Below are 70,749 nucleotides of genomic sequence, written 5' to 3' on the forward strand. Positions count from 1 at the left end.
GGTTGGTGGGTTGGACTGGGCTCCTGGGTTGGACTGGGCTCCTGGGTTGGGCTGGGGTCCTAGAAAGGAGAGAGAACTGGTCACTGTGGAGGCCATAGAGGGATGGCCATGGCCAGGAGCCAAGCACATACTATCTGATGAGTTGTAGCCTAACAGGGAGCACCCCAGGGAGACCCAGGAAGATGGCACCTAACTGGAGATCCAGTTAGAGAGCTGTTAAGAACAGCATATTCTCAAAACTAGAACTGGGACTGGGGTTAGGGTTTAGCTGTTCAATGCACTTGCCAATTGATTATAACTTGCCCGTGGCCCAAAAGAACAGATTCCCAATGACATGGTGATGATACTATACCAAGACTCAGTGTCCTCTGGAGGGTGAATCTGGTCCTACCACTTGGCTTAGGCCACTTACTCCTCTTTCAAGTTAGCCTGGCAGGTCCCTTCCAAATTGGAGCACAAATGAAAACTCCAAGAGCTCATACTATTGCTGTTTCCTCACTTTGTCCCATCTTCCAAGGTCATTAAAGCATGTTTTCTAAAGTGTTCTTTTCCCCCCTTCTGAAGCCTTGTTCCTCTCCCTAGCAAAGTGAGCATGAAAGGCCCAACCCTTTCAATTTACATTTGAGGAAACTGAGCCCCAACGAGGGGAGGTTACTTTTCCAAAGTCATCTGACATCTCAGGGTGTGAGGAGGGGGTGGCCTAATTACCCCTATTTAACAGATAAAGAATGAGTATCACCTTATCTGCATAATAATCTTTGGGAGATGGGTAGAGCAAAACACTTCCCCCAAAGAAGGAAAGTGAATTGGCCAAGTTCACACAGCACCTTTTGTGCCTTCCGTTCCAGATGATGTGAGGACTCTGAAGGATGGAAGATATGAAGAAGCCCTTACCTCCTGTTTCCACTGACTCATTTCCCTATTTCTGCACAGTCCTGTGGTCTTTTAGTCATTTTTCCACTTGCCCTCATAGACATTCCCCATAATAGACGTCACAATGCACAAAGATGGCGCCATATGTTGCTGGAGTGAAACCTTAATTCATTTGCCTCCTCCAGTGCAGAAATTCATAGTGCTTTAGAACAGGTTAGGCTGAGGTCTGCTTTGGCACCTTATGATTAAAAAGCACATGTTCAGATCAGAGATATGAAGACTAGACACTGCAACAGATCTGAGATAAACTGAAAAATATTATATAAATATGAGCCATTACTATTGTTAGTATAAGGCATTAAGTCAGGTCTCATAATTTTACAGATGGGGAAATCAAGGTCCACAGCATAAATGAAATGGGAGTAGGAATGCCTTAGTAGTAATCTACATTTATAAAGCTTGATAATTTTTTCAAAGTAAATATTCCCCATATATTTTTTCATAAAGAAAATTGGAAAGGTGTCACAGAATAAGAAATATTGACTCAGAATGAACCATAGAATACAAAATGTTGTAGCTGGGAGGGATGTTAGAACACAACAACAGTGTCCATTTCTATAGGACTTTATAGTTTCCTTGCAATGACCCTGTGGTATAAATAATGAAAGTAGTGTTATTATTAATCCATTTTACAACTGAAGAATTTGGGACTTTGGGATAGTAAGTGATCTGCTCAGGATCACCCTGTAAAAATAGCAGAACTAGAGTTTAAACCTACCTATTCTGACCCCAGTATCACATCAGGGGTTTTTGTATTATAAAGAAACTATCTTTTAACAGACCCCAATTCATCCATCCACCCATCCATCTATACATTCATTCATTCCCTGAACAATTGCTATGTGTGGCAATTAAGGGAAGATAAACAGACGAATGAGATGCAGCCTTTAACCACAAAGAACTCACAGTTTCATAGGAGATATAAGATATACACATGAACAATGACAAAACAGGCAAAATGAGATGATGGTTATAAGAAAAGGAATAGAGAACAAACTGGTAGAATAGAGCATAAACTGTTAGAATATTATATAGAAGACATAGAATATTAAAGTTATAATGTAATTTAGAAAGATGATCCAGTCCAATAACCCCATTTTATAGAGTGAGAAATGGAGTTACAGAGATAGGAGAATGTTAGAATCAATGTTAGAGCTTGGATTAGAACCCAGGACTTCTGACTTCCTGATAGAATTAATTCTCACTTTTTGATCAATGAACACTAATTATTAGATGTTTCTTCTCTTTAGACTGTTATCCAACCAGGAATAAGTAAAAGTACTTTTTACTTGATAGTATTATACAAAAAGACCATTGATTGAGAACTGAAACCTCAAACCAAAATGGTGTCAGGTGAAGAGGCTATGATGAGATGTACTGAGTCAGGTATTCAATTTCCCAATTAGCTATTCCTCATTTCTTTTCAGATTGTAATTCATTGAGGATGATCCAAGAGGGTTTTTTTCTCTATTTTTGGCAAAAATTATACATGTGGGATAAAGTTGGTGAAAGAATTTTGGATGGGTATTTTACAGAAGATTTTTCTAGAAAGTCTTGGATGAGATTGAATGACAAGGTAAGGAGGACTTGTTATCTGAAACACTAGAGAGGATTTTTTCCATTAAGAGATACTACATCCATTTAAGAAGTCTAAATAAGTGCCAAGGTATATACTATAAATAAAATATTTTCTATTTGAATTTTGATGTTTTCGATTTGGAAAATCATGAGGCAATTTGGACATTGAACTCATTAGAATTAGAAGAATTGGAAAATTTTTCATTTCCTAAAATATGTCTGTGCCACTATAAGCCTTATATACTTCTTTGTATTTAATTGTTGTGCCTTAGAATAGGCTTCTTTATGAGGCAGTTTGCTTCCTGACCAGAGGTGCTACTTAGGAAGGTTGGACAATCAGCCTCATAATTGTTTTGGTTGTTTCAGTTGTGTCTGACTTTTTGTGCCCTATTTGGGGTTTTCTGGAGTAGTTTACCATTTGCTGGAGTGGTTTGCCAATTTCCTTCTCCAGCTGATTTTACAGTTGAGGAAACTGAGGCAACAAGAGTTAAGTGACCTGACCAGGATCACAGATAAGAGGTCAGATTTGAATTCAGGTGCCACTGACTTCAGGTGTGGCACTCTATCTACTGTGTCACATAAATTCTAAAAAGGACAGCCATAAAATCACACAATCTGGAAGGGAACTCAAAGGTCATAAAATATAATCCTTACTTGAGTAGGAATCCTCTCAAAGTTTCTATGATAATTGGTCATCCAGTTAACCTCTGCTTGAAGACTTCCATTCATGTGGAGGCAATTCATTCTATTTCTGTACAGTTCTAAATGTTAGTAAACTTTTATTTATATTGACACCATAGCTACCTCTTTGTTGAGCAGTTGAGACATAGAATAATACAGATCTACTTGCCCAGCCTCAACTTGAATTCCTGTCTCCTATTTCCAAATACCTTTTAGACATCTCAAACTGGATTCTTGAAGGCATCTTAAACTCAATATGTCCAAAAATGGAACTCAATTCCCCCCCCCCCCCCAAGTCCTCTCCCATCTTCCTAACTCTCCTAGAACTATCAAGGTCATGATCATCCTCCCTGTCATGCAGACTCACAACCTAGGTGTCATCCCTAATCTTTCTCACCCCTATATATTCAACCAGTTGTTAAGTTCCATTATTTCTACCTTTATAAAACCTCTCCTATAGTCTCCTTCTTTCTTCTGACACTGTGACCCCAACCCCCCACTCCTACTTCCCCCACCCATGCAGGCCCTCATCACTTTACGTCTGGACTATTGCAACAACCTACTGATTGGTCTCTCTGCCACAAGTCTTTCCCTATTCCAGTTCATCCTCCAATCAGCTCTCAGTCATTTCCTCAAAATGCAAGTCTGATTACATCACATGCTTATACAATAAACTCAAGTGGCTCCCTATTAAACTACAATCAAATATAAGAACCCACTTTTGGGCTTTTAAACCATTCATAACCTCCTCCAGGTGACCCATCTTTCTAGGCTTCTTACACCTTAGTCTCCTCCATGTAGTCTATGATTCAGTGACATTGGCTCCCTTATTTCTCAAAAAAGTCAAAAGGGTATTTTATTCTCAGATCTCTATAGGCCACAGGAGATAAGTGACTTGCCCAGAGTCACTAATAAGTGCTAGAGACCAGATTTGAATGCAAATCCTCCTGCCTCCAGGGCTGCTTGCTCCACCCCTCCTATGCCTTTTATTTCATGGGGCTGTTCCCCCATCAAGAATATTCTTCCTCTTTATCTCTACTTTTTCGCTTCTCTGATTTTTCAGTGAAAATTCCACTTTAGATCACTTAGTCCTTAACCCCTTTAATCCTTAATTTTGATACTTTCCTCCTGAGATTAACCCCAGTTTATCCTGTATATATCTTGTTTGTCCATAGTTTGGATATTTCCCTCCCATTAGATTCTTTAAGAACAGAGAGTATTTTTGGTCTATCTTTGTACTCCCCCCCCCCCCCCCCCCACCGCCCTGATTTAGCATGGTGCCTGAGACATAATAGATACCTAATGTATATTAGCTTGAGCTTTTAATTATTTGAAGAAACTTAAGAACTGAGTAAAGGAACATGCTGGAGAGCATTTAGGTGAAGCCCAATGGAGGGAGAACCAGAAGTGCTGTCATAACTGGGGACCATCTAAATAAACTAAAGAAATAGATGAAGAGTGTGGGAAACAGATGATAAACCTGGGACAGAGGCATGGAATGAGAGTAATGATTGGAAATCACAATCATCCAGCTATCTGCTTCAACTCTCTTTGGAAAAAGCAGAGTTTCAAATAACTTATTCATTTTAGGGATATTTTTAATCCTTCAGGAGGTGGAAGAATTGGACATTTGAGAATTAAACTCTGAAGAGTCAAAGGGAAATAATATCAATGAGAAGAAAATAATTGGATGAAGACACTTCTGCGGAAGCAAAAATTCAAAAGGTGTGGATTTTTGCTTGTTTGCTTTGCTGGTAAGGATGGTCTTTGCATTGGAAATGATAGAACAAAAATGACTAACTGGGAGTTGATAACCCGCAAAAGTGAGGAGATTGGTAAAGAGAGCATTTAATTCTGCTTTTTATCTGCTTTTCATCTCTCATTCCTCAGTCAGGAGACTGGGATAAAACTGCCTTTCCTTATTGCTCATTCCTCACTCCTTTGCAATCTGACTTCTGACTCCAGCAAAACTGCTCTCTTCTAAATTTCCATCTATTTTGAAATCTTTTCTCAGTTTAATTCTCACTTGATGTGCTGCATTTGACCCTGTTATCCATTCTTTCCTCTTGGGTATTCTCTCCTTTCTGAGTTGTTGTGACTGAGTTCTCTCTTGTTTTTATTTCTACCTGAAAACTCCTTCTTTCTTTTGTTGATTCATCCATATTATGGCCCCAACTATGGATGTTCCCCAAGGGTTCTATTCTGGGACCTCTTCTCTATCTACACTTTCTTGGTAACTATATCAACTCCTTTGGGTTTAATTTTCATTTCTATCCAGAGGACTCACATTATTATCAATTCAATTTAGTGTTCCTCTGTTGCACCTAGGGTAAATATTACCTGTCTCTTCTCCCTCCGTCCACTCCCCCCCCCCCCCCCAGTTGTTAACAATCTGGCCCTAACCCATCTTTCCAGACTCATTTGGATAACATTTTTTCACCTCTTATAACAAGCTGTTAGTTCTTTTTTCAAATATTTCATCTGTTACTTTCATTTCCTTTTCCATTTTTTACTCTACCACTTTCATTTAAAAAATCATTTTTGGATTTAGAAGTTCAAGATTACCTAAGTACAACTTTCTCACTAGAAGCCTAGAAAGGGAAGAATGGAACTAGCTAAAGTAACAAGCAAACCATTGAATGAGTTGGGACTAGAACCCAGTCCATGCTTCATTTCTAACCTAGTCTTTGATTGAACCTAAGGTCAGAGTGTTTATTATTTGTTGTTCTGTTGCTATAATATCTGTTACAATCATTGACTTGCCAGTCAATATGGTATGAAAAATCATTTTCTAAAGTATTCCTGGAGGGCTCAGATAACATCTTATAGCACCTAATAAAACCAAACCTCTTTCCATCCTCTGAGTTCAGTGACAGAAAGTTCTGTCAAGAATGCAGCTCCCAGAACAGCAAGTATCTTTTAATATTAATATGCCTCTGCTGTGTTATACCTGCCAACCATACTGTTGAAACTGAAAAATGGTTCCATCAGGTAGGGACTTCAAAAGATTTCCAAAAAGATTAAATTGTTATTGCTATGTCAATAAAAAATAATCCAAGTAACACCCAGGAAAGCAAAAGTGGCTACTTCTGAGACTGAGCTAAATGGATCAAAGAAGCTTGGCTTCTCCAATTTTTATTTTCATCTTTAGCTAATTTAGGTAGTATAAGAGATTAAGGAAGGGACCTTTAAATATAGAATGTTAGAGATGGAAGGGAGTTTAGAACACAGAACAAAGAATGTTAGCATGGGTAGAAATCTTAAAACACAGAATGTTAAAGTTGGGAGTTCAGAAGAAAGAAGAAAGAATAAAGAATGTCAAAGCTAGAAGGAACTTCCAAATATAGAATGTTAGAGATGAAAGAGCATTTAGAAGACAGAACAACAAATGTAAGAGTGGGTAGAAATCTTATTAGAACATAGAATCTTAGATGGGAGTTTAGAACACAGAATCAACATCTTTAGAACATAGAATATTAGAGATGGGAGGGAGTTTAGAATATAGAATACAGAATGATAAAACTGATAGACACAGGATATTAAAGATGGGAGTTTAGAACAGAGTAAAGTGTTAGAACTGGAAGGAAATTTAGAACATAGAATGTTAGAAATGGAAGGGAGTTTAGAACACAGAATAAAGGTTAATGTTGGAATGCAGAATTTAGAACACAGAACAAAGAATGTTAGAGTTAGTAGAAATGTTAGAACACAGAATATCAAAGAAGGGAGTTTAGAAGACAGAACAAAGAATATTAGAACTGGAAGATGCCCTAGAGATGACTGAATTCAACCTCCCCATTTTACACAGAGTAACAGGCTGTGGGAGAAATGCATGCATAAGAGGGGAAAGAGGGAAGTACAGGCAAGTGCCACTGATTCTCCTAAAGCCACTCATTGAGTAAGTAGCGGAGCAAGGGATCCAACTCACCTGACTGACTGGATATCCTCTCCACTATCTGATTGCCATCCCTCCTCAGAAACATTTAAAATATTATTCTGTGTCACTGCTTACAATTATAGACCATTGACTGAGGTAAAAGATGGTTGAGCCTTGACTCCTTCAACAAACTCTTTCAATGTCTCCTAGCACTTTGTTCCTCCCCCTTGTGTTTGTTCTTCTATGTGTGACCTTATAGCTTTTTTTGTCCTCGTCTCATTTTCCTCCTGTTTCTAAGTTCTGTTAGGGCATGGTCAGGTGAAGAGAACACTGTACTTGGAATCACAGTCTAGATTGGAAGCCCAGTCATATAGCTGACTACATGTATGATGTGGGGTGAGTCACTTGAATTCTTGAAGCCTTATCTTGAAAATGAGTTAGCCTAGATCATCTCCAGCATGTCTTTCTTATCTAAAACCTGTGCTCCTGCAGCATGGTAGAATGAAGAATACCAGCTTTGGAGCAGTCATTGGAACCTGCCTGCATTTTAGCTCAAGCCCTTCCTCCCACTGTCATCCTGACCAAGTCATCTCATTTTTCTTTGCCTAATTCCTTCAGTGAAAATGAGACTGATATTTAATCCTTCTATTACAACCCAAATGGATCATAGTTGAACCATGCCTGGAGAATCTTGAAGTGTGCTGAAATTGAACGTAGTAGATTCAATTCACATATAAAGTGATTAGAAAACTTTAGTGTGCTATGTAAAGGTTAGTGATGATGCCTTTGGTGATGATGATAATGATGATGACTATGATGGTAGCAATCTTTGTACTTCCATTAGTGCCCAGCAGAGACTTGATCATAGCAGGTGCTTGAATTATGTTTGCTGAATTTAATAGTTACTATTCCTCATTTTCATTTTTGCATTGGGGAGGCATTCAACTTGATAAATCCTTTGTTACAAAACTCTTGGGGGTTGAAATTTGAAAAGGTGAAGGAAGGGAAAAGAAAGCAATAAGTGTTTTTATATCACCTATTATGTGGGAAGTACTGTTCGAAGAACTTTTTTACAAATATTAGCTAATCTGATCCTCACAATACTAATCCTCATACAGCATTGTGAAGTAGGTGCTATTATCCCAATTTTACAATTACAGGTTAAGTGACTTGCCCAGGTGGGGTCACACAGTTAAGCAAGTGTCTGAGGTTAGATTTGAACTCAGGTCTTCCTGACTCCAGGATCTATTCATTGCCCACTTCCTAAGAAGTTTTCATAATTTGGATTAATGATTGTGGTACCCTTAGAAGACAGGGTGTTTAGAAGAGTAAGTCATTTCTGGTACATTGCTTGAGCTGCAGGAATGAAAATCAACTGCACAACAATGCCTAGGTGCAGTGACCTGAACAGTAAAATACATTTGGCTAGCTGCTCGTGAATCAAATCAAGAAAAGTTTGAAGGAAGAAGAAAAAACCCTATTTAATTAGATTTGGACACAATTGGAACCTAAAAGAATAGTGAATATAACAGAAAAAGCAATTAAAGAGAAATCAGTAAAAGAGAATTAAGAAGAGTATCAGCAATAAAACTTGTGGCTATCAACATCTATAAACAAATGTCTCAAGGATGGATAATAATAACAACAACAAAGTGAATTAGACATTATAATCCAAGGAGGTAATTTTCATACTATAGGTATCTTTGAGAATTGATAGGATAGAACTAACAAATATAGGTCATATTAAAAAAAAATAGAAGAAATGAGAGTTTGATAAACAAAACCACTTTTGTCATGTAAGAAAAATGATGAAGGCCAGGGGAGGGGGTTAAATGGAGAACAGTTGGATAAATAGCAATGACTATGTTGGTGGTGATGATGATGTTGGTATTTATCCTTCATTTTTTTTAGGTTTTTGCAAGGCAAACGGGGTTAAGTGGCTTGCCCAGGGCCACACAGCTAGGTAATTATTAAGTGTCTGAGATCGGATTTGAACCCAGGTATGCTTGACTCCAGGGCCAGTGTTTTATCCACTACACCACCTAGCCGCCCCCTTTCCTTCATTTTTTTCAAGAAGATTATGACAACAGGGAAGTGATGTCATCACATGTATATGAATTGGATTTGAGTGAGGGGGTGTTATACTGAGTCACCAGTCTCACTTTCACCTTCACAGCCATTTGGGTCTAGTGGAGATGGCTCTGGATGTGAGACAATCAAGGTTAAGTGACTTGCCCAAGGTCATATAGCTAGTAAGTGTTAAATGTCTGAGGTCAAATTTGAACTCAGATCTTACTGACTTCAGGGCTGGTGCTCTATCCACTGCACCACCTGCCTGCTCCAGCAGTTAACAATACATAGCAATAGAGGTAGAAAGAGAGTATTATCATCAGAGTATATTTCAAGCTGTCTGTTTTTTTTAAAAGAGGAATTTGAGGAGCATGGGGAAAATATTGCAAATTAGAAATGTTAGCTTGAGATAGTCATGATGGGATATCAACTATTTGGGGAACTAGGTGGTACAGTGAATAGAATTCCAGGCCTGGAGTCACCTTTTTGAGATCTGACATTTATTAGCTATTGTCCCTGAACAAGTCATTTAACCTTATATACCTCAATTTCCTCATCTGTAAAATGAGTCAAAGGAGGAAATGATAAACCACTCCTGTTTTGCAAAGAAAATCCCAAATGGAGTCACAAAGAATCAAATATAATTGGAAAACGACTGCACACCACCTAAATTCTCTCTCTCTCTCTCTGTAGTATACAAAGCAGCAGATAATTTGTGACTACTTTTTAATGCTAATTTAATTTACTATTCTAGAATTAATATTTATGAGATCTAGAAACTAACTGCTTCAGGAGAAAAAATAGGAACTCTAGGAGCAAGGGACTCATATAAGAAGTCCTGAACTAGGATAATGGAGGATGTTGAGAAAGCTGAACTACCTGAATTATTATTCTTCCCACCCCCACCCATTCTCTTTCATGGACAATTACCTTTGGACTGGAAGGATTAGAACAGAAATAATGTTCAGAGACTGGAAATTCAAAATAGCTGAGGAGATAATTAGATTACAGTCATAAATTCTATATGAGCTAAACCCCAAGGAACAGAAAGAATTGGTAATGTGATTGCTAAATGACTGTCAGTGAACTTTGATAGTCTTGAAGAAAGGGAGAGATATACTTTAGCCCTGAAGAAAAGCAAGAGTTGTTCCAAGTTTCAAAAAGAGGAGAGAAACAGGAAGATGAGCTTGACTTTAATTCCTGATTGGTTTCTAGAACATATTATTAAAGAGATGATTTCTGAATACTTAGAAAGGGAATGAGTGATCAGTAAGAACCAATGGGACTTCATTAGTTCATCATGTCATAAGAGATGTATTCCCAATCTTAAGGAAGTAGAGTAATTAGGCTATTAGGTCACCAGAAAGCTGTAGATGTAATATTCCTATTAATCACTTAAAGACAAAGACACTGCTTGCTAAATTTTTAGATGACATGAAGAATAACATTTTGTATGACAAGGTTCAGATCCAAAAAGATCTCAATGGACTACAATGGTGGGCTGGATCCAATAGGATGAAATTGATATTAAAAAAACCAAATATGGGGCGGTTAGGTTGGCGCAGTGGATAAAGCAATGGCCATGGAGTCAGGATTACCTGGGTTCAAATCCAGGCTCAGACACTTAATAATTACCTAGCTGTGTGACCTTGTAAGGCAAACCACTTAAATGCATTTGCTTTGCAAAATCCTAAAAAAACCCCACCAAATATAAATATTTATACCAGAGTTCAAAAAAAATGGCTGCACAAATATAGGATTGAGAAGGAACAGCTGGACAATCTATCTGAGAATGGGATTTGGATTTCTAAACCATTGCTTGAACTGTAGGATTGGGAGTGACATGTGCTAAGGAGTACCGGGCATGAAATCAAGAAGAACTGGGTTCAAATCCAACCTCAGACACTAATTGGTTGCATGACCCTGGGAGAATTATTTAAATTCTGTTTCAGTTACCTCATCTGCAAAATGGTTATAATAGCACCCGCTTTCCCAGGTTGTTGAGGATAAATAGGTAATTATGGCAAACACTGAATATAGAAAATCTATCATCTTGTAGGGGAAATTCTTATGTAAATTTTGATTAAACTTCTGAGGGATTCTTCCAGTTCTGAGATTCTGTACTTAGGAGACCTGTGTTCAAATCCCAACTCCAGTACTATCTATATCTGTGACTTTGGGCAAATCTTTAAGAGTTGAGACTCTTAAAACTTCAATTCTTTCATTTGTAAAATTGATATTAACAATCTCTCTCATGTATGTGTGTCTGTTGTAAAGAGCTTTGCAACATTTAAAGCATTATAGAAATGTGATACTTTTCTCATTGAATGGGAAAGATCTTAATGAGCTACCATTTAAAAACAACTTTTAACTCATAACTCAATTCAATAAGATGAACATGCGTAAAGAAAGTCCTTTGTTAGGTGTTGGGGATACAATCATGAACTAAAGCCATTTTATACTGGCTGTTTTCCTGTCTGTCATCATAAAAAGTCTTGGAGCAGGGATGGGAAATTTTGACTCTTGATCATTTCATATGGTCTATTTTTAAGGCTCCATTTTTTTTGTTATACTTTGAAGCCCCAAAATGTCCTTAAAGTATCTTAGTAGCTAAGTCCTCAAGATGAACAGCCTTTAAGACTGGGATAATCTTTTTCATTAGCAAATGGCAAGTAATCCTCCCAGATTTCATGAGCAGAGAGTTAGTTTACTTCCGAATGAAAACAAAGAAAACATTTCAAGATCATCTCTTTTCCTGAGTTTGGGGAAGATTTCAAGTGCCTCATGGCAAGTTTTGGCCACAACTGTTTTCTTTTACATCTAAAATAGTCTGTTTTTTAAACAGAGAATTAATGAATTATACTAGATTCCCAATAATTTGACAAAAATCACAAGATTTTTTCATAACTCAGAGGTATGATAAATTATGTATAACTGTTCTGAATACCATGAGGTATATTTGTTAACATGAACTTCCCACCTTTTTTTCATCTGCTCATTTTGTGTCTTTATTTCAAACTCTCTGTCTCTATATTTCTTTTTATCTTTCTCTGTTCTTTTTGTCTGTGTCTCTTTCACCTTTCTCTCCCTCCCCTAACAGACAGATTTGTAGATTGTTAAAGCTGAGAGGAATTTCAAATATAGTACCCAAATATCTTATTTTTTACAGTGGAGAAATCAAGATTTGGAGATGGGAAGGGATATGGCCCAATGTACAGTAATTCAGTGGTGAGAACCAAGACACAAGTGTTCTAATGTCTATTCTAATTTTCTACTATTTTATATTCTGCTTTGGTTTCTCCCTTACTGGTTATTGACAAGTGGAATAGATATATGTATGTATACAAATTATGTATTACATAGACACATATCTATATGTGTAAACACACATATCTATATCTATATATATATAATTATATACATATATACATTTTAGAAGTATATGTGTGCATATATACAGATGCATATGGAGTAGAAGTGAGAATTACAGTCTAAATGAATTGATTTGATGTTTTTCTAGTAATTTTTGCTATATAATAAAAGTTGGTCATAAAAATTCCTCTAGAAATATATGTAAATATGTAAGTATATACAAATATGTATACACATACATACATATATGTTTGAAAAACAACTTTTCTCATAAGAAGTCTATCAGGTAGATTGTTTGAATATTACCTTCCCTGTTTTGTAGATGAGGAAACTGATGCTTGGAGAGTAAAGTGGTATGCTCTTTTCCCAATCCTCTTTAATACCAGTGCCTTCCCTTTAAGAGTATTAGTCCTTTAGCCCTAAGCTGTATATAGTTAGTTTTTATACAGTTGTTTGCAAGTTGTCTCTCCCACTAGATAGTAAGTTTCTTGAGACTGTTGTATTTTGTTCTGACTTCTGTGTATCTCTTGTTGACTTGCTAACTTGTGCATGGTCACTTAGCTAGTAAGTGCTTGACTTAGGTACTAAGTCCAAGTCTTCTCTTGTCCAAGTCCAGCATCCATTTCACTTCATCAAGTTGACTTTCAATTAAGACTTGATATTTCAAATACCCTAAAGGAAGTATGTAAGGAATCAGTCATACAGGAGGCAATGTGGTATAATGGAAAGAAAACCAATGGATGGAGAAATTCTAGGCTTAATTTATGATCCTGGGCAAGTATTTACTCTTTCTGAGTTTCAAACCATAATCTTCCATGTGCTACCTACCTCATAGACCTGTTGAAGAGATGGCTTTTGAGAAATCTTAAGTTTTCACACATCTCAGCATGCAGCATGGTAATGATGAAAGCAGTCATTCCTGCATCAGTATTTGAAATTAAAAAAAAATCACACTACCTGGTCTGGTCAGTGGGCCTCAGGGTCCATCTTCATCTTTCCCAACATAGAGTTAATTCGTACAGCATATGTTTAGGATTTGGGTGTCAATCTACAAGAGGCAAACTGCATTATAGTGAACCCTGGCAACATGGCACTGCACAGCTCATGCTGTGGGACAAGGCTCAAACCGAGAAGGTTGGAAGCTCCTTCACTTACCCACAGCATCTCATCAACGAAACGAGATCAAGAAAATGGTCATTGTCTTTAGCATTTATTTATCATTGAAAAAAAAAACGGTGTATGTGTGTATGTTTTTTTTTTTTTGTGAGCAAGCAAAGACCACAAGCACGTCACAATCAATTGGCTATACATGGGTACTTTGTGTCATTCTCCTACTAACAGCAAGGACAGAAGGCTCAGCACAGTACATAGATAATCCATGAGAAGTGACAAAACCCAGGCCACAAAATAGTAATTAGATGCTTCCGATCTGGCGCAACAAGGTAAAAGTCCATGGGTCTGATGAGAAGAATGGAGCAGGTAAGCAAGAGCATGGATTTTTATTCAGCAAATTCACAAGACAAACAAAAGAACAGCTTGAGCATGATGTAGCAAAAGGAGGTAGCCAAGTACAAGAACAAAATCCAAAATGATAGGAAGCAGGTGGCCAAGGCACCTCCATTTTCATGAGGAGGAAACAGTCCATTTTACACAAAACCCACATTTATTACAAATTGGCATGAGAACTAAGCTGGAGTGGAAATGTGGTCTGTGGGAGGCATACTTGAAGGATATATGATTTCATTGGTATGAGTGTTCTCCTGGGTGAGACAGACTGCAACCCCTCCACACTTTAGCAGACTCTTTCATGAGTTGCTGTGGCCAATAAAATTCATCATCTGGTGGCTGAAATGGTTACTTATATTTGGAAATGTGACAAAGAGGAAACTGTTTCCAAAGAAGCCCAAGATTCAAAGGAAATTCTAAATGTCATGCAGTAGGTGCTTAATAAATGCTTGCTGAATGTTAAAAAATGCTTGTGTAATATCCTTTGCTAAATGAATTGATGATACTTCTTAGTTATGTGGCTTTTTAAGGATGGACACCTATCCCATGTAACTGGTCTGCTGGTTCCCTCCTTGGCCAATCTTAGTACACACCAAATGCTTCTGAGATAACATCACCTAGACTCCTATTGAATCACTTGGGGTTCTGTCCTGGAAGGCCCAGAACCTGAATGTAGTCTAGACTATGTGCAATATTCTTCACTAAATTAAGTGACAAGAGGTCAAAGTCTTTCCTTTGGGCAGAACTGCAGAAGCCATCTGTAGCTTTTGGCCAGTCTGAAGAATGCAACTTTATATATGATAGCATACCTACAAGACATTTTAAACCATGCCACTGTGTTTAGTGAGTTCCACATATATAATCATTTTGTGCTACTGTGTATAATATTATTATTCATTCACATTGATATTATACCATGTGACCCCAGATAAATCATGGAACCTCTCTGAGCCTCAATTTCTTCATCGGTAAGATGATATGATGGTTGATAAGCTATTTGTATTACGGTTTTTAAACCATAAGGTGTTACAGAAATGTGGGTTATTACTTAAGGTTTGCAAAGCACTTTTGTAATGATGTTGCTGTAAAGTAGATTTTCATACCGGTTTTTTTTTTTTTTTTTTTTTTTTTGCAGATGATGAAACAGATCCCAAGAGGGAAGGTGATTTGCCCAGGGCCACATAGTTAGTAAATATTAGTTGGTATATGAACTCAGGCCTCCTTACTTCAAGACTAGAGGCCCTGTTTCTATATGATGGACACAACAAATGTTAATTACCTGGCCCCAAAATCATTTGGTTGGAAAAGTTCTCAAAATGGTTTTGCTTTCAGGTTCAAAGAATACTGTGGCAAGAATGGGGCCCATTATTTAAAAAAATCTTCTATGTTATCCATACTTTGAAATATGATCTTGAAATCCTTTAAATTTTTAAAGGAATTCAAGATGATCTAAAAGGAATTTATATGATTGTGTTGTACCTAAAATCCAAACCATAGCTAGAGTCAGTCTGTCTGCTGATTGCTGAGTTTTGGAAAGAGCAATAAAAATTTGATCAGTGTCAAAATTATCTGGTTCTCTTTGAATAATAACTTCTGGTTAATGTTAAGTTTAGACAGTTAAAAACTTGAGATTTGGACTTCTTTTCTATAATACATTTTGAAACAAACTTTCTTAAGTAGGATTGACCGAGTTTATGATCTGATTTTGACTAACATTGTTTATTTTCTATAGCTCTTTTCTACCTCACAGTCCTATATCCTGAGATAAAAGGTGGGTCAATGGGTCTGATTGGGCACTTGGTAAGTGTGACTAGGTATGTTAAGTGCTTAGTTAATTTGTGAGGAATTGGAAAATCAGACTCATCATGACCCGTAAACAGACAAGTGTAAATGGAAGCTCTGGCCTAAGATTAAGAATCCTATAGAGCTTAGTGAAGGTTTACTTCCCTGAAACAGGAAGGATCCAAGGGTATACTTGAAATGAAGAACTGTGAGGCCTTTATTCTACCTCCTTTAAGACCTAAGTTTCCCTCAGTTGCATGAAAGGGAACAAAAACACAAAACAACCAACAGCTGATACTTGCTATCAAACAATGTTAGGGTACTTTTCTTGATTTGGGAACTTTGAAGATTACTATGAGGGAGGTCAGTGAGGTGGGGTCCATGAAAACATGCAGGTCAGAGTGCCCTCTAGTGGTCTCAAGGCCTTGTTTCCCTGGGTCATTTCCATGGCCCCCTCCTACGTACTGAAGCTGTTTTCTCATTGACATTCTAACTAGTTCGTATTCTACAACTAAACTTGGGAATAACTCCCATTGTGACAGTTAAAGTGTGACCCTTAGGCCTGGGGCACAAGTCATACAGATACATTACACAATACATCAAGCTCTTCACTGAGGCATTATTTAGGTCCCAAATCCTTGCTAACCACTTTTATATTACAACTCAATCTCTAACTAAATCCTAGAAATTTTCCTACAAAGTGAAGCTTCAGCAACCTCTGTCCCTCTCTGAGGAAGAGAGGAGAGTTTGAAAAGGAGGAAAAACTTTTTTTTAAACTACAAATCTTAAAACTATTCTTTCTTTTATCTCCTACCTTTTTATAAGAGGATGATAATTTCCTCTCTATAGCAATGACTTTTGGATTCTTCTTTTCATTTCATTACTTTGAATTTGTCTGCAATGTCTGAGTGAAAATAATTTTCAGTCACTAGGGCAAACATTTGCTTCCACCTCTGCTCCCTGGTGAACTGATCCTGACTCGAGGACATTTTTAAGACATTTCTATATTGACTCCTGTGAACATTTAGCACATTTTGAATTTGACACAGAATTTCAAGGATAATTACTGGAAAGAAGACATAGCTCTATCTTTCTAGTGGAGCTTCTATAAAAACACAATGAATCCTAACTGATGTGACTAATTTAGTTTTATCTACATTAAGGCCAAGATCTTGCATTATATTTCCACAACAATCACTGACATTATTTTTTAGAACACATGATAATAATCTGAATTTGAGAAATGAACGTGTCTTCCATGAAAGACCCTGAAAATGAGCATGAGAGGGAGTTTCTGTGGAAACTTTGAAGCAGCACCAGGAGATATCCATGAAGTCAAGAAGACTTCCATGAAATTGGTAAATCTTAAGGAATCATAGGAAGTCATACCCTTAAGTGTTCATAGAAATCATCTTGCTCTCTTATTTAACAGATGAGTCTCTGAAATAATAAATGAAATTTATTCCAACTCACGGTAGAACCAGGACTCAAATTCAGGCCAGTAATCTATCAATGGTACCATGTCTCTGTGTCCTATCTCAAATATCTTTCTCAGCCTTCCCTTCTAATCCCATTCCCAATAGGGATGTTGAGAAATTGATAAGTACCAACATGGCTAGGCAAGCATAGGTAATCAGATTCCCATGCTTCCTCTCTTTCTGGTCCTGTATGTTTAGAGTGGGTTGGAATGTTGGAAGCAGGATGGAATTTGTGATCTTAGCAATGAGGCTTTCTAGCCAGCCATGGGAAAAGAAACCAATAACCCCTCCCCAGCCTCTTCCCCCCCCAAAAAAGCTTCTAACAGGTTTATAACCAAAGCAGATTAGAAGCTCTAATTAATTTTGTGGCCTTTATTAAAAAAAAAGAAAACAAATAAACAACACCAAAAAAAAAAACCCAAAGGAGAGAAGAGGGGTAAGGAAGGTGCAAGGAAATTTACTCTTTTGCCTCAGCCAGTTTATTGTTCATCTCTTTACTTTGCTCCTTGTCCTGTGGCCCAGCCCCGCTGGCTCCGCTTGGTGTTGGGCCCTTTTTCTTGGTGCTCCGACCAGATGCCAGCTGCTTCTCTTTGGCCTTTTTCAGCGGTTTATGGCTTGTCGGGGTCTTTTTTGGTTTGGGGGTTGGAGCGCTGGGCTTCTCCACCTGAACAGGTTAATGGACAAATCACATACACAAAGACATGGCAACACAGAAACATGGAAGAGAAAGGCAGGAAAATGGATTGAGAAGAAAGACATTAGACTTGTAATTTTCTTTCTACCTTTTGCCTCTCCTTCCCTCCCACCCCACCCTCCACCCCAATTAATCATAACAAGTTTCCAGACTAATTTTTCAAGAAGAATCTGGAGAAACAGTAACCGTAGTTCACATTTACAGAGATTTTTAAATTAATAACGTACTTTGTTCCTGAACAACAATGTGAGATGTTTAGTGCAGGTTTTGTGCCCATTTTATAGATGAGGTAACTAAGACTGAAAGTGTCCATTGCCACTGTTCATCAGAGTAGCTCGGGTCACATCTTTCAGCCCAAAATGGCAACAACACTAAGTGAAACATATGGCTTGAGGATGCTTAGCATAGTGAACCCTGCCTTTGATATACTATATTCTGCATTTGTCTTTTTGTTGACTTATGACTTTGGATCACACCTTGACCCTAGTCAGCTGAAGTCACACTCTGATATTGCTTACCGTTTTAAGATCGGATTGTGCTGCACACAACAATCATCATTCTCATCACCATCACCAGTACCACCATCATCATCACCATAAGCAGCATGACCAGTGCTACCTCCATAATGTTAATTTCTAGAGGATATTAATATCGATAAAGTCCTTTCCTACCAATCAACCTATGAAGTAGATGTTACCTCTTCTTTCTTTCTCTCACTTTAGGATATTGATTTTGAAAGTTAACTGTGCATCTTGGCCTCTGGCCCCTGGTGCTGTTCAAAGTCTTCTACTCTTCCACTTCCAAACTCCAAAGCAGACTCTACTGAAGTCTGTTAGTTTCCATATCTGGTGAGCTCCAGGAGGAACTTCAGAGGACAGTACACTTATGGTCATTTGGCCAAGTAGTGGCAGAGTCAAGGTCTGGCTTTGGTCTCCTGACTCAGTTTAAGTGCTCTGTTCATTAAAGTGATCAGCCTCTTTGAGGTTCATCCATCTCTAGATAATATACAATATTAGGATTTGACATTTTGCTTGCAAGGATCAAACAGCTATGGACAACTGGCAAAAAACTAAATCTGATATTAAAAGACCTGGGTTAAAATCTTACCACAGTTATATAATCTTCAACAAGTTATTCAGTGTGAATGTGAGAAGACAAGAGTGGGACAAAATTACTGTCTTAAAGTGTCTTAAATGTTGTCATGATGAAAACGTATTCTATTTAATTGATACATCCCTTTGTGACAGAACTACAACCAAAGAGAGATTTATTTGGTAATATACATAAATGCAAATAGTTTATGTGGATTTATTTTTTTATTTAACACCTCTGCTGAAGTTACTGTGATTATCAGTTGATTGTAGGATTTTCTAAATAAATCATCATATTATCTATAAAAGTAATAATTTTGTTTCCTCTTTGCCTTTATTATTAAAATGAAATTTATAGTACTATATCTAATTGTAGTAGTGACAATGACCATCCTTGCTTAATCCCTAGAAAGGACATAATCTATTTTCATTACATATAATTGTTGGCCCTTGGTTTTAGAAATGAATTACTTACCATATTAAGAAAAAGTCCATTTATTCCTGTAGTTTTCAACAGAAATAGATTTTGTATCTTGATAAAATATTTTTCTATATCTAATGACAGAATTATGATTTTCATTGTTCTTGTAATTAGCATGCTTAATGATGTTTATGGTTTTATTCATAAGATTTATTTAATCTATGCTCCATTTTCTCTTATGGCAGTGCTACCACTCTGGGATAGGCTGTCATCACTTCCCACTGGTGGGTCTCCTTACTTCAAGTCTTTCTTTACTCCAATCAATTTTCCACTCATATGTCAAACTGACCTTTCTAAATGCAAGTCTGACTATGTCATCTCTTTTCTTCTCCTCTCCTCCATCATTCAATAAACTCCAGGCTCCTGTCACCTCCAAAATCAAATATAAAATTCTCTGTTTGGCATTTAAAGCCCTTTATAATCTAGTCCTTTCCTACCTTTCCAGTTATCTCTTACTCTCTTCTATGTATTCTATTAACAAATGACACTGGTCTGTTCACTGTTCCTAAACAAGACTGTCCACCTCCTGATTCAGTGTGGAGAGAGGCGCTATATCCTTACTTGCTTCTTATTCTGTGTCCTTCAGGAAGGCATATTTTTTTGAGTACCAAGTTTCACCTTTATTTTCCTTATATTATTGCATTTATAGGTCATACCCAATCTTCCTTTTTTTTTCCTATTATACCTAGCTTTTTATAAATTTATAAATTTTTTATAGATTTGTCCATAGAGTATTAATTTTGCTCTTCTTTCCTTCTGTGCTTAAGTGTCTTTTAAAATTCTTTGTCCCTTGATGATATCTGTTCTTTATATAGCACACTATTCATTTTTTTCATTTTCTTTAAACAATAGCTGCTAGACAAGAGAAAAACAAATTTCATTTAAAAAAGAAATCACTTTTCTTAACAATTGTATTTACCTTTGTTGTGCTTCTCACTGGGTATGTTTGTAAACTGCACATTCTGCTCACTTCTATGTGAATACTTCATATTCTATTCCCTTCAGGAATGCCTCAGATGGCTTTTGCTGCTGAAAGTCTGCCATTTTTTTCTGCTGGATAGTTGGATTCAGCTTTGAAGAGTATATGACTGAGTCATGATTGGGTTCCTTGAACATCTTTGCTTTTTAGATAAACTACTTCAATCTCTCTTTTTATTTCTCATGGCTACAGAGCAATTCTGGGTATTTGGTGTTTGCCTTCACAGCTGTTTTCTGATTGCTTGAAAAATTTGTTGCTCACTTAAATCATTCTGACTTGGAGTTTTGAGCATGGAGTTCTAGTGGTGCACTGTCATCTTCATTCAATAGTTCTCAGGTTTCTTTTTTGTTTCACTTGCCATATGATGGATTTTTCTATTTGACATTTTTTTCCCCTGGGAGAACTATTGGTTCTTATTTCTCGTGTGTTCTCTTAAAATTGTTTCTTTTGTTTTTCTTTTTCAAAATTATTTTCTGCATTTTGTATTTTTATATCTCAAATGAATTATTCTTTCAGAATCTCTAATTCTGTAGAGACTCTCTACTCTGTCTTCTAACTTCTGACCCTTGTTATTAATAATGTTCTCCTTTGAAAGTTCTGATTTTTAAGCAAATTTAATTTCTAATGCTTCTTTCCAAAATTTTACTTATATTTTGAATTATTCTGGAGTTTCCTGCCATTTCATTACCTCTGGAGGAGAATTTTTGATTAATTTTGCTTTGTAGTTGTTTCTTCCATTGTATTCTGGTCTCTCCTTTGAATTTTGTTTTATTTTCTATGTCTTTATGAACTCCTTGAGAATTAGATCTGTACTCAGATTTCTTCCTATGGACTTTTGATCTTTCAGTTTTTCTCTTGTATTTCTAGTTGTTTGTTTCTGCTCTCTCCTCTCACTCTTTGGTCTCTACCCTTTCTCTTTCTTTATAGGATGTCCTTAGCCTCCTAGCATTGGGATGTTCACCCAAGGCTCTACCCAGAGTGACCGTTAGGAGATTGGCTCTGGCTGAATGTCTGTCTACCCTTCCAAAGTCACAACTCTTTCCCCTTCTCACTGGCTATCCATTGATCTCATCTTTACTATGACACTCCCTCTCTCCACCTGCCACACCCAATTCCATATTCCTTTGGATAAGAGAGTAGTATTTGTGCCTGACTTCTCTTGTAGAATGTTGTGGAGTTAGTTCAGGCCAAGACACTGATTTGGGATGCCTGGGCAAGGACCTTTGCAAATAATCCTTGAAGAACACCTATAAGACTGTGCACAAGCAGGATGCATGTGGGTGGGCATTATGGGATGGGAATACTGAATGGGACCTTAAGAATGAGGTTATCCAGTGTTAATATATGAGGTTTGTTTTTTGTTGGGTTTTTTGGCCTTGTGTAATCTATTTTCTTACTTTGTAGATTCAGCTCTAGGTTAATATTCAGTGTATCTATCACATGGTTCCTTTTTCTGAGGACTTCCATTTTTCTGAGGCTATCCATTGATCTCATCTTTACTATGACACTCCCTCTCTCCACCTGCCACACCCAATTCCATATTCCTTTGGATAAGAGAGTAATATTTGTGCCTGACTTCTCTTGTAGAATGTTGTGGAGTTAGTTCAGGCTAAGACACTGATTTGGGATGCCTGGGCAAGGACCTTTGCAAATAATCCCTGAAGAACACCTATAAGACTGTGCACAAGCAGGATGCATGTGGGTGGGCATTATGGGATGGGAATACTGAATGGGACCTTAAGAATGAGGTTATCCAGTGTTAATATATGAGATTTGTTTTTTGTTGGGTTTTTTGGCCTTGTGTAATCTATTTTCTTACTTTGTAGATTCAGCTCTAGGTTAATATTCAGTGTATCTATCACATGGTTCCTTTTTTTGAGGACTTCAGGAAAAAAAAAACTACTCCACCATTTTGCATTGTGAATTCTTTTTAAATGAATTCTTGTATGGCATAGTCTCCAGTCTTCTGCTCTTCATTCTGGTTGGTCTTTTCTGTCTGGGCTCAGTTTCTTACTATCCCTACCAAGATATATTATTTTGTGATGGAGAAAGAATATGATACCTAGAGCATTATACTATCAACAGTGAGATATGGAATACAAATGCAAATACAGACCAACCTATGAAGAAATAGAAGGTCAGGACTAGAGATTCCATTACAATGAAAATTTCTGTATAATGAAATTTCATATAAGTAATATTTAAGACAATTGCAGAATAGCAGCAAAAATTCAAAAGTCCCTTATGGATCTTTATAACTGAATGTTGTTCGGTTTAGATGGAATGAAAATTAGTAGAGGTTTTTTGGGGAGTGGGGGAATCTGTGTCAGGTGTTAGAACAATTCCGGAGCCAGTACAGTAGAATTATGAAAAATGGAATGCTGCAACTGTGGCCAAGAGCTCTGTTGAAAGCATGACTTTCTCTCCCCCAGGTCAGGGAGTTTTAAGTTGGACCTATACTAGTCTGAAGCTATACTGGGACTATATTGAGAGAAAGAGAAGGAGCAAGAATGGCAGGTGAGAACTCAAGAGCTGGGTACCATTCCTTGGGTCTAAATCTGTGTTCTCAGGAGGAGGGAGAGAGAGAGAGAAAGCGAGAGAGAGAGAGAGAGAGAGAGATCCATGTGAGAGAGAGAAGGCAGAGAGGAGAGAGAGAGAGAGAGAGAGAGAGGGAGAGAGAGAGAGAGAGGGGGAAGTGGGGAGAGGGAGAGGGGGAGAATTGTACTTTGGAACTCTACTGCCAACTGCCTGGGGTCTTTAGTCAAACAGAATATATAGAAGGGCTACAGAGACATTAATCTGCATCACAAAGTCAATGAGTAGTACTCTTGGATTCAGAAGACCTGAGTTCAAATGTTGTCACAGGCACTTTCTAGCTGTGTAATCACCTTCAAGTCCCTTCACTTTCTCTTTAATCACCAAGTCCTCATTTGTATAATGGGCATAACAATACTTGCACTTTTTAATCTCACAGAGTAAAAAAGCACTTTGCAAATCTTAAAATACTAAATCAGCTTGAGCTACTACTCGTATTATTGTTATAGCTGCATCTTTGATAACACCTTTTGAGCATTTCCCTATTCTCTAGGGTGGGCTTGAGTTCTTGTGTCCTGAGAAAATAGGAGAAATGTCAGTGTGTTTCTCCATGTTGACTTCCGAAGGCAGCTCACCTTAGATGATTCCTTGAAAGGTTCACTGTAGAGGCTACGGATTCTTCTGCGATCAACAACTTTATTCTCTGCTGGTGTGGGCTTGTTTGGCTCCCCCTTGAACTGGGCACTGTAGCTGGTTTCGTGAACCATCTTATCCTCTGGTGGCTTGTACTGGGACTTGGCTCGGATAGGCTTCACAGGCTTAATATCTGTCCATGCTCTGAATTCATTTCTGCAAATCAAAACACACGCACAAAAACATAAAATATATTTAAGGTCAGACATTTGGAGAGTAAAGCAGAGCAAACAATACTTAGAATCATTGAATCTTAGAGGAGGATGAGTCTTATAAGTCAGTTTAACCAACCCCCTGTTTCATGTGTGTATCCTTTTAACAATATCCTTGGTGGGTGGTCATCCATTCTCTGCTTCAATACTTCCCATGCCAGGATATAACTACTTCATGAGGCAGTCTATGCTATTGTTGAATAGCTGTAATTGATAGCGTTCTTTCTTAGCTTGGACTAAAAGGTGCCTTCCTGTCATTTGAAACTATTGGTCTCTAATTCTTCCCACTAAGTTTCATGGGAGAAGCCTAAATGCTCTCCATATTGTAAACCTTCACATACTTGAGGAAAGTGATGGTGCCTCCCATAAGTCTTTCCCTCTTCCAGATGACTATTCCCAGTTTCTTCTACCCACTTGTTCTACCAATAGGAAGTTGACTAACCTACTCAAGCATGATTTTTAAGTGTTCTCCTCATCTTGGCAAACCTCCTCTGAAAGTATCCTAGATTGCCAATGTTCTTCCTTATATGTCACCCTTCCTTCTTTCCTTCCTTCCTTCCTTCCTTCCTTCCTTCCTTCCTTCCTTCCTTCCTTCCTTCCTTCCTTCCTTCCTTCCTTCCTTCCTTCCTTCCTTCCTTCCTTCCTTCTTCCCTTCCCTTTTTCTTCCCTTCCTTCCTTCTATTCTTTTTTACTTCCTTTGTTTCCCTTCCTTCATTTCTTTACCTTCCTTCCTTCTTATCTTTTCTTTTTTTAACTCTCTCTTAAAAACATTAATTCATTTATTTATTTTTGGTTACATTTCAGTTCCAAGCCCTTGAGACCCTCCTTCCCAAATTCATTCTAGAGAAGGTCAACATTTGACACAGATATTCATGTGAAATTATATGATGAATAGTTCATGACACCCTTTCTAAATAATATCTACCACAGCCTGCTGCATGTATGCAATCAACAAGTATTTATAAGTATTTATTATGTTCTAGGAACTGTGCAACATATTGAAAATATTAGCTGTGGGGCAGCTAGGTGGCGCAGTGGATAGAGCACTGGCCCTGGAGTCAGTAGTACCTGAGTTCAAATTTGACCTCAGACACTTAATAATTATCTAGCTGTGTGGCCTTGGGCAAGCCACTTAACCCCAGTGCCTTGCAAAAAAAAAAAAATCTAAAAAAATAAAGGAAAGAAAGGAAATACTAGCTGTGTGATTTTTAACAAGTTATGTAATGGTTCTTGGCCTGAATTTTCTCATCTGTACAAATGGGGATGATGATGATGATAATAATAATAATAATAATAATAATAATAATAATAATAATACTGACTTCACAGGATTATAAGGATCAAATTAGGTAATATATATCAAATGCTTTGTAAATCTTAAAGTTATGTATATATGTATATAGTTGTGACTTTGAAATAATGTTTTACAACTTACAGAACACTTTCCTCACAACTGCATGCTACTTCAGATAGTATTTATCTCCATTTATGGATGAACAAACTGAGACTGGGGTTCAAGGGGTTGAATGATGTGCGTCAAGCCACACACAATTACCAAATAGCACAGTCAAGATTTGAACTCAAGACTTAGGACTTCAAGTCCATTAATTTTCCTATTATACTATGAAGTGCAGAGTATATATTTCTTTGGTTGAAGGGCATCTTGTGTACATCATATATTGCTGTTTGACCTTCATTCTCAAGGAAAATGATGTCAGGGATGTAATGACATGACAAGTATATGAGCCATCTGAGTCCAGTGGCCAGATATGGATCAGAACGACTGGAGATGGTTCTGGATGTGAGGCAATCAAAGTTAAGTGACTTGCCCAAAATCATACAGCTAGTATCTATTATGTGTCTGAGGTCAAATTTGAATTCAGATCCTCCTGTCTCCAAGGCCAGAGATCTATCCATTGTACTATATAGTTGTTCCACAGGTAACTTATACAGATAGTTAAATCCACAAGCATCTAGTGACCACTGTACAGCTATACTAAGCCAATCACAAAAGTCACATACTGTCTGTCTATAGAAGGAATTTTAGAACAAAGAACATAAGGTGCCAGAGTCAAAAGGGGCTCAATTTGACAGAGGAATAAATTGACATCTAGGAAGTGACATCAGTAACATTGCTTCTGTTTAAGGCTGCATCTAAATGTCCTTTCCTGACATTTTGATGACAATCATTATATGAATCAATTAAATGAATTGCAATACTAAATAGCCACGGCAAGTCTCCAAGTTACCATTGTCAGCAATGAGTCAGCAAAAAATCTTTTCCTTTGACAATTCTTTTATATCATTCTCTTCCACCATCCAGAGACTTCTGAGCTCATAATGGTCTGATCAGCTGCAGCCAGACCCACTATACATTAACCTGACAGTGATGTCATTTTGGTCCTGAAGTCTTCAATCATAAAAGATAAACAACAACAATTCTAATGCTACCCTCAAACTGGACATCTCTTTGACCCCTTGTGACATACCTTAGGCCATCTTATCTCTGAGTGTTGCCTTACACTATTCCTCAAGCCTAGAATGTCTCCTATTCCTATCTTTGCCTATTGAGCTCTACTTCAATGTTCAATGTCAATACTGTCTCAATTCAATTTACTTCAACTCAGTTTGGCATTTATTAAATAACTTCTATGTTCAAAGTCATCTTCTGGGTCCTAAGTACTACTCTAGAACTTCCTGAACAAACCCAAATTAGAGATGAACTATAGAGGCCAACCCTCTGTTTTAGAGATGGAGAAGGTTGAGATTTAGAATAAGAGAATTGCCCAGGGTCACACAGTGAGGAAGCAGCAGAAGTGGGTCTAGAAGCTAGGTTTTCCTAACAAAACCAGCATCCCATCCACCACACCACCTCTGACTGATAAGGGTCTTCCTCCTTAGATCTCATCTGCTCTTTTGCTTCCTCTCTTATGTACTCGTGCATTAATAAGTGTGAGGGAATAACTGTTTAGTTACTATGAGTTTCATAGACAGAGAAATGCCTCACTGCAAATTTGCATCTCTCCCTCCAATGCTTTGACTAAACTGTTAATGATGGCTGTAGTCCATTCAGTCCATACCACAAACATGCCCATTTGGAAATGGTGCCAGCTACACCAATAAGGTTCGAACAAAGAGATCATAAGATCACAAGAAGGGCAAAGTTGAGTGAGGGAACTCTCTTTGGCAGTCCAGAGGAGAGCTGGCTATGGAGGAAAGAACCCTGCACTGTGAAGGGAGAAGAACCAAGAGAGCATTGTACACATTAACAACAACATTGTGAGCGATCAACTATGATTGATGCAGCTCCTCTCAACAGATCAGAGAGTTAGGACAATGGACAACGCTATCCACATCCAGATTAAAAAAAAATCATGGAATCTGAAGGAACACTGTTTACTTTTTTAAAATTTCTCTTATCTTTTTCCTTCCTATTCCATGGTTTTCTTTCTTTTCCCTTAATTCTACTTCCTTATACACAAAATGACTAATATGTAAACATATTAAGCACAAATATATATGTATATAACATTCACTAGATTATTTGCTGCTGAGGGGAGGGGGGTGGGGAGAGAAGGTGGAAGAAAATTGTGTAATATAAATATGCAAGTGGATGAATGTTGAAAAACTTTCATAACATGTAATTGGAAAAATAAAATATGAATTAAAAAAAACCCTCTCTGAAGAGAGAAATATTCTTCACCTTTTTCCTTGCCTTTCTTCCAGAGGGCAATCTCCTCTTTTGAGATTCAGGGCAAGCTAGTTAACTATTTAAAGGCCACCAGGGTGATCCAAGGTGACCATGGTAGCACTGAACTTGGGGTCAGAAAGGACTTCAGTTTGAATTCAATCTCAGACACTGGCTCGCTGTGTAATGTTGACAGGTCATTTTTGTCTCTCAGAATCTTGTTTCCTCAATTGAAAAATAGGGAATTTGTGAAGATCAAATAAGATGATATATGTGAAGTGCTTTTCAAACTTTAGAAGCCTATATAAATACTAGCTATTATTATTCAGTGAAAATCCCCTATATAATTCCATCACTTGAAAGAGTAAATTATTCATATGCCCTAAAAGGTTTACCTTAAAAGGTTATTTTCTTTTTAAAGCTCAGACTGAGACAGCTTTGTACCCTATACAATATGCAAAATAGTCACTTGGGGGTGTGAGCCCTTCTAAATTTCAGACCTTTGTTATTATTGTTGACTTGTTTTAGTCACGTTTGACTCTCTATGATCTCATTTGGAGTTGCCTTGGCAAAGATAGTGGAGTGGTTTGTCATTTCCTTCTCCAGTTCTTCTTACAGATTAGAACACTGCAGCAACTAGGATTAAGTGACTTGCCAAAGATCACACAGCTATTAAGGGCCATTTGGGTATCTGGAGGCATTAAGGACTTAATATCCAGAGTTGAATAGGGCCCTATATGCATAATTGCTATAAGAAAGCTAATTATGATTAAAGGCCATAACTTAAAATTGTTATTTATTCAGAATATATGTTGCAATCATTTTGTCATAGCAAAATTCAGCACATATATTCTCCCAGTATTTTTTTTTTTTTGGCAAGGCAATGGGGTTAAATTAGAAAGTATCAAATGTCTGAGTTCATTTTTGAACTCAGGTCTTCCTGACTTCAGGACATATACTCTATCCACTGTGCCACCTAGCTCCCTTCTTCACATATATTCTCATTTGATCTTCACACACAGACATAAGGTATGTGTATGTACATATGTGTGTATATATGTATATACATATGTATACATATGTATATATATATATATATATATGTATGTATGGAACAAGGAACAAATGAATCAAAAATGTGAATTGCTATCATGATGATTTTTTTCCTTGAAATTAAGGGAACAGAGGGGTGGCTAGGTGGTGCAGTGGATAGAACACAGACCGTGGAGTCAGGAGTACCTGAGTTCAGTTTAAATCCAGCCTCAGACATTTAATAATTACCTAGCTGTGTGGCCTTGGGCAAGCCACTTAACTCCATTTGCCTTGCAAAAAACCTAAAAAAAAAAATTAAGGGAACTGGGAGGGATTGGTGGATGGAGAGCCAGGCCTGGAGTCAGGAAGACTCATTTTCCTGAGTACAAATCTGTTCTAAGGAATTTACTAGATATGTGACCCTGGACGAGTCACTTAACTCTGTTAGTCTCTGTTTTCTCATCTGCAAAGTGAGATAGAGAAGGAAATGGTAAATCAATCTAGTATTTCTACCAAGAAAACCCCAAGAGGGGTTGTATGTGACTAGAAGAGTCACATACAATAGAAACAACTTACAACAACAAAAAGGGAAGAGGGCATGGTAAATCTGATTTTAAAAATATAATACTAAGTGTTTCAAAGGGAAGTAGATTAAAAAGAAACACATACAAAATGATAAATAGTAAATGTTTTGTTTAAGTAGAGAATTTTTATTTCTGTACCATTCTGTACAGGAATGACTGTTCTTTATCAGAGATGAAACAGTTAAACAAGAGCCAGTAGAAATACCTTTGCTTGGAGTCTTTCAAGTTGAGTCCAAAAGGTCTTAAACTGAAAAAAAAACAAAGGGTCTGCTTATGTATCAATCTAGAGACTATATAAAGCAGAGGATCTTCACCTGGGATCTGAGATCTTGTTTAAAAGTCTTTTTCACAACTGTACTTCTGTATAATTGGTTTCCTTTGTAATCTTATGTATTTTATTTTGTACATTTAGAAACACTACTCTGAAAAGAGATATATAAGTTTCACCATAACAGGAAAAAAATCAAGAATTCATGCCAAAGAGTGCAGTTATAATAGAGATTTTTTTTTTTTTTTTTGCGTGAGGCAAATGGGTTAAGTGGCTTGCCCAAGGCCACACAGCTAGGTAATTATTAAGTGTCTGAGACCGGATTTGAACCCAGGTACTCCTGACTCCAGGGCTGGTGCTTTATCCACTGCGCCACCTAGCTGCCCCCTATAATAGAGATTTTCACAGGACACAAAATCCAGTAAAAATGATGACATTATAGAATTTATAAAGCAAATTTATAAGCAAAGTAAACTACTAATGTAAATCCTAGTATGAGGAGGCATATTTGAAATCCTTATTCTAGTCATCACTGAGATAGAGTGGGAAGAAACAGATAATTAAAAGAAGATAGAGGTGGTGAAGAAATATTTGGAAAATAAACATAAAGACTGCTTGAGATTTGTGACACAGAATAGAAAAGGTGGATATATTCTGACAACCCCCAAAACAGAACTCATCTTTCTTCCCAAATCCATCCTTCTATCAAACTTCCCTCTATCTGCCAAAGGTACCATCATTCTTCAAGTTTCTCAGTTTCATATCCCTAACATTAATCTTCTACTTTTCATTTTCTCTTATCTCATATATCCATCAGTCGCCAGTGTTATCATTGGAAATTTCACAATATTTCTTTTCTATTCTCAAAGCCCCACCCTAATTCAGGCCCTCATCACCTCTCATTTGGATTATTATAATGATCTTCTAATTGGTTTTCATGCCTATAAAGCTCTCATTTGGTATTTTTTTAAATTATCTTTTAATCAGCAAAAAATTTTCTCTGCTCCTTGTCTCCTTCTCCAATTTCCCCATTGAGCCAGGAAAAGCAAAATCATTGTTTAAAACATATAGTTAAGCAAACCAAATTTCTATATTGGTCATATTTTTAAAAACTCATTTTCACCCTAAGTTCTTCATCTTTTTGTTAGGTGGGTAATCTATTTCATCATCAGTCTTCTGGAATCATAGTTGGTCATTATGCTGGTCAGAATTCCTTCAGAGTTCTTTATTTTTGTAACATTGTTATCATTGTACAATTTGTTCTTTTGACTCTGCTTGTTTCACTCTGCATCAGATCTTTTTAAAAAAGATTTTTAATTTATATCTTTTGCTTTTTATATCACCAGAGTGATGCATCCCAGTAGCCTTCCTCTTCTTTCTTAAAGAGCATTTATAAAATAAATAGTATTTTTAAGATTAAAAAAAGAGGGAAAAATTAACATAGTGATCAAAACATTGAAAAATTTTGAAAATATTTGCAGGGTACAACACTTGTGGACCTCCCACTTCCTCAAAGGAGTAGCTTGATAGTTATCTTCTAATATTTCTTTTTTTTGAGTTGTAGTGTTTTCTTTATAATTTCCCAACATTAATTTTGATATTGTATGTATGATTATTTTTCCATTTATATTATTGTAGTTACTGTGTATTTTATTTTATTGGTTTTATTTAATTCACTATCAATTCTTTGAGATTTTTCTATGCTTTTCTGTATTCATCACATTCATTTTTTCCTTAAAGTTCTATAATATTCCATTGCATTCATGGATGATAATTTGTTGAGTAATTTGTTAATCATACATGGGCATCTACTTTGTTTCTAATTCTTAGATATCACAAAAAAATGATGCTAGAATTTGGTGTATATAGAGATTTTTATTCTTATTTAGGGTTTTTTTTTGGGAAATGACTCCAGTAATGCAATATCTGGATCAAAAGATTTGGTCATTTTAGTAACTTTATTCGCATAATTCCAAATTATTTTTCAAAATTGCAAACCACTTCACAGCTCTAAGAATGCAACATTAAATTTTCTCATTAAATATTCACCAACATTAAATTTTCTCATTAAATATTCACCAACATTAAATATTCTCATCTTTTTCATCTTTTCCAGTTTTTAGTGCGTGAGATGAAAACTCAGGGATTTTTTAAAACAGTGATTTGGAGCATTCTTTTACATTAATAGTTTGCCTTTCTTCTTTTGAAAACTGCTTGTTTATATCTTTAGACCAATTATTTATTGGGGAATGACTTTCTACTTGTATACTTATGTGAAATAATTTTCTTCAACCTTTCTCTCCATTCTCTGTTCCATCTCCTAGTATTTTCCGCTTTCTTTCTCTTTCCATTCTTTTTTATTTTTTATTTTTTTGGTTTTTGCAAGGTTAAGTGACTTGCCCAAGGTCACATAGCTAGATAATTATTAAGTATCTCAGGTCATATTTAAACTCAGGTCCTCCTGACTCCAGGGCAGGTGCTCTATCCACTGTGCTACCTAGCTGCCCCTCTATTCTTCTTTTAAGTTCACTAATATATACCAAGTCTGTCTAATTTAGATTCTATGACTCCTGATGATGATAGGGTTCAGAGAAGACATATTTAACATCTCCCCATACTAGAAAGTAAATAGTTTATACTTGTTTAGTCCCTTATGTTTGTTCATACATGTTTACCTTTTTTATTAAACAGTTTCTCTTGACTTTTGTGTTTGCATTTCAATGTTTCTGTACAGCTCTAGTCAGAATGCTTGGAAATTCTCTATTTCATTAAAGATTCATTTTTTTCTCCTGTAGATTATATTCAGTTTTACTGATTAAGTTATTCTTGGTTGTGAGCCCATATACCATGCCTTCTGGAATATTGTATTCCAAGTTCTTCACTTCTTTATAACCATGACTGCCAAATTTTGTGTGAGCCTGACTATAGCTCCTCACTATCTGAATTTTTTCTTTCTGGCTGCTTGCAGTGTTTTTCTTCTTTAAATTGAAAAATCTGGATTTTTTCTATAATGATCCAAGGAGTATTTATTTTCAAATTTCTTTCAGTAGGTGACCAATGATCCTTTTTATTTCTACTTTGCCCTCTTCTTCTTCTTCTTCTTCTTCTTCTTTTTTTAGGATTTTGCAAGGCAAATGGGGTTAAGTGGCTTGCCCAAGGCCACACAGCTAGGTAATTATTAAGTGTCTGAGGCTGGATTTGAACTCAGGTACTCCTGACTCTAGGACCGGTGCTCTATCCACTGCGCCACCTAGCTGCCCCTTTCCCTCTTATTCTTTTTTTTTTTTTTTTTTTGCAAGGCAATGGGGTTAAGTGGCTTGCTCAAGGCCACACAGCTAGGTAATTATTAAGTGTCTGAGACCGGATTTGAACCCAGGTACTCCTGACTCCAGGGCCAGTGCTTTATCCACTGCACCAACCTAGCTGCCCCTTGCCCTCTTATTCTAAGAGATCTAGGTAAGTTTTTCAAATATTTGAAATACTATGTCTAGCTCCTTTTTGGGAGAGAGTTGATATATTTTAGTTAGTCCAATGATTCTTAAGTTATCTCTTCTTAATCTTTTTTTTTTTTAGGTCAGTTGTTTTTGCTATGAGATGCCATATACTTCCTTCTTTTTTTGTCTTTTGACTTTATTTCATTATTTCTTCATGTCTCACAGAGTTATTAGTTTTTATTTGGTCCATTAATTTTCAGGGAATTTTTTGGTTTGGGCAAAGTTTTGCGCTTCTTGTGTCAAGATGTCAATTCCCTTTCAAATTCTTTCTTCTGAAGCTCTTTTTTCTTCTATTGCTTTCATTTTATTTACAAATATGTCATTAACTACTTAAAACAGTCTTTCTTCATCTCTTCTAGATATTCTAATTGAATTTATGCTCACATTTCACTTCCCTTTGAGGCTTTGCTTGTAGGTATTTTAGAAACATTCTCTTCTTCTGTCACTGTAAGAGTTTTTAATGATGGAATATTTTTGGTTTGCTCATTCTTCCATCCTACTTCCTGATTTCATATGCCATGCAAGAGTTTGCCATACTTTTGGAGACAATGTGTGGTCCTTTTGCTTCTTTCTTGGGATACTGAATGTTGTAGTATTTCAGGATTCCAGAGACTACTCAAGCTGGGGACTTGAGAGCTTTCAGTTTTCCAATTGTGATCTGATCTAGGGCAAAATCTGACAAGAGCCCTCCTGGTCTAAGCTCTGCAAATTCCTGACCTAATTTGGGGTTTGAGCAATATACCTTTGGGGCTGCCTTATTTGGAGTACCAGTAGACTATTGTTGGATACAGTCATTATCAACCAGTTGGAAAACTCTGGTGGTTCAGAATAGCAGAATGGTGGGCTTCCATGTATTCCTGGATTCTTGACCCTGTTATTCCATTGAGGGCTTTAGAATGGGCTGGAATTTAGAAATGAGAACCCAATCCACTCCTGAGATCTGAGCTACATAGCTGCTGCTTACTTCTGAACTTAATCCTTGCTCAAGGAAACAGCCTATGACCCATGAACATTCTTCACACTGGAACACTAATCCTAGGTGCAGGTTCCCTCCTTGGGCCAGCTTAAATCTGTGCCCTGGAACTGGGAGGTGAGGAATAGAGTTGCCAGGTGGCATTTTCTCCCACACACCACATGTTTAGACCCCTCTATTGTTGGATCAGAGACCTCTTCCTGTTTTGTGCAAACTCTCCCTGACCTAGAAGGTTCTATATGGCATATTTCTGGTTAGACCCCATCCCCATTATCTATAATTTTATCTCCCTGGGCTAGAAAATATGAATCACAGTGATTTTTTTCTTGGATTTACTAATTAGCATTGTTGTTGTTGTTGCTAACAACTTTAATAAAGATTTGGTTTGGAGAATTTTCTAGATCTGAAGCTCACTGTTTTTCTTTTTGTTACTCTACTGTTTGTACTCTGCCTTCTTTGGCATTTAAAACCTTTCACACCTGGTCCTAGCTAATATCTTTCCATCCCCACTTGATATTATTCCTTTACTCCCCTTCTCACACTCTCTGGTTTAGCCAAACTGAACTTCTCTCTTATTCTCACATACTCCCTCTCTTCTCTCTTTTCTAGAATGTAATTCTTCCTCACCTTTGCCTCAGAGAATCCCTCATTCTTTCACAATTTACCTGAAATGTGATCTCCAGAGGATCTTTCCTTGATCACAATTGCTAATGTCCTCTGACCAGAGGAGGGCAATCAATTAAGGGCAATGTAATTAACTCTATTGTACTAATTTTACATATAATTTTCTATGTATACATAAATATATGTATACTATATATATCATAGTATTATAGCTTTCAATACTACTGTATTATTTATTCTTATGTAGGATTATGTCTATCATGATAAAATCTAAGCTCCTTTTGAGAAGACTCGGAATCACAGATTTAGGAATGAGTAGGGATTTTTTCATTTTTTTTTTGTATCCCCATAGTGCCTGGCACACAATTGAAGCTTAATAAATGCACTTTTTTTATTAAAGATTTTATTTGAGTTTTATAATTTTTCCCCCCAATCTTACTTCCCTCCCCTCACCCCCCCCAGAAAGCAATCTTTCAGTCTTTACTTTGTTTCCTAAATGCACTTTATTGAACAACAAGCATTCTAGATGTCAGCAAAGCAGATTTCAAAGGCTTTTGAGTAATCTGGTGAAGCCTATGGAACTCTTCTCAGAATAATCTTTTTAAATGCATAAAATAAAATACATGGGATTGAGATACAATTATAAAAATAAAATAAAAATAAAAAAATAAAAAAATAAAATAAAAAATAAAATAAATAAAATAAAAATAAAAAATACACATTCACAAACCCCAGGTTAAGAAATTATGACTTAGAGAAAAGGACAGGTAGAATTACATGGCACTCAAGAAAAAAATTTTGAAGAATCACAGAAAAAGAACATTAATGATCAAGAAAAGAAGGAGTTATCAAAGTAGATGAATTTATAATTCACTGACCAACTAGATTTATTTAAGATGACTGTAGAGGAAAGGAGAATGTGTGATGACTAGAAAAATGGGACACGTGCTTAAAAGAATAAGAAAAGCCAAGGACAATTAAAAAGGTGTTTTTGTCATATTAGAGAAAAGAGGAAGAAAGGAATAAAGTTTACATTGAAGAAGGGACATTACTGTCTCTGAAAGTAAATGGGAATATGATAATGAAAGACTAAGATAAGACATTGTAACCCAATTCATAATTTTCTTTCTTGTTTTTAATAATAATAATAATGAAATATTAAGAAAAATGATATTTGGATTGGAAAGGCTGGAAGTGGCTAATGGGAAGCTGATTCACAAGATAATCCAGGAGATAAAAATAAGGTACCTAGTTATTCTTGTTGAACAGAAGTCTCCAGACTTTGATACATTACACCCTTGGGTACTGAAGGAACTAGTAAATGTGTTGGTTGAGTGACTGGCAGTGATCTTTAAAAGACCATGGAGAACTAGAGAGCTACAAAGGACTGGAAAAAGAGCATGGTACTCAGTAAAAACTTATTAAGCTCCTACCTATTATATCCCTGGAACCATGCTATGCCCTGGGGATTCAGAGAAACAAAAAAAGACAGTCCCTGTTCTCAAATATGGGAAGCTAGTGGTACAGTAGATAGAGCAATATAGCTAGAGTCAGGAAGGCCTAAGTTTAAATCTGCCTTAGACACTTATTAGTTGTGTGACCCTGGGCAAGTCATTTCACCCTGTTTGCCTCAGTTTCTTCATTTATGAAATGAGCCAGAAAAGGAAATGACAAACAATTTCAGTATTTTTGCCAAGAAAATCAAAATTGGGTTAGAAAGAGTCAAACACAACCAATAAAACAACAGTCTTCAAGTAGTTTACAATCAAACGGGGGTACAACAAGCTGAAAACTATGTATAAACAAGCTTCACACAGGATAAATTGGAAATAATTCATAGAGAGACAGTACTAGAATTGAGGGAGATTGGGAAAAGCTTCCTATATAAGGTAGGATTTTAATTAATTGTATTAATTAAAGGGACCTGAAGGAAGTCAGTCTTGATTTTCAAAAAAGGGAAAAAATGTAAGGTCTGTAAACCCCAGGACTTCTAATGGCTAAATTTTAAGACTCAGCCTCCTTATACATCTTAGCCATTCTTTTCACAAATATTAGTTTATTTTTTAAGTTTTGATGATGCCCTGGAAGAAAGATTGATCTGTCTGGATGCTCGGGTAGCTAATCTCATGCTCAGTAATGTGAAGATGGCAGGCTCTGTAGAACTAACCGTTTTTGTATGCCTAGGTCCTAAGGAAGTAGTTCATTATAGGGAAGCACTAAAGATTTTTGAACAGGACAGTGACATAGTCAAACTTGTGTTTTAAGAGTATTAATATGATTAACAGTAGCACTGGTAATTATCAAATATGATGGACTTAGTTCTTTTCAGAAGTAAAATAATCAAAGATAATTCTCAAGGACTTGTGATGGAAAATACCATTCACTTCAGAGAAAGAACTTATGGAGTCTACAGACCAAAATATACTATTTTCCAATTAAAAATTTTATTTTATGTTTTATTTTTTACTCTCTCATGGCTTTTGTTCCCTTTTGTACTGACTTGTCTCTCACAATATGACTAATATAGAAATATGTTCAACATTCTTAATACATGTATAACCTATATCAGATTACTCACTGTCAAGGGGATAGGGAGGGAAAAAATGTGGAACTCAAAACTTTGCAAAAAATGAATGTTGAGGGGCAGCTAGGTGGTGCAGTGAATAAAGCACTGGCCCTGGAGTCAGGAGTACCTAGGTTCAAATCCAGTCTCAGACATTTAATAATTACCTAGCTGTGTGGCCTTGGGCAAGCCACTTAACCCCATTTGCCTTGCAAAAACCTAAAAAAAATGAATGTTGAAAACTGTCTTTGCATATAGTTGTAAAAATAAATAAATTTAAATAAAAATATATTAATGGGACAGATATATGGAGAAAAGACAGAAGGAGATGTTGGAAACATGAAAAGTAGTATTTCAATAGAGGTATTCTGAGATGATAAGGAGATAATAGCTTGAATTAGAATAGTGGCTCCATGAGTAGAAAAAAGAGATGAATATGAGAGACATTGTGAGGGAGAAATGGCAAGATTTAACAGCTGATTTGAATATGAGTAAGAGAGAAGAAAGATTCAAAGATGGCTTTGAGATTGTGAGTCAGGGAGGCTGAACTGGATGGTGGGGTTCCCTTCAACAGAAATAGGAAATGAAGACTGGAAAGTGAGTGGGTTTGGGGGGAAAAAGTCAGTGCATTCTATTTTGAATATATTAAGTTTGGGAAGTGGGAATTCATGATTCACTTCCCCAACAAATCAGCTGACTGAACATACAAAACAAACACAGAAAAAAATAGCAAGGAAATCCCAGGTGGTAGGTGGTTAGAATACTGACAGTGGAATCAGAGTTCAAATCGAGCCTCAGAAACTTACTTATTAGCCATCTGACCCTCAGCAAGTCACTTAACCTCTGTTGCCTCAGTTTCCTTATCTGTAAAATGAGGAAAATAATAGCACCTTCCTCCAAGAGGTACTATAAGTCTCAAATGAAATAACATTTATAAAAAGCTTAGAAACATTTGTAAATAATATTTGTAAATAGGTAGATACTCAATAAATGTTAGCTATTACTATCATTATTATTGGTTTTATTTTTTTAGGTTTTTGCAAGGCAAATGGGGTTAAGTGGCTTGCCCAAGACCACACAGCTGGGTTATTATTAAGTGTCTGAGGCCCGATTTGAACTCAGATACGCCTGACTCCAAGGCCGGTGCTCTATTATTATAATTATTGTTACTAAGCTACTGAAAGCTTCTCTGAGCTTCACCTGATCATTTATTACTCAGTTCTCCTAGTCCCACATTGTAAGATGCACAAAGTGCAGGCTGACCTGCCAATTACATATGTATAATGAGGATTATTCCCCTCCCAGCCCCAATCTTTCCAAACATTGAATATGTTTTGGTAAGAGCATATGGAGCCTGCAAGAAGCTCTCCTGGTCATTTCTGGTGGACAATGTGTGTTTTGGCTCAACAATGAAGGACTTGGTGGTTTGGAATAATGCAACTCTCTGCCCATGTAAGTGTAATACAAGTTCTGAGTAAATGTTTCATTTTTAAATCTTTGTGTATTTATGAGTCTTTTGTGTATTAAATATTCCTTTTGCTTAATAATAGTCACCTCATACCTGTACTAATTATAAACAGAAACTCTAGACATGAGCCATACCTAAGCTTTAAGTGATTTCTCCTGGGGTTCCAGGGTTGGGACATTAAGACCCAGAGACAATGGGAAAACCTGATACTTCTCTTTAAGGGCTAGGCTCCCCTAGGACAAACCAATTTGAGTGTTAGCCTGGAGATGGAGTCCCTCAGACAATTGCTAGCTGTGTGACCCTGGGCAAGTCACTTAACCCTGTTTGCCTCAATTTCCCTATCTGTAAGGTAAGCTGGAGAAGGAAAGGGCAAACCAGTCCAATATTTCTGCCAAGAAAACCTCAAATGGGGTCATGGAGAGTAGGAGGACATAACTGAACTGATGCAACCACAACTTGGAGAAAGATTCCTGAGCCCTCTTGGTCTGTCATTACACCTCAGTGCTGAATGCAATGAAAACTGAACTGAAACAAATCTTCTACCCTAAACTATATGAGGATGGTTTCTCTAAAACTCATCTCTAGCTCCCAGCCTGGGTTTCTCACCTGCCATGCCTCATGTTACCACTCTCAGTTCAGTGTACTTTCCAAAATAGGAATCAAAGAAGCAGCGCTACAAAGGTGACAAGGACTTTAGGCTTTAACCACAGAAATGGAGAAGAAAGGTTGGAGAATTTTTACTTTGTGCACAAATAACAACTATTTTCTGAAAAATCAGGCTTGATTGAACAACAACAGAAAATGAGACAAAAAGGATATTCTGGCTATCTTTAGACTTTATTCTGATATTACCAAATTGTGCAGATGGTCCCATAGGAGTAACACCGTCTACTCACACATGACATGTTTCCCACAGCTTGGAAAAGGGCAATAACAAATTGCCATCTAATGTATTTTAAGGGTGTGTGTGTGTGTGTGTGTGTGTGTGTGTGTGTGTGTGTGAGAGAGAGAGAGAGAGAGAGAGAGAGAGAGAGAGAGAGAGAGAGAGGAGAAAGAAAAGAGACAGAGAGGGAGAGGAAAGACAGAGACAGAGAGAAAGAGAGATATAGAGACACAGAGATAGAGACAAAGAGACAAAGAGAGATATAGAGACATAGAGATAGAGACAAAGAGACAAAGAGAGATACAGGGAGGGAAGGGGAAAGAAGTCTTTTTTTTTTTATCAAGCACAAAAGTGTATCAGTTGAAATCTGCTCTGTATGGGACCTGGCTTGGCTATAGGAGGAGGGGGAGATCGATAGGGCAAAGTCCTCACCCTCTGGACATTTACAACTCAGTATGAAGTTGGACTTTGAGTTTACTAGAAGGGACTTCAGAGCTCATCCAGATCAATCTCATTTTACTTAAGAGGAACCAAAATCTCCCAGAGTACAGTTCACTTTATTTCAACAATCATGTGTTGATCTCCTTCTCAACCTGGAAGATCTTTCTACTTCAACAATACGCACCTCTGAGTGGTGATCACTCTATCTCCTCACTCATAGAAGCATTTTCTGAATCTGGGCAACCAGGTAAAACTTCCATTACTGTCAAGAAAGCTTTTATTTTCATCCTCAGTGCAGGATGATTAATATTTCTAGAGTTCTTTAAGGTTTTTCATGCCCATCTCAATAACCTCAAGCATGAGACTATCACTATGGAAACTGTACTCTCTAGGAAATAGTCTGCCACGGAATCTTGGCAGAGTGCCAGGAGGGAGGCAACACTCACATTGCCATGACAGCCTTCCCTGGTGCCATCCTTAGGAAAAAAACAAGCAAAAATATCCATAGCTTTTCTGTCTTGTTTTTCCCTTCCATCTCTCTCCTTAATGTTCATCTATTACAAAATATTACTCACAATAACCTTTGTGTATATTGTGTAGGTACTATTACTCCCATTTTATAGATGAAGAAACTGAGGTAAACAGGTTAAGTAACTTGCCCGAGGTCACACCATTAGTAATTATATGAGGCTGAATTTAAGTCCAGGTTTTCCTGACTCTAATCTCAGGGCTTTGTCCATTGTGCCAAAGAAAGGGAAGGGTTTTCATCATATAGAGATGAAGTAAGAAAGTCCTTTCCCAATCCTGGAAGTGATGTGAGAGAATAATGCAGACTAAAAAGCAAAGGGTAAGATTATTCAAGAAGGTTGTATAGAATGAATAGGAGATAGGTGAGATTGGAAGTAAAGATTCCCCTATTAGATTTTAAACTCCTTAAAAGCAGGGACTGTCTGGCACAGCATCTTGCAGGCATTGTTGTTGTTCATTCAATTATGACTTTTTGTGACCCCTATTTGCGATTTTCTTGGCAAGGATATTGGAATACTTTGTCATTTCCTTCTCTAGCTCCTTTTACAGATGAGGAAACTGAGGCAAACAGGCTTAAAGTGAACTACTCTGTAGTATATAACTTGTGATTGTCTGAGATTGGTTTTGAACTCTGGTCTTCCTTATTGCAGAATAACTGGTCTTTAATAAATATTTCTTGGAGTGGCTAGGTGGTGCAGTGGATAGAGCACCAGCCCTGGAGTCAGGAATACCTGAGTTCAAATCTGACCTCAGACAATAATTATCTAGCTGTGTGTCCTTGGGCAAGCCACTTAACCCCATTGCCTTGCAAAAACTAAAAAAAAAAATTTCTTGAGTGATCATTTTATATTATAGTGTATTTTTATTTATGTCTGTTTGTCTTTTCCTCATACTAGACTATAAGTAACATAAGGGCAAAGACTCTTATCTAATTCCCCTGGCCTAGAGTTCTGCAACAAGAAGGCAAGTAATGTTTTTTTGAAATTAATTAAATATGTGGTTGAAGTGAAGTTAGGAAGCTATTACAGTGATTGTGGAGAGTGTAGAAGATGAAGGCTAGAACCACAGAGATTGCAGTGGAGTAGAAAGGAGAGATGGATATGAGTTAAAACCATCTTTAGGTGATTGGAATAGTAATGGACAAATCACTTCACCCTGTTTGCTTCAGTTTCCTCATCTGTAAAAATGAACTGGAGAAGTAAATGGCAAACTATTCTGGTATCTTTGCCAAGAAAATCCCACAGGAGGTCATGACGAGTCAGACACAACTGAACTAGTACCTGGGATCACAAGAGATGGCATTAGAGTGCACCTAGCTAACCTCCCTTACTTTACAGAAGGCTCAAACTCCTAGCAAAGTCTGCATTTGAAACGAAATTTTCTGATTCCAAATCTGATGTTCTTTCCACTACATAAGATCAATTAATCAAGAGAAAGTCTATTAATCTGATATCCATTTTTTCTGGGAGGGGTGGGGTGGGGTGGGGGATGAGTTCCACATTCATTTGTTAATTCCTGCTGCAAATAAATTTAAATTCCTTTCATAGATGCTCTGGAAGCAACATGTCTGTCAAAGTGTTGCTTGACAACTTGAACAGAGTAGAGTTATTATTATCTAGTCCTTTAAGTCTCTGTTCCCATGACAAAATTGTCCCAAGATTAGACAGATCATGGCAAAGCACAACTCATGACCCTTCCCCAAGAATGCATTTAACAGGAAGACACACATAACACTCTTCATCAGAAAGACCTCCAGGAATGTTTGACCCCAATACTACAATGTTAAGCCACGAGAAGACTTCACTTGGATCTTTAGTTCTTGCCTGCAACTCTAGCAGGTAGGTGGTGCAATGGATAGAGAGCCTAGCCTGGAGTCAGGAAGACTGAGTTCAAATCCAGCTTCAGACATTTACTAGCTGTATGACTCTGGGCAAGTCACTTAACCCTGTTTGCCTCAGGTTCCTCATCTGTAAAATGAGCTGGGGGGGGTGGTGACAAACCACTCCAGTGTCTTTGCCAAAAAAAGCCCCCAAATGGGGTCATGAAGAGTTAGACATGATTGAAACAATGGTATCTTCCAAAACATAAGAGATCTGCAATGGTAATATGTGTAGTATAAATCTCAGACCTAAGTTCCAGCCCTACTTTTATCTCCTTCCTAACAGTGGGCTAAGGGCAGAAACTGTTGCTCTTAGTCCACTGACTTTTTCTTATAATGAATACCACTTTTTAAGTTTTACATTTAATTACTCCCATCTCTTTGACTGTGGTAGCATGTTATTTTTAAAACACAAAAGCTAAACTAAATGATTCCCTTAGAGCAAGAGTTCCATGTGCTTTTGACTCTGTACTGGTCATTCTCCAAGGGTACTGATGAATACCTTTTGCCAGCATCTGACTTTCTGTTTCACATTCACCCTGATAATCAGAAGACCACTGACCAGAGTAATAATATTTTTCATAAAATACTATGCTCCATGGATACTTTCAAAAAAACCTGCAGACACTTACATGACCTGGTACAAAGTGAAGTGAACAGAAGCAGGAGAATATTGTACACAGGAATATTGTATGATGATGAACTGAGGTTGGCTTAATTATTCTCTGCGATACAGTGAAAAAGGACTCAAGATGAAAAATGATCTCCATATCCAGAGGAGGAACTGATGGGAGTTTGAATGCATACTGAAGCATACTATTTTTTACTTTATTTTTTTCATGGTTTTTTTGTGGTTTTCTTTCACAGGGAAGGAACGGAGAGCATTTGGAACTTGAAAATTTTAAATTAATGTTAAAAATTGATTTTAAATGTAATTGGAAAAAAATAATTGTGTGGGGGGGATTTTTGTAAGGCAATGTCTGAGGTTGGATTGAACTCAGGTCCTCCAGACAACAGGGCTGGTGCTCAAAATAAAATATTTTTTAAAAATACATTATGCTCCAGCCAAATTGGATTCTTTCTGCTCAATGAATGTGCTCAGAACAGGCTTCATGCCTTAACTTGAAATGTCCTTGCCTTCTTTACTGGTTGAAATAGTATCCATTCTCTAAAGCCTGTTTCAAATGCTATTTCCTCCATAAAGTCTTCCCTCACCCTCTTTGCTAACCTCTCCTTCCAGACTGCACATAACACATTTTGTTTTATACTTCCTGAATATGTTTACGTTGTAGAATTACACCATACACATAGTTATTTATACATAAATCTTTTATCCTTAATAAAGTTAACCTTCATCATTACTAAAAAAATGTGATAGTGGGAGAGGTAGCCTCAAGCATCAGAAAGACTTGGGCCCAGATTCTGCTCCTGAGGTATAGTGGCTGTGTGACAATGGGCAAGTGATTTAACCTTTCAGTGCTCCCAAGAAACTCTAAGACTTCAAATTGTAAATTATCAATCATTAATAAAAGGAATTTCCTCCTCAAACACCTCAGAAGAGTGTCAAACTCAGGGCAGCTCTCCAAAACAAATTTAAGTATATTTGGGAAATGTTTAATAAAAGAAATGACAAAAACCATAGGAAATATTAATTTATGGCTAAGTTAATATATGTACTGTAGGAATCCATTTGTGTTTGAGTTTTACATATTTAACCTATACCAATGAAATTATAAATAAGAATCAAAAAGAATTGATTGATTTCTGGAATGTAAGAACTAGAAAGGATCTTCAAGGCTATTTAATACAATTTCTTCCTATTAAATGAGGCCCAAGAAGAGAAATGAGTTACTCAAATTCCCACAAATTAACAGCAGAACTGAGTCTCCTAATTCTTATGGAATACTCTTCCCTCTACACCATAGAATAATAGTAAAATCACTTCAGATTCTTTCCTATATTCAATTGGATGTAATCTCATCAATCTAAGAGTCTCCTCTAATGATTGAGATGGATGACCATCTGGTATGACTGTTGCTCAAATCTTTCAAATGCTTTGACTCAGAGAGTCCAATCAACATGCTGGAAGCTTGACTCACTTTCTTCCAAAACTACAAGGGAATCTTTTGGATGTACACTTAGCTCACCTTTTCTTTGTATCATATATTATCTTGGTGACATATTTTACATTTATTCTTCAAAATTCCTCATTGGTTATATATCACAGCCTTCTCCTACCCTCCCACCCAGCTCTCCCTTGTCCTTATATACTATTCATGTTTACTTCCTTAAAGACTTTTGAATGTTATACCTCATTGCTATATAGAAACCCTAGTGTGATGTTGGTAGGCCTTTTTAGATAGACCTTTTCAATCACAGGAAATTTGAGGTCATTATCACTTCAGATAAATTGGCATATATTTCAAGTAAGTAATTTCTAGGGGCTCCAATATTAAACATTAGATTTTATTATTCCTTCACCCACAGCCTCCAATTCCTAAATTCCAATAAGGCAGCTATTAACCCATTACTAGTAAGATTGCTGTTTTAATAAAAATAATTCAGATTTTTAGTCAACCTAAAACTATATAGCACAAAAGTATCCAAAAAGGTTTTTATGAAAGCAATTAATATTTAATGTAAAATGTCTACCCAATCAATCCCATCTGCAACCCTCATCTTCAATCTTGATTAGTCATCAGGCTGTGTGTCTCATTTATAGAACTTGAAAACTAATGCTTTTCCAATGTTTTCAGCTCTGTCTAACACACAAAAAAGAGAGGTTTGCTAGATAAAAATAGAAGGCGTCGATTTTATGGGTAGCTAGCTCCCCTACTTGTCAGGGATATCATAGAGGAGATTTTTGTAGAACATATTTCTTCAAAACAAAAAAAAAATCAAACAGTTCTACATTTATATGTTCAATATCTGCCAACAAGAACAAGAACAACATGACTGTGGCTTTTGTGTCTTTCACTGGCTGGTACAAAACTATCCTGTCTTCCCTTATGATAAAAATAAAATAAAAGGTGGTATGGTATAATGCAATATGATTGGTTTTGGAACTGGAAGTCCTGGGTTTTGACATTGCTAATTCTGTCGTGCTTTGTGTATATCATGTCATGTCACCACACTGAGACTCAGCTCCCTTTTCTATATGTGGCTCCTAGTACCTGAATGAGTTATTTGACAAGACAGTTAGGGACAAAGGGACTTCTAAACATTAAGGTAGTACAAAAAAAGAGTTATATTGATGATGGTGATGATACACAGATATATGTTCCTATATTAATTACTTTAACAAAAATGCTAAAGATGATTCTTTGATTAGGGAAATTACATTTCAAGGAAAATAGAGTTCAAAGAACAGATTCTTGTTTGTTGGTTTAACATTTCTGTACATTTAAAATTTTTATTTATTTAAGACAATGAGGTTAAGTGACTTGCCCAAGGTCACACAGCTAGGTAATTATTAAGTGTCTGAGGTCACATTTGAACTCAGGTCTTCCTGACTCCAGGGCCTGTGCTCTATCCACCACAACACCTAGCTGCCCTTAATATTTCTTTATAATGATACATAGGGAAATTTAGGGGAGCATTTTACTTCCTTTCTCACCCATTTCCTCTCCCCACTGGCACCCCCTCCCCTCAGGACATGGAGGTCATTCTGAGCTCCTGAAGGTTATCCTAGTGAAACAAAAGTTCTGGCATCTCCAATAGAGATGGAAAGTTTTTGTGCACAGGTCTAATGACAGAATGATAATGCTAAGGAGACAGAGTGGGAACTTCAATTGATAAAATTGTAGGATCTCAGAGTAAGAAGTAATCTCAAAACCAATTTATGATTAAATATCAATCCTCTCTACAACAACCCTGTCACAAAAGGTCAACCAACCTCAAGCTAATCTGCTTTTGGATAACACTCATTACAAACAATTTTTTTCCTCATATCATATCAAACTCTGCAACTTTTCCCCTTTGCAGGGAAAATCTAATCTCTGAAGTCTAGCAAATGCTCCTGTTTTTTATAAGAGTCCTTTAAATACTCAAAGAAAACTGTTCATGTCTTAAGTATTGTCTTCTCTAAGATAAATATTTGAAGTTCTTCAGTTACACAGGTTTTAGTGTTTTAAAAGTTATATTTTTTTCTAGAGGTTGTTCATTCTGATTATGAGTAAAGTTTTCAATATCAGATTAAATAAACAAAAGGTCCTTATTGCAGAAAAAGTAACTATAAAATATTCTATAGAAATAAAAGTAGAATTATGTTCCAAGCATTGGAACTAACACGTCATATTTCCTTTGATGATCCAAGGATTTTTTGAGCTTTCCAATGGTTTTCAGACTTCTGAATTTTCCATAGGGAACTGAAAATTTGCTTAAATGGCTGCAAAAGCATCAATAATTTTATGTGATCAGAATATCAGTTAGAACAGGTCTCAGAAACTATTAATCTTGGCCCCATGAATTTTATTTTTAAAATTTTGGTTTTTAGAATTGAGAATTTAATAATTAACAACATACATTTCAATATATGAAGAACAAAAAAGAAAAATGTGTGTTTGTTATGGACAATTTGTTTTCTAAAGAAATATGTATATATCAATAAATATATATTAACTATAGCAAGATGGTAACAATATTGTTTTATTTGTTTGTGAACCTTTCTATATTTCTGCTTAATTCCAAATAACAGAGAAGGAATTGGTTGGTTAATGATATGAAATATTAGGGAACCTTTGTGAAAGTGAACATATTACCTTAGAATTCATTATAGCAAAGAAAAGACACAATATGTATAATTGTCAATCTACCCTTGATCTTATGAAATTATGTTTTTAAAAATTTAGAAAGATCAGTGCCAGGGATTTTGGAAGGGAACATGACTCAAGGAGGTTGGGATGTATTTAGAAACAAAATTCTATCTATATTATCACCAAAGATCCCAGTAAGGAAGAAAATATTAGACATCTAAAGAAATCAGTAGAATTTCAAAAAGAGATTTCCAATAAGCTTTGATTTTAAAAGGACGTGGTTAAGGATGGAAGGAAGAAATTGAAGGTTCAAAATTCACTTTGTCAGGGACACTGCTGGTTAGCACTTCAAAAGGAGGCTGAATGCTGCATGGGATCAAGAACTGCAATAGAAAGCTTATTAAAAACACTAAAGCTGAGGTGGGAAGAAAAGAATGAAAGGAAGGTCACAGAAAGACAAATACAGAAGAAAGGCAAAGGCTTTTCAGAATGTAAATCCAAGCCCATAATAAACTAAGGCTAGAGACAAAAAGGTAGCTAAATACTAGAATTTAAAAAAAAGAATAAGGAAAGACCCAATCCCAATTTTGTGTTATTTAAAAAGGAAAAGGAAAAAGTTGATATTGGAAACTATAGATAGTTAAATTTGAAGTCAATAGCAGTCAAAATTCTAGAAAGTATTATTAAACAGTTTGTGAATAGATAGGAAAAAGCAATGATTACCAAGAGTTAACAAATATTCATTAAGATCAGTTTCATTGAGATCAGTAAATTAATTTTATTTCTTTTTCTCATATGACTAGAAGTTGGGTGAGCAGGATTATACTAATGTGGATTCAAGCTAGGTTACAAGATAAAATAGCACATTTTTTTTATATAAAATAGAAGAATGTAAGCTAAAAGAGAGGAGAGTCAGGTGGATCCTTACAAAGAACTCCAATGAATGAATCAGTGACAGGAGGAAAGGAGATCTCTGCTGGCATGTTTCATGACTCTGTATTTAGCTCTTTTTTTTTTTTTACAAAGCAATGGGGTTAAGTGACTTGCCCAAGGTCACATAGCTAGGTAATTATTAAGTGTCTGAGACTGGATTTGAATTCAGGTCTTTCTGACTCCAGGGCTGTGCTCTAATCACTGAGTCAACTAGCTGCCCCCTGTACTTAACTCTTAATCTTACTCAGTATTTAAATCAATTATGTCAGGAAAAGGATCAACAGCTAAGTGAATATATATAGATGGTCTAAAAACTGCTTCTCTAATAAAAATGTTATTTTAAAAAAGAAATGTAGTAGGGGTATGAAATGATGAATATCCTGGGATCTATCATTCAGAGCACTCCTTCACAACCCTTTGAGATCTTTGAGCTGGGAAAGACACTTTAGTCACACTGGGAGTTTTAAAAGAGATACAGCCTTTGGGAGAGCAGACTGCAAGGAAGAAGCAAGGGGGTAATATTTTCAATCCCACTTGGGACTTAACAAGTCAAGTTGGAAAACACCAGTAACAGAGAGGCAGCAACAAATAGAAGAAACTAAAAGGGAGGATAGGGCTTCAACATAGAAGGGGAAGGTTGAGATGGGCCATTGGTCTTCTGCAGGAATCTTGGCTGAAGCTAAAAGTTGTACTCCTCTCTTCAGGAACTGTGTGAAGTTTTAGAAAAATAAAAAATAGATAGTCTGTTCTTTTCTCATTGGCATGTTACCTCTTTTATCCAAACATTTCCTTTATTCTGTTCCTTGGGCAAGCAAAGGAGGGCAATGACACAATTCCTATAGGATATAGGCCTCATACTTCCTTTAGAATCAAATATAGAAGCAAAAACCCTGGATTTGGGAGTCATTAATGACTTAGAAGAGTGTCCAAACTGTACCTCTATAGTGTTGGCCCATCTTCAGTTTCAGGTACCTGACTGCTGGCAAGGACCTATGACAATGTCGAACTGCTGCTAACCCATCATTGAGTGGAGTAAGAATAGGAAGGAACTCTAGGGAAAAGCCCTAGAATGTTTTGCATCCTTTTCACTCTGATCTTGATGACTATCCCTTGCTGCTGCCACTGTATCAGGATGCCACACACATCCTCCCCTTTACCAGCAGCCTCTACCATCACCAACTCCCCCCCCCCCCCAAGCTTCTTTTCTCCCGGTAATAGTGGAGATGGGCAGCTGTAGAATGAGGGAGACTTGCAGTGACTCAATAGAAATACAAGCTTAAAATGAATACTTATTAATGAAAGACATGTTTTATCCAACTCTAATATAGCAAGCATTTCCATTTCTCAGTTGTATCAATCATCTTTTGACTTTGTGACTCTAGCTACCTCTTACTCCTAGTAAGTATAAACCAGTTATTTCATTAAGAGTTTAAACAGCAAAATTAATAGATATACCTGGCTTAAAAACCGATTTCTTAATAAAAATATAAAAAGACAAGTATATTTTTATATATTATTAGAATATAACATATTGTAAATAAATATAAAAAGATATGTCTCAGAACCAATTAATGAGTAAAGATTGATAGAAGAAATAATTATAGACTAGTATGAGTTTGAAAAATAATTTGCTTGCTAATAATTATTTCATAAAGAAGACCTTGTAATTGCTTTCTAAACAACAGAATTAGCACTGTCATTCTGCATCAGTGAACATTGGATATATCAGCAAAATCCCTGAGGAACCTTGAAAAGAGACACTTGAAAATCTATCCGCAGATGGCCATTTATATACAACCACTTCCTAATCAGGCAGCAACAAAGAACAGTATAATTTATACAGTGTTATTTGGAGCATGTCACCCCAGATATTACAGAATTTCAGTTTAGAGGTATCTCTGAGGTTATCTAGTTCAACTGGGTTCTAAATAAAAATCAAGTATTAAGCAACCCCAACAAGGAATTGTTGTAAATATAACTGAGGGTCATGTTCCAGTTACATCAGATAGGTACTGAGAGTTTCTCCTACCTCTAAAATTCTGGGATTTGATTCTCTTCTAAGAGTTTTCTTCTCTTTTCTACTCCCTTCCTCTTAAATCTTTCTTTCTAATTTTCCTGGTCCTTTAGGTTTCTGGGCACAAAACCAAGTACTCACTGAACAATATTATCTATAATAATCTCTCTTTTTGCATTTGAAGAAATTGGTGAGGTTTTTTTTAAAGATGAATTTTCTTTTGAAAAACTAGTTAAGGGGGCAGCTAGGTGGCGAAGCAGATAGAGCACTGACCCCGGAGTCAGGAGTACCTGAGTTCAAATTCGACCTCAGACATTTAATAATTACCTATCGGTGTGGCCTTGGGTGTGGCCTTGGGCAAGCCACTTAACCCCATTTGCCTTGCCAAAAAAAAAAAACACCTAAAAAAAGCTAGTTAAGGTTGGGAAACAGAAATTTACAGCTGGGAGAGATCTGGTGCCATTTAATCCAACCTATATCTAAAAAGAAATCTCTCTATTACATCCCCCACAAGTGGGGATTCCAGATCCCATGGGAAGGCAACAGTGAAAAGGTACCCAGGTCCTGACAAGAGAGAGCTTACTCCATTTCTGAACTGCTCTACTGACTGGAGAACCTTCCATCAAGTCCTAGATTTCTACACCTTCCACCCATTTCATCTGGTATTGTTTTGGGGGGTCAGGTAGAACAAGAATGATTCTTCTTTCACATACTAATCTTCTATACATGTGAACACTGATATCACATGCCTCTAAATATTTTCATCTCCAGATATTGAGAGGTTAGGAGACCACTTCATAGGCAAATAGAGAAACCAGTTCAAATGTTACTATTGATGCTTGTGCCAAAGAAAGGGACTACAAAAAATCTTAATTGCAAACAGTTCTTAAAAACCAACTGAAGGATTGCTCTAAATCATGACTAATAGGAGAACTGTAATTCAAAATAATGCTGAGCTCTCACCTCACATTCAGCAAATGAACAAAGATGGGAAAAAAGAAATGTTCTATGATGGAGGGATTGTAGCAAGAAGGAAATATGATAATACATTATTGGTGGTGCTGTAAACTGGTCTAACCATTCTGGAAAATAATTTGTTGTTATTATTCATTATAGTTTATTATTAGTAGTTTAGTTTTATTATAGTATTAGTATTATCTAACAAAGCATTTTAAGATTTATAAACAAAATGAGAGATGCAGGGTGGTATAGTAAAAGGGTACTGGTTTTGGAGTCAGAGGAATAAGTACATAACTGTTGAAGATGCACATAAGGGAATTCTATTGAACTACAAAAGAAGACAACTAGGAGGAAATCCAAGAAACATGAGAAAATTGCATGATCTAAGTGGAATAAGGAAAACACCTTATACAATGACTACAAAAAGAATAATAAATGAAAGTTGAATACCACAACATTATAATGACTAGGCCTGGTCCCAGAGATGAGGAAATGCAAAATTAGGATACACTATGGGTGATGAATGCTTCAGAGGTGGTGAGATGGGTTCATAGTTTTGTTTAACTGGATGTGTGTGGAGTGGTTAGGGCAGAGGGGCTCTATCTAGAAATGTAAATAATGTAAAATTAAAACCCCTTTAATAAAACTTTAAAAAAACTTAAAATGAAAAGCCTTGGTGGGTGGCATTGCTGAAACCTTGCTTCAAAGCATGGTGAGCTTTGAATTAATTTTGCTCTCAGACTTTCAATAGTGATTTACTGACAAAGGATAACAGGCTTTACTATAAATACATGAAAAATGTACCATTTATTCTGAGACCAAAGGGATTTAAATGAAAAGAGCTTATTTTTGAATTGCTATCACTTGCCTTCCATCAAGAGATTCATTACAGCATTATTTAGAGGAAAGGAGGCTGGTCTTGAAGTAAGGAGACCATGCCTTGTGTCTTAGCTCTGACAGTTTTATGACCCTAGGGAAGTTACTACTCTTTCTGATCCTCAAGTTCCTTATCTGCAAAATGAAGATAATACAGAACTTTATAAATTTAACATCAGATTTTTCTCAGCCAGCTCCTGTTTCATGGCAACTTAGCTGCCCCACTAGACCTCTTGCATTTTTTCTAACTTTGTCTTCTCCCATTAAAATGTAAGCTCCTTGAGGGCAGGGATTATTTTTCTTTCTTCTTGTATTTGCATTCCCAGAATTTGACACAATAAAGTTCTCAGTCCTTAATAAATGTTTGTTGACTAACTGAAAAAAAAAATTAAAGTGCTATACAAATTCCAAGTTTACTTAACCAACAAGTTTTTTTTGGTACCTGTCAGGTGTCCAGCACTGTAGGTGACACAGATTGAGTCAGGAGAATAGGAGTTCAAATCCAGTCTCACATATTTATCATGGACTAACTAACCCTGTGACCTTGGGTAAGTCATTTAACCCTGACTGCCTCACATCTAGGGCCATCCCCCAGCATCCTGATTCATTTCTGGCCACTGGACCCAGATGGCCCCCTCACTCAAATCCAGTTTTTTAAGGACAGGGAAAACCTTTCCTTCTGTATAGGCAAAAGGCAAAGAACTAGAACACAGGGGGAAAATGGAAGTTAGGGAAAAAGATGAGGTTATTTTGGGGGTCATAAATTGGAAGAAGTAAGTGGACCTTTGTCTATATAGAAATGACCCTGGGAAAGAGAAGGACCACTTCTTCCTCAAAGACTGGAATAAAGGAGGAGAGAATGATAATGATATAAAGGGGTTTAAGAGATGTAATTTGGAGAAAGAAAGGAAACTCACAGAGAATGGCCTCGTTTTTTTTCACTAAGGTTATGTGGTTACTTCCTCAGATGATAGCTGAAGGAGTATGGCAACAATGAGAAGCTTGAGAAGATAAAAGATGACTGGGAACAATTGTCATGGGGAGTGTAATACAGGACCAGTGTGAGAGTGGTAAAAGGAATGATTTGGAGCAGTGTTAACTTAGATAAAATTTGATAACATAGGTTGTTACTGAACCCAATCAGCAGAGTTTCACAACTTTCTCTTGTTTTGTTCTACATCACATGGTTATTAGGAGTGGAAGACAGGGATGTGAGAATTAATGGGTAGAACAAGAGGGCAAGGGTTCAAGAGAACAGAATAGTGTTGAATTGGACTGGTTAACCATTGGGTCATAAGATTAGAAAGAAGGGGAAATGAGACTAAAACAGGGGAGATGGTCTAGATAGTTCTGTTGGCTAGTGGGACTGGAAGGATGAAAAATATATTTAGGAGGCTTAAGGCATAGAAAGATATGAAATTATAGGAAAAGTTAGTAAAGAGAATTTAAGAACTTTTGATCACAGTAACTGAATACCTGTGATAGATGTTAAGATCATAAAGTATGATTACTATAGTGTGTGATTAAACTATATAGACTTAAGGTTTAATGAATACTGGATTTTAACTTTGTTTCAGACTCTTCCTAATAAAATCTTTTCTATTATCTGCTTTTTAATTTTTTTGACCAATACGAAAGAGTTTTTGATAATTACTAGTTTAGTGTATAATTTGATCTCTGGAAGTGCCATTCTCCTTTCATTCCTGCTTTTCCCCTATTATTTTCTTTGAGATTTGATCATTGAAGCTTCCGATTGGTATTTTAATTGGTATAGTTGTAAATTAATTTTAGTAGTATTATAGTTATTACATTAATGTTAAGAGCACTGAAAGACCCTTCATTTATTTTAAAACCATTCTTTATTTCTTTTTTCTTTTTCTTTTTTAGTTTTTTCCAAGGCAAATGGGGTTATGTGGCTTGCCCAAGGCCACACAGCTATGTAATTATTAAGTGTCTGAGACTGGATTTGAACCCAGGTACTCCTGACTCCAGGGCCGGTGCTTTATCCACTACGCCACCTAGCCGCCCCTCATTCTATATTCCTTTAAGGGGATTTTGTAACTGTATCTGTGTAGGTACTGATTTGTATCCTGGTAGAATGACTTTCATAAATCTTATGCAATTTATTTTCAGTTATTTTGAAAGAAACTTCTCTGTTATTTTCTTCTGGATTTTTATTATTGCTATGTAGATATGCTATTGGTTGTTGTGAGCTAATTTTGTACACTATTACTCTGATAAAGCTATTATCTCTGGAAAACTAGAATAAAGAGCCTTTTTCCAACCTATTAATATCTATCTAAATCCAAGAGCAAACATTTTATGCACTGGAGAAAAGTTGAAGAGGCCTTTCCATAAGATCAGTAATAAAACAAGGATATTCATTAACACTATTATTATTTAACACAGTGCTACCAATGCTAATTGTAATGAGAAGACAGAAATAAATGGAAAAAACATAGGTTAAGAAGAAACAAAATTATCATTTTTTGCAGCTAATATAAAGGACTTATTTTTTAAAAACCCTAAGGAGTTAAACAAAATTTATTCAAAAAATTAGGATACTTAACAAAGTTGCGAGCTACAAAAATAAAGTAAATCATCAGTATTCCCATATGTTATCCAAAAAACCCAGGAGAAAGAACTTGAAAGAGAATTCCATTCAAAATAGCTACAGTAGTTATAAAACAGTTTGGGAGTTTATCAAGATTTATTCGGGAGCTATATGAATCCAGTCAAGAAATATTCCTTGCAGAAATAAAGGCAGATCTAATAATTAGAGAAGCATCAAGTGCTCATGGGGAGGTCAATCCAAGACAAAAGTTGGAATACTACCTAAATTTATTCAGTATTATAATCAAAATTTCCATGTAATTTATAGAGGTAGTAAAAATCTTAATGAAATTCAAATGGAGAAACAAAAAGGTAAAGATAAAGGAGGGAGTTTAAGCAACACTAGATCTCAAACTATACTACAAGGCAATAATCATTAAGGCTGACTGAAAAATTGTGAGACTGATCAGTGTACAAAATTGTGTACACAACATAGAGAAGCAAGCCTACATATAAGGATAGTATTTCTTAAACCTAAATTCCCTAAGAAAGAGTTGCTGTATAAGGAAAACTGGAGAGCAATCTAACTGAAATTAGGATTAGATTAACACCTTATACTATATATCAAGTTAAGTTCCAAAAGAATACATGACCTAGATATAAATATAATTAGAGGAGCAAGAAATCAGAAGAAAATAACTTTCAGATCATGGAAAGGTTGAGAGGTCATGACAAACAGGTGACTGAGGGAATCAAATAAGACAAATGAACAATTCTGATTATATAAAATTAAAAAGTTTTGTATAAGCAAATCTAATAGATAGTAGTTTGAATTAGAAGAGAAATAGATAAATGATGGGGAGTGGGGAGATGGGGGAGAAATCCTTGAAGCAAATTTCTCTGATTGAAGTCTCCTATTCAAGGTATGCAAGGAATAGATTCAAATTTATAAGATTATTCAGTGCTGTTTGCCTTCAAGAGTCATTTCCTCCACAGATAATTGACCAGAAGATACATAAGCTATCAACAACTATATGGGAAAATTATCTAAATCACTAATAAATAGAGAAGTTCAAATTAAAGCAATTAAAATTCTATTTCACACTCATAAGACAAAGATAACAAAAGAAGAAAATGACAGATGTTGATGGGGTTGCAGGAAAACAGGTACATTAATATACTATTGGCAGGGCAGCTACATACACTATTGGCGGAGCTATAAATTAATAGCAGCTAGGTGGCTCAGTGGATAGAGCACTAGGCTTGGAATCAGGAAGACCCATCTTCATGAGTTCAAATTGACCTCAGACACTTAGTAGTTTATGTGATCCTGGTGAAGGCATTTAACCCTGTTTGTCTTAGTTTCTCATTTGTAAAATAGATTGGAGAAGGAAATGGCAAACCACTTCAGTACCCATCTGTAAAATGAGCTGGAGAGGGAAATGGCAAACAATTTCAGTACTCTTACAAAGAAAATAGGGGCTCAGGGGTGCTCATGACTGAACCACTCAACAGCCTCAAAGGATGAATTGCTCCACTCATTCTGGAAAGCAATTTGGAACCATGCCTCCAAAGTTACTAAACTGTTCACACCCTTTGATCCAGTTATAGTACTACTAGGCCTATATTCAAAGAGACAAAAGAAAGAATAAAGGGACTATTTTTTTTCATGGCAGTCAAAAATTGGAAATTAAAGTGGTGATTGAGTAATGGATAAACAAGTTATGATATGTTTGTATAATAGAATATTTCTGTGCTACTAGAAATGATAAAATAGATTTTGAGAAAAAAGAAGGAAGATCTCTGAGATGTCATGATAAATTGAGTCCAAAGCCTAAAGATGACTTGTGTCATTCCTCTCCTGTCAGAGAAATGATGACCTTAAAATGCAAACAAAGAATACATTTTTGGGCAAGGACATTGTGAGATTTTGCTTTCCTGGTCCAAACATGCTTAAGATAAAAGTTTTATTTTTCATTTTGTTTTTGTGGATGTTCAATGTGTGGGGGCACAGCATTAGTAGCAATGTGTTAAATAATAATAGTGTTAATGAACATCCTTGTTTTATCACTGATATTACTGGAAAGGCCTCTTTAACTTTTCTCCAGTGCCTATAATGTTTGATCTTGGATATAGATATTAATATGTTAGGAAAAGGGTCTTTATTTTAGAGATAATAATATTTTAGAGATTCCAGAGATAATAAATAGCTTTATCAATAAAGGTAATCTCCTATATCTAGAATTTTAAAAACTATTGGTTGTTCAGTCATTTCAGTTGTGTCTGATTTCCTGATACCATTTGGGGTTTTCTTGGCAATGATAGGAAACTAAGGCAAACAGGGATAAGTGAATTGCTTGAGGTCAACATAGACAGTGTCTGAGGCTGGATTTCAACTCATTAAGATGAGACTTTCTGATTCCAAGTCTAGTTCTTCCTTTATTCTTTCTTTTGTTGCTTTGTATATAGGCCTAGTGGAAGTATAGCTGGGTCAAAGGGTGTGAACAGTTTAGTAACTTTTGGGATATAGTTCCAAATTGCTTTACAGAATGGCTGGAGCAACTCATCCTTAGTGAGCCACTGTGGAGTGGTTTAGTATGAACAACTCTTTGTGACCTTAGTTGGGTTTTTCTTGGTAAGGGTACTGAAATTTCCCTCTCCTGTCCATTTTGCAGATGAGTATGAAGTGGTTTACCATTTCCTTCTCCAGTCCGTTTTACAAATGAGAAACTAAGGCAAACAGGGTTAAGTGCCTTCACCAGGGTCACATAACTACTGAGTATCTGAGGCCAATCTGACTTGGCTCTATCCACTGTGCCATCTAGCTACCCTTTAGGAAAAATTCCACTCCCTTATATGATAGATGAAGAAACTGATGCCTACAGAAGGTAGAGGATTAGTTAATGACTAAGGTTCCTTACTAATTCCTGGAAGGGAATTCTAAGATGCCAAGACACTATAAATAGTCTCCTTGACTTAGACTCATGTGTTTTCTTAAGTTGGAAAATACTGATCTCTTAAAAGAAAGCATAATCATTAATAGATATGTGGGCATTTTTTTTTTCAGAAAACCACAAATACTTTTAATGAATATTTAGAGCTTTAAAAACTTGTCATTTGTAAACTCACAGCCATAAACATTCCTTTGTATCTGTCTCCTTTTGGGCTTTCCCATGCCAAGCTACTAATGTGTAATTACTAACATACTAATTACAGTACAGTAAATTACTAGGAGAAAGTGAGTGTGTGCAAGACAACAAGTAGCTCAGAATTCAAAATTTTTGAGCACTGTGTATTGGCCAGAATTTTGTAACTTGCTCAGTGGTGTAGAGGATAGAAGATTGGACCTGAATTTAAGGCTCTCTGAATTCAGATTTGACCTTAGAGATTTGTGTGACCCTGGGCAAGTCACTTTACTTTTATAGCTTGGCATTATATGGGTAGAATGGAATAGTAGCAATAAAAGAGGTATAAATAATGCACTATGGTTGTTCATAAGAGGCCAAGATCATGTGTAGATGGAAGTGGGATAGGATGGGGGAAAGCTTAATGGAGCAGTTAGCAATAGAACTAGACTTTGAAGGATGGGCAGTAATCCAGGTAGGTAGAAATGGGACCCAGGAGAAAGATATTTCAGTTATATTTAATATTGTGAACAAGAGTTGGCAAGAAACTGCAGGGGGTATTCTGGAATAAGCAAAAGTTACCTATCTGTAAAAAAGGAATAACATACTAGGTTGTACAGTAGGTACAACATCAGGACTAAAGTCAGGAAGACTTGAGTTCAAATCTGACTTCAGATACTTACTTGTTCCCTGGTTGTCATTTAACCCTGCTTGCCTCAGTTTCCTCATCTGTATAATAAACTGGAGAAGGAAATGTCAAACCACTCCAGTATCTTTGCCAAGAAAACCTCAAATGGGGTAACAAAGAGTCAGATATAACTGAAATAACTGAGCAACAACCAAAACCCAACAATAACAGTAGAACCTTTCCAGGTCTTTTGTGTTTTTCTGCAGTGCTCTCTAATCTCCCAGTTCCCCATTCTAATCACTAAGTATTTATTTTGCATTTCTTTTGTATTTTCTCATTAAACTAGGTCATATTCTACTCTGGCAAATATAATTTCTCAAGACTAGGTACACCTTATTTTTTGGATTCCTCTCTCTCATCCCTATCGCCAAAATATCAAATCAGTTTGATCACTCAATACAGGATTAACAAATGCTGATCAATTGCATAAGGCATTGTGCCATTTTTAAAGAACTATGACTCTTTTCTCTTTTAATTTCATCCTTCAATTTGTATTAAATTAATTTGTAATTTTTAATTTAATTCTCTTTTAATTTGTGGGGAGGGGGTTGCTCTACTTACATAAAGGGAATCTGAATCCTATTTTCCATTGTCTTTGCTGCCATGGCTTTTCCTTTCTTTAAGTGGACTAGGACTGCTTCAAGGATTTTGAGGAGTGACCAGAAAAGGGGAGAAGCAGCCCTGGTGCAAAAGAATATGCCAGTCCTTGATCTACACTGAGGATTAGCAAAGCAGCTGAGCAGATGGCATCTTGTTCATCTCTGTGTCCCTTCCAAGTCCTTGCACAGGAACAAACTTGTACGTGACAAGCTTTGTAGTATGCGATTTGGAATCAGCAAGACCTTAAGGAGAGGAAAGGAAAAATGCATATAATACCTCCCCTCTGGCACTATATTACGTGTTTTGTGAGCTTCAGAGCTATTATAATCCTCATTTTACAATAGTTGAGGAAACTGAGGTTAAGTGAAGTCTGAGGCCAGATTTGAACTCAAGAACTCCTGACTCCAGGACCCACATTCTATCATCACCATCTAGCTGCCTTCCAAAACCTGGCTCTAAATTCCTCATGATACTTATTGGCAAAGAGACCATGGGTAATTATGTTAGCCCTCTGAGAATCAGTCTCTTCTATAAAATAAAGATAAAAATAATTGCAGTGACTACCTCACAGGTTGTTTTGAAGCTCAAACATAGGTAAGGCCCTTTGCAAACCTTAAAGTTATTATATCAGTATGATTTGGAAGAAGATGATGTGTTTTCTAAACAAATTAGACAATGAACTACTTAGATCCAAAGATGTTCAAAAGTGGGAGAAATCCTGGGTCAGAGAACATAGAATTTTAGAGCTGAAAGAGCCCCTAGAAACCAACCTGTGCATAGGTACCCAACATGTTGGCAAGGGGGCAAATACAGCTCATGTTACCTGGGAAGGATCCCACCTAAGAGGTTCCGGTCCAAAAATGTTTTTACTTTATTAGCCAGGATACCAGAATTAGTAGGTTAGATAGTGGCTTATCCATACACTCATGTATACTTATACACCTGTCTGCCTCTAATCTTTGTAACTGATAGCTTCCAAGTGACTTGTTAAAAGGCAAGGGTCAAATTGTAATTGTAAAATAATATCATGGCTTCAATCTAGTTTGATTTCTGACCATGTGGTCCGCTAATGACAAAACCTAGAAGCCCTTGATCTAGCCCACCTATTTCCCCTTATTTCAAGATGAGTAAACTGATCCTTATTATTTCATCAGCAAGTATTTATTAAAATGCCTACTGTGAACCAGGCATTGTAAAGCAAAAGACAGACCCTGCATAAGGTATTGTGAGGACTTAGTAGGTAATTTTTTTAAGAGCTAGAATTCTTTTTCTCTTTTAATTTGTATTAAATTAATTTATAATTTGTAATTTTTTTGTAATTTGTAATGTTACTCCATTTACATTAAAGGAATCTGAATTCTATTCTACAATGTCTCTGATTCCCTGACTTTTCCTTTCTTTGGATCCAGACTGCTATGAGAATTTGGGGGGCGGGAACCTCACCTAAAATATGAGAGACAACATGTACATGTATAAGTATATGCAAGAAACATACAAAGTAGACATGAAGGCAGCTAGGTAGCATAGTGGATAGAGCTACTGATCTGGAGTCAGGAAGACCTGAGTTCAAATCTCACCTCAAATATTAAGATGTATAACTCTGGGCAAGTCATTTAATCTCTATTTCAGGTTCCTTACCTATAAAATGGGCATAAAACTAATACCTACCTCCTACAGTTGTTATGAGGATCAAATGTGATATTATATGTAAAACACAGCATGGTAAGTAATATATATTAGTTGCTATTATTATTATTATTATTGTTATTACTATCCCCTTTGGAGGGAAAAGTATTAGCAGCTGGGGAGGAAGGACTAGTAAAGACTTCCCACAAAAGGTGGTTCTTTAAGCCGAGTCTTGAAAGAAATCAGGGATTCTAAGCTGTAGGGTTGCCATTCTGAGCATGGGCTATAAGAATAGGGAAATGTATGTAAGGAACAGTAAGTGGATCAGCATGATTAGCATGTCCAGTGTAGGATGAGGAGGAAATGGATATGAAAACTGAACGGACTACACTGTGAAGAACTTTTTTATTTTCCATTAGAAGTAATAGGGAGTCATTGGAGTTTATTGAGTAGAGGGGAGACAGGGACAGACCCTAGAAGATCACTTTGGTGGCTGAAAGGGAGGTGGACTGCAGTGAGTCTGTATTTATTTTGCATTTACTAGGTGCCTAAACACTAGGGACACAAAGAAAGCAAAATGATAACGTCTGCACTCAAAGAGCATCCAGTCTAATGGGGGAACCATGTAGAAATAACTATGGACAAACAAGATATAGACAGGATAAATTAGAGATAATTGGCAGAGGGGAAACACTAGCACTTAATGAGAAAAGGAAAAAGTTCTTGTAGATGGGGATAATTTTAGCTGACTTGAAGAAATTGGGGAAACCAAAGGGAAGAGATGAAGGAGGAGAGAATTCCAGACATAAGGGACAGTCAGTGAAAATGAACAGAGTTAGAAGGTGGAGTTTCTTATTTGAAGTACAAGGAGGGTAGACAATAATGTCAAATGCTGCAAAGAGGTCAAGAGAGAAGGGACTTAAAGAAAAGAATGTTAGGTGTAGTTAAGTTTGCAGAGAGCAGTTTCAGTTGCAGGATAATATAAAAAATCAGAATGCAGATGATACTTAGGAAAAAAGTAAAAGGAGAGAAAATGGAAGCACTTGAGTGGAGGTAATTGTTTTTCCAAGGAGTTAAACTAAAAGGGCAGGAAAGATAAAAGATAAAGCAGGAATGGTAGGCTCTAGTGAAGATTTAAATATGAGGGAGAGTTTACATATTTGTGGAAATTAGAGAAAGAACCAGTGGAGAGTGAGTGTGGGGATGTCAAAAGAGGTAATTTTCTGGAGAGGATGAGATCATAAGCAGGTAAGCTGACCTTGGCAAAGAAAAGTCTCCTCTTCCTCAGAAACCAAAGTAAAGAGAAGATAGTGGGATTAATGTTGGAATAGAAAGAAGTTGGGGCTTATGGTGAATGACCTTGATTCAGTAAAATATAAAGCACAGTTCTCAGTACAAGGAAGGCTTAAGGAAACATGAGAAGGTTTGGAGCAGTTGCTTTGAAGCAGAGAATCAGTTGGGGTGGGCTTAGTTGAGAGATCTCTCCCTGATCCCATTAGATCTTTATAGATGCCCTTCTTGAGGGCACCCTCAAGAAATGTGCCTCTTCTAAATTTGTGCTTTGTACAAAAAAATGGATTTCCTAGGTTTGAATCTATTTTAAAGGAGCATAATTGGAATTTGAATCTAGATTCTGATTCCAACTCCAGTAGCCTTTTTTACAGCCGTGCTCCTTCTTAGGGTCTGGTTTTAATTCCAAAGCCCAAGATGAATGTCTCCTCTGAATAGCAAACCCAGGGAGTGCCCTGGAAGGCAACCATAGCTTCCCTCCTCTGTCTGACCTTAGCACAAACTTGTCAGCTGTTCCAGTCTGGAGCCCCAGGTGCTTGACTGGGTTTATCCAGTCCTTGGCAGACACATAACACTGCCTCTCTCACTTCCAATTTCTTCCAGTTCTCTCTGGCTAGCAGCCAAAGAGTTCTCCGACTGCAGTGTTCCCATGGATACTTGCCTCTCTCCCAGACAGTCTCCATCACTCAGTACAGATGGTCAAAGATGGTCACATTTATTCACTGGGCATTGTACAGAATCGGCCGCTGTGATTGTGTCCTGATCATTTTTGCAAACAGATTCCAGTCTTGTTTTTCTTTAGCTTACAGGGAAATCTGTGCTTCTACAGAAATGTTTGCTTAAAAAGAGGGAATGGAAGAACTTCCCAAACTTAATTTCAACTCAAAGGTAACATTTCCTGATCAAATTCATATATATGGTATTCTTGCTTTCCCTTTACAGAAGTGTTCTAAGATATAGAATGTTGGAACTGAAAGACAAACAAAAGGTCAGAGATGGTTTAGTTTCAAAAAGTCCAACTAATGGTCAACAGGGCCATATGAAGCCCCTTGAGGTGTTTATTTTTTTAAACTTTATCAGTGCATATGAACATGACTAATTCTGCCCTATAATTTTGTAGTGGATGTCCCTGAGGTCAGAGGCTGACAATTTGTAACTACAAGTATAAACAACCCATGTGGCTCCAACACAAAGGGATTTCTGATTATGTGGTCCAGTATTAAAGAGAAAGAAAGAAAGAAAGAAAGAAAGAAAGAAAGAAAGAAAGAAAGAAAGAAAGAAAGAAAGAAAGAAGGAAGGAAAGAAAGAAAGAAAGAAAGAAAGGAGGAAAGAAAGAAAGAAAGAAAGAAAGAAAGAAAGAAAGAAAGAAAGAAAGAAAGAAAGAAAGAAAGAAAGAAAATGACTTTAATTCAAGTCACATAGAGGCAGAACTGAGAGTGGAAGGTTTGGGGGTGAATCCGGATGATAGAACGTTAGAGCTTGAAGAGATTCCAGAAGTAATTAAGTCCTATTTCTTAATTGTATATTAGAGGAAAGTGAGGCACAGAAAGGGAACAGTCACACAGTTAGCAAGTGGTAGAACTGTGACTGATTCCAAATCCAGGGTTCTTGCTACACTAGCACACTGTCTCCTTTAATTTTTTTTTCTTTTTTAGAGAAGTATATAAATACTACAACTGGCCCCTTGAAGTTGGAATTATCAAACCACTCTTTGATTATTAGGCAACACTTGACTGATTCGGAGGAAATGTTTGGTTTGGTGAGCAGACAGTGCGCTACCACTACCACACTTTGTTGAAGATTTTCTACCAAGTTGGATAACCACTAATGGCCACATATGTTATTAATAATGGAGTTTCTTTTTTAGGACCAATGAGGTTCTCAATCTTGAAATGATGCTTCTGTGGTCCCAGATATTTTTTAAAAAGTCCTTCATGATCATCAGTCCCTTTGGGGTTATTGGGTTGTCTCCTATTTAGCTCTTTCTGCTACTGAGTGGAGATAATAAATGACTTGGAGTCAGTAGACTGCTGCCACTTACTGGCAAATTACTCTTCCCCTGAAAACCTCAGTATCTTCATCTGTAAAATATTAATCATAACAGTTATATTAGCTAATCTGCAGTTGCTGTAAAGACAAGAATTGTGCAAATCTTCCTTCATGTTTCTCCAGCACTTGAAGACTGACTGAGCTATTTCCTTGTTACCTGTCTGGGAGTATTATTAATTCATAAAATTCAGTGACCTGAGATTTCATCAGCATGGGCACATGGACTCATGAATTTGGTAGATAGTCTTTTAGAGTTGTTATAACTGAAAAGTCATTCCTCTATATTGTCAACCCTGGTGTTGAGACTTTCTAAACTTCACTGCTGGATGAGAGATCCACCATCCAGCACTAAAGCCAGAATAAGAATTTTTATCTCTTCCTTCCACAAATGCTTCCTTCAATTATGGATTGTAAACCTTTGAGAAATATATAACTGTGAATTATTGCTATTACTGCTACAAGTTCAGCCCCCTGGGAACTTTTACTTATAGCAACTTTGACTTTTGATTGTCAGCATCTACTAACAACTAATATTACACAATGGGGCTTCCAGTGCCGGCATAGTCTTCCCTGCCATCAGGCACTGATTTATAACCCATTATCTGTGAATACAAAGAAGGTTCTCACACTGGAATTAGCTTCCATCCCCCATTTCAGAAGTAAAGAAACAAGTGACTTACTAGATGGTCTCTGAGATCCCTTTCAGTTCTAAATTCTTTTATTTTGCTCTGAGGGGAGAAATCAATATTATACAGAATTAGATAGATGAGGAACTAGGAGTCCTCTGGTGTTTAGTCAGGTAGGCATTGGCTGACCAAGCAGGGATCCTTTTTGGAAGGATCAGAAAAAATATTATCTTAGAGTTATGTTTTCTAGGCTATTTGCCAATTTCCTTAATTATTGTTTTGTTATTGAATTATTTCAGTCAAGTTTGATTCTTTGTGATTTCATTGTAAATATATTAGAATAGTTTGCCATTTCCTTTCCAGCTCATTTTACAGATAGGAAAACTGAGGCTAAGTTAAGTGACTTGCCCAGGGTCCACAGTTGGTATCTGAGGTCATAATGGAACTCAGGAATCCTGATTTCAGGTCTGATACTCTATCCACTGTGCCACCAGCTGCCGCCCCTATTTACTTAATAATGGACACTAAATGGAAAAATGTTCTAGACCAGGAATTCTGCAACAGTTGATTTGGGTTCTAATTGCAATTCTAATTCTCTGTGTCCTTGGCCAAGACTGTTCTCTTCAGACAAGTCATTTTCTCTGTCTGGTCTGAAGTTTTCTCTTCAGTAAAATCAATGAATTGGATTAGCGCATTTCTATGGTCTCTCCCAACTGTGCTTTTCTATGACCTTACATTTTCTTTTGTTTTTGTTTTTCTTTTTTGTTCTTTTGCAAGGCAATGGGATTAAGTGACTTGCCCAAGATCATATAGCTAAGTAATTATTAAGTGTCTGAGGTCAAATTTGAATTCGGGTCCTCCTGACTCCAGGGCCAGTGCTCTGTCCACTGTGCCACCTAGCTGCCCCTCTGACTGTAAATTTTAAGAAAGTACAAAGCATCTTTCAGATTTTTTAAAAGCTACCTTAACAATTGATTACCATCTTGTCTTGACACTACCCCATGAAGATGAATAATGTTTATAACCCCAGCTCCCAGAATTACTACTAGTTGTGTGTTGCTGGGTAAATTTGCTTCCTCTAAGACAGCTTCTGCTGTCTCATTTGTAAAATGGAGGGATAATAGTTATACCCTCTATCTCACAGGAATGTTATAAAGAAGGTGCTTTTTAGATCTTGAAGTATTAAAATGTGAATTACCATAATATGACTAGAAAGGTAGACTGGAGCCATGCTATAGAGGACCTTGAATACTAGGCAGAATCCTGGGGGCAATAAGATTTCTGAGCCAATATGGGGGCACTGAAGATATCTAAGCCAAAAAGAAACATTTCTGGAACTTTACTGTTAGGTTAACATCTCTAAATTTCAATTTTGTTTTTCTTTGTTAATAGAGAGGTTTGGACTAAGGTTCCTTCCATCTGTAGAAGGATCCCGGGTCCCAGCTCTGCCACATTCTAGGTATATAACAACCTATAGATGATCCTCTTAACCTTTTTACTTCACAATTTTCTTTCTCCAAAAAATCAGGAATAGTTAATACATGTTCCCCATATTTCAGAGGGTTGTCATGAGGAAAATGTACAATAATAAATTTAAATGATGAACTTAGTGATTTAACTCACTAGTCTGCTGTGAGATTTCTCCCCAAAAACCTGTAGTTACAAAGTGTTCAGTAAGTATAGAAAGCATAACTCTGTCTAAGATAATACCATTCTAACCCTTTCAAGAGACAAATTAGCTTCTCTTCTTGATCAGTCAGTGCCTACTTGACTAAATATCAGAGAAATTCTGACATGAATTTCAAGAGATGCCATAAAGCAAATTGCAGCATTTTCTTCAATAAAGGAAGAAACTCAGTAAAATCATAGCAAACATACCCAATTCTTAGGAGAGGGTCTATGAAGACTTTCAGGAAAAAGTAAGTGGCATAATGCTGAATAAGTCCAGAAATCTTTCTGTAAATATTGTAGATTTTTGGGTGGAAGCAGTCATATTTTGCATACAGTCAACCTACTCTCTAACTGGTGGTATTAAAAAAGAGTAAATCAATAAATTTAGATAAATTACTTAATGCTGTCTTAAAGAGCATTCTTAATTCAAACTTGTTGCAGGAGAAAGAACTAGATTTGAAGACAGTTGTGACATTTTTTCCTAGCTGTGGACACTGCCTCTGTCAAACTGAAACCATTAAAAACCTTATCTTACAAAGGTTAAGGTCTCCCTTTGCATCCAGGATCATCTCCTGCCATCCTGATCTCTATCTGCCCACCAGACCCAGATGACTCCAGAGGGGAAACTGAGGCTGGTGACTGCACAACCCTCCTTCACTTAAATCCAATTCATTTGCATGTCATGGCATTACCTCCCTGACATTTGGTCCTACTTGAGAATGAAAGGACAAACAACAAACAACAACTTAGCCTTAATCACAGAATGGACATTGCCTTAGTCAAACTGAGACCTGGGAAAGACCTTAACTTAACGTTATACAGACCAAGATCTGAGTTGCCCTGATCTATATCTGGCTACTGGACCCAATAGGCTCCAGAGGAAAAGGAGAATCTGGTCACTTTGCTCTGGCTTCCCTCATGTAAATCCATTCATTTGCATGTCATGGCATAACTCCCTAATATCATGGTCCTCTTTAAGAAAGAAGGACAAACAACAGTAGGATCTTGGGTAAATCCTAGGATCCCTGTCTGGCTACCTTACTTGTAAAATAAAAGAGCTGGTATAACAGATCTTAAAGGTAGCATTTAGTTCCACCATCTTGTGAATGCTTCGAGACCACATTGTGCATTGGAAAGATTGATAAACTTCATAGATGTGAATCTAACGCCAACTTGGCTATTTACCAGCTGTATGGGAAACTGCAATCTGTCTTTGAGACTCAGTCACTACCATTGTAAAATGGGAATGATACTGTAGTCCATCTCACAGACATATGAGTCCTAGAGCTAGAAGGAATTTAACAGGTCATTCTAGTCTATCTCGTTTTACAGAGGAGGAAACTGAAACCCAGACAGGGATGAGGTTTATCCGTGGTCTCAATTTTTCACAGCTCTGTCTCACTTAAATCCAATTCACCCACAAGTCAAGATATCACCCCACCCTCCTATCTTTGGTCCTCTTTGGGAACAAAGGACCAAGAATAACAACCACCACCTCCATGAATGAGTGGTAGAGTTTAACTAGGAACTTTGCATTTCATTACACTTAAGATGGTGCTATTCTCAAAGGGTTTTTGTGAAACTCAAAGAAAATAATGAATGTACAACATTATGTAATCATCAGATGCTATATAAAGGTTAGTTTTTTTATTATCACTACTAATAATAAGTAAGTCTAAGTTTCAACAAAAATTTTAACCTTCCAGGAGTCATTTCAGGTAGAAATGCTATGTTTTTGTAAATATGTACTGATAGGAAGAACATTTAATTTCTATATATAACAAAAATTGGCGTATGACCATTGGAACTTAGGGCTTCCCAGATGCCTGCTAATCTAAAAATATATATTAGAAAAAATTATATATAAATTTTTATGGTTGTTTCTACAAAGGCAAAATGGGCAAAATGCTTGCACCTAAGGACTTTGAATGGTTAAAATAACATGGAAGACACATGATGTGTGTATACATTAATATGTCTGAATATATGGATAGTTAAAATTCTTGATTCATTGTATAGTTATATGTATATACATATACAAATACATATATATATATATACATACACACACCTATATCCCTCTTCAAGTCCAGTCTTCTTTCCATTATATAAGGCTTGTTCAAATCTCAAAATGATAAATATCAGAATATACACTGTGTTACATTTGTGTATATATATATATGTGTGTGTGTGTGTGTGTTTGTGTTTTATATATATCTAATATATAAAGCAAGAAATCATTCTAATTCTTGAATTTATTTTTAAATATAATATGTAAAAACATATGCATGTATATATGACTACTTTAAATATGTCCCTGTTTTACACACATTCACACACAAATACAACTTTAAAATTGTGAATAATAAGTCTGGCAAATGTATAATAGGAAGAAAAATGGGTTTTGAGTCAGAAGCCTGGATGTTGAGTTGTAGAAGCATGGTATGCTTCAGTTTATCCTAAAGGATCAGTTTTTTGAGATCAGAGTTCATGTCTTCTCTAATATCACTCACCTAAGTATATCACTGGAATTTAATGAGTACTCAATAAATATCTGTTCAATTTAGAGCGAATCAAACCTGCATGGTTATATTGAGAACCTTTCATCACCTAGCCCTTCCCTACCTTTCCAGTCCTCTTACACCTTATCATTCAACATACATTCATCAATTCAGTGACTCTGGCCTTCTGGCTTATTCCACAAACAAGACAATCCATCTTTTGGTTCTAGACATTTTCTTTTGCTATTCCCCATATCTGGAACACTCTTTTTCCTCCACTTCAACTACTGATCTCCCTGACTTTCTTTAAATCCCAAGTAAAATCCCAACTTCTGCATCAGGTGAGGGGAACATCCAGCCTCCTGGCTCTATAAGACCCTTGAAATCATTTGGTTTGATGGTGCCACAGCAAATGTAGATAGGTCTCAAAATTCAATAAATCTAGGAATTTTTTAGGGATTAATTAATTAAATGTCTGACCAAATATAGTAAGCTAATTTTTAAATTGCTAATTTTATATGGCCCACAAATGATATTATAAATAACCAAATGGCCTTTAGCAGAAAGAGTTCTCCAACCTCATGCAACATAGAAGCTTTCTTCTCCTTCTTGCTTCCAGTTTTCTTTCTTTTAATTATTTCCTATTTATCCTATAAAACATTTACTTTCTACATACACACACACACACGGACACACACATACACACATACACACACATAGTAGGTGCTTAATAAATGATGATTTTTTTCATTGAATTAAATAGAATGAAGGGAATGCTTTTAGAAAAACCTGGGAAGATGATGCGGGTGTGAACTGATGCAAAGAAAACCAGAAGAACATTACTATAACAGCAATATTGTAAAGTTAATCAACTTTGAAAGTTTAGTTCTGTTCAAGACGAGAACATTTTTGGTGGTGACCCAGATTGTATAATTTGTTTTTATCCCCATGGCTAGCTGAATTTTTAAAAACTTTATATTATTGTTTTGTCTGTTTAATTCTATAATCAGGTTGAAACAAACTATAAGTAAATCACCTTTGACATAGATAGCCAGACACAATGTCTACAATTTCCAACAGCATGAACATTCTTCCCTGACCAAACTATGTTGTATTTAATAAGGGAAAAATCCTCTACCATATTGATTGCTAGTGCCAAAGATTTTGTCTGGTAACGAGTATGACAGTATTGACCAAATACTTTCAGATACTTAAGAACTCTGAATGTAAAGATTATAGATAATAGAGCTACAGAAATATCTCAGAAGTCATGGTCACTTAGTTCAGTATTTTGATGTTAAATATTAGAAACCGAGACCCAGAGAGATTTAATGATTTAACTCATAGGCATACAGATACTAGGAAGCAGAGCTGAGATTTGAACCTGATTCCAAATCTAGAACAATTTTCATTGACCATGCTCTTCATGAGGATAGGGTCATGAGACACAGGTTAGTTATAGTAAAGAAAAACATTGCTCTTCAAAGAACAGAGCTTTGGATTCCTTTGATTAGTATATAATCTTTTTTTTTTTAGTTTTTGCAAGGCAATGGGGTTAAGTGGCTTGCTCAAGGTCACACAGCTAGGTAATTATTAAGTATCTGAGGCCAGATTTGAACTCAGGTACTCCTGACTCCAGGGCCAGTACTCTATCCACTGCACCACCTAGCCACCCCTGATTAGTATATAATCTTAAGCAAATCATTCTGTCTTTTGAGTTCTCTATTTCCTCATCTATAAAATAAGGTACTTGTCAGATTTAACACAGTCTGGTTGTGAGGAAAGCACTTTGTAAACCATAAAGTGCTAGATATCTCCTAAGATCACAGGATTGTGGATTTTGAGCTGAAAGGGTCTTTGGAGGTAATCACATTCTGCCCCTCATTTTACAAATGAAGAAACTGTTTTTCCATGGAGTTGAATGACTTGTCTAGGGTCACTCAGTGTCTGAGACTGGACTTGAACTCACATTTTCCTGACTCCAAAGCCAAGACTCTCTGCAATACCATGCAACCTCTTCTAAATGGGAATGCTAATTTTTCATGATTTTGATCAAAGCAAAGATGCTAAAATAAGTAAGACAGGTTAGCCATTTT

The 70,749-nt window shown here is 36.5% G+C and overlaps 1 protein-coding gene across 1 annotated transcript; it reads right to left on the bottom strand.

Annotated features, from left to right (window-relative positions):
• Positions 1-17,634: 17,634 nt before the first annotated feature.
• MAP6 (microtubule associated protein 6) lies at positions 17,635-59,081 on the bottom strand. The gene is made up of 3 exons (XM_074188826.1): positions 58,852-59,081; positions 23,693-23,906; positions 17,635-17,941 (listed from the first exon to the last, which is right to left on the bottom strand). The coding sequence occupies exons 1-3, from the start codon at positions 58,893-58,895 to the stop codon at positions 17,735-17,737; spliced, it is 465 nt and encodes a 154-aa protein (XP_074044927.1). The 5' UTR covers positions 58,896-59,081; the 3' UTR covers positions 17,635-17,734.
• Positions 59,082-70,749: the final 11,668 nt, after the last annotated feature.

The sequence above is a fragment of the Macrotis lagotis genome, chromosome 1 (assembly GCF_037893015.1).
Source record: "Macrotis lagotis isolate mMagLag1 chromosome 1, bilby.v1.9.chrom.fasta, whole genome shotgun sequence".
Taxonomy (NCBI): domain Eukaryota; kingdom Metazoa; phylum Chordata; class Mammalia; order Peramelemorphia; family Peramelidae; genus Macrotis; species Macrotis lagotis.

Bases quoted from the DNA above. Each gene is read 5' to 3' on its own strand.
- MAP6 (XM_074188826.1), bottom strand. From the start codon at position 58,895: ATGGCAGCAAAGACAATGGAAAATAGGATTCAGATTCCCTTTAT. The intron at 23,907-58,851 runs GTAAGTAGAGCA...TTTGATTTGCAG, and splicing joins AGGATTCAGATTCCCTTTAT to AAATGAATTCAGAGCATGGA. The intron at 17,942-23,692 runs GTGAGCTGCCTT...TAACCTGTTCAG, and splicing joins CTTTCAAGGAATCATCTAAG to GTGGAGAAGCCCAGCGCTCC.